The sequence below is a fragment of the Electrophorus electricus genome, chromosome 3, assembly GCF_041902795.1.
Source record: "Electrophorus electricus isolate QZ-2024a chromosome 3, ASM4190279v1, whole genome shotgun sequence".
In the NCBI taxonomy this organism is placed as follows: Eukaryota; Metazoa; Chordata; class Actinopteri; order Gymnotiformes; family Gymnotidae; genus Electrophorus; species Electrophorus electricus.
In genome coordinates this window covers 29,187,052-29,259,140 of record NC_137499.1, presented here as the reverse complement: position 1 = coordinate 29,259,140, position 72,089 = coordinate 29,187,052, and the positions used below count along the sequence as shown (strand labels likewise).

Sequence of the window (72,089 nt, the reverse complement as noted above, 5' to 3'; positions counted from 1 at the left end):
ACATCTAATCAGCTAATTCCATAACATATTATAAAAGGATTTACCTGTAAGACATTACAAGAAATAAAAGAAAAGGCTTAAAACCAGCCCACCAAACACTAAAATCAGGGTCAGCAGTAAATTAGGTATTTTATTTTTGCCAGAAAGGAATAAACACACTAAACTTTTTTTTTAGAAACTTTATTTTAAACTTTTTTATTTTATTTTTTACAGTGAAGAACATATTTTTCTTAATTAAAGTATTAATATGTTTATTAAACATATTAATTCTTAAACTATATTAAGATATTTAGATATATTAAGAAATTATTGAGATAGTAATTCTTGAGTTCACTGTATGTTTTTATTTTATAACTAAACAGACCTTTTCCTAAATTGATCACAGTAGAATTGCAACATCCGGGGAACAAACAGTATTTGGATTCAAAACGTAAAGCATTTTTTGTTTCTGAAGTGGTAGAGAAATTTTTTCATCATATGTACACTCATATTTAGCTTTTATCAACCCTGAAATCACCCTGAGTGCACATTTCACATGACAGAATGATCTAAGGTCAAAACAAAGTAATTTTTAACTAATGTGCGAAGATTAATACTTGTACATGTTGAACAACCTGAAACTTTCATCTAAAAGTTTGCCAAAATTATGGCCACTCCCTATTCAAATACAATCTGTTATATTTGACAAGTGCTTGGCTCTCCTAGAGTTACTAGAGTTATTAGTCTCATTCACTCTAATGCATTCCCACTATATGGCTCAGAGCTTGAAAATGATAAAACTAAGATACAGTATTTTGATGTTAATAATTTCATGTAAGTGCCTAAATGTGCTACTTTAAAAACATTTGTCATTCATTCTCATTCTTATTTTTCTTTTCAGAGGATCATGAATTTTATTATAATTTTGTTATTTGTTTCAAATTTAATTTTTCAGATGCTCATGGACAGTCATTGACCTCTTCTGCCTCATTGGTGAAGAGACCTGGAGATGAAGTCACTCTCTCCTGTACCGTGTCTGGACTCTCTCTTAGCTGGCTGCACTGGATCCGTCAGAAACCAGGCAAAGCACTGGAGTGGATTGGACGCATTGATAGTGGCACAGGCACTATATTTGCGCAGTCTCTGCAGGGTCAGTTCTCCATCACTAAAGACACCAGCAAAAACATGCTGTACCTGCAGGTGAAGAGTCTGAAAACTGAAGACACAGCTGTTTATTACTGTGCACGAGAGTCACTGTATTGCAAATGCCCAGGAAGCAGTTCAAAAACTGCTAAACCACAGCCCCTGAGGCAAGTCTTGTGATACATTTTTTGTCCCTGTGCTAAAAGTCACACTGAATAATAAAGATGAAATAAATGTCTTAAAAGAATATTCTACTTCTAAACTTCAAATATATTATATATAGAGCTCCAGAAAAAAAATAAGAAACCACTACACAATTATCAGTTTCTCTAGTTTTATAAATGATGGTTATGTGTTTGACCAGGCTGAGCAGTTTTGTTTTATTCTATAAACTACTGGCAACATTTCGTCCAAATTTCAGATAAAAATATTGTATTTTAAAGCATGTTTTTTATGACAATGACTAATGGACAAGTTAACAAAACAGTTACAGAAATTTCAGACCACATATAATGCAAAGAAAACAAGCTCAAATTAATTTATAAACAACACTAACAGTACTAATATTCCAATTTAGGATGAGTCAAGAAATCAGTTTTTGGTGGAATAACCCTGATTTTAAATCACAGCTTTCATGTGTCTTGGCATGCTTTACACCAGTCTTTCACATTGCTGTTGGGTAACTTTACGGCACTCCTGGCACAGAAGTTCCAGGAGCTCAGCTTTGTTTGATGGCTTGTGACCATCTATCTTCCTCTTGATCACATTCCAGAGGTTTTCAGTGGGGTTCAAGTCTGGAGATTGGGCTGGCCATGATAGCGTCTTGATCTGGTGGTTCCGCATCTACACCACCACCATGTAACATAACTGTATATATGTTCAATTACCACCATGTAACATATAACTGTAAATATGTCAATTACAAGATGGAACTGTACATTCTGTACATTGTGTACATACATATATACATATCCATATATACATTGTACATTGTGTATATAAACATAATATACATATATTGTACATACATTGTTAATATATTTTTGTATATATATAGAATATATATTTCTCTATGCACCCCTGTTTTTCTTTTTCCTCAGTTTGGACAGAGCACTCTCAACCATTTCACTGCGAGTTATACAGTGTATGGCTATGTATGTGACAAATAAACCAAACTTGAACTTGAACTTGAACTTGAACTTTGATTGATCTGACTGTGTGACATGGAGCATTGTCTTGTTGAAAAAAACAACAGAGTTGGGGAACATTGTCAGAGCAAATCTGACAAAAAAAAAAGACAAATCTGCCTGATTCCAGCCTTGCTGGAACACCCCCAGATCATCATCGACCCTGCATCAAATTTCACAGTGGGTGCGAGACACTCTGGCTTGTAGGCCTCTCCAGGTCTCTGTCTATCCATTACATGACCAGGTGTTAGACAAAGCTGAAAATTGCACTCATCAGTGAAGATGACCTTACTCCAGTCCTCTACTGACTAATCCTTATGGTCTTTTGCAAACTTCAGTCTGGCTCTTCTTTGCTTCTCATTGATGAAGGGCTTTTTTTCTAGCTTTGCACAACTTCATACCTGCCTCCAGAAGCCTGTTTCGAACTGTCCTTGCTGTGCAATTCACCCGAACTGCTGCATGCCATTCTTTTTGTAGGTCACTTGACGTCAACTTAGGGTGGTTAAGTGACATTTGAATGAGGTGGTGATCATCACGGTCAGTAGAGAGTCATTTTCGACCTCTGCCAATCTGTAGCTGTTGTTGTCCCATGTGTTTGCTGCTGGACCTTGTTCTTATGAACTGTAGTTTTTGAAATTTTCAAGATAGAAGCAACCTGACTCTCACTGTATCCCTCTGCCAGTAAAGCTACAGTTGAATCCTTCTTTTCCTCATTAAGAACCTTTTTTTTTTCAACTTTTTTGGCATGGTCTGTAGCTGTATTTTGACTACACTTACTTTTTGAGTAGTCCTAGCACAGCTTTTACCATCCAGCTGATTCTATAACAAGAGAATACTGATGACAGCAACAGTGGTTTTTATGCTGTTGCTTGTTAGAATATGATTTTGTTAAGGTGATGACCTATTCAGCATCTCATTAAGTAGAATGAGGTGTGTCTGTGAAGGAATTTAACAAACACTTGAGTGGAATGGCTGCTGTACATGTGTAGATGCTGATTTAAGAAAAAATTGGAGTGATCTATTTTTTTCTAGAGCTGTATGTATAAATATATATATATATATATATATATATATACATATACATATATATATATATATATATATATATATATATATATATATATATATATAATTTGTTTTTGTTTTTTTTTAGTTGTGACAAGACAAGCAAGGCCAGACACTCGCGGATGTAGAGAAATAGATTTATTATATTCCAACTTCTTGATGGGTGAACAAGGCAAATCCAAATCATCAAGGTAAATAGTCAGAGTCCAAAAACCAAAGAGCAATAACAAACCAGGCTACTATACCAAAAAACAGGCAGGCAAAAATCAGAAGTTCAGAGAGCAAAAAACACAATAGAAACACAAGAGAGAAAACAAGGAAAGAACACTCGGTAAGTAGAGTCGAAACTAGCGGCAATACTTCGCAATATTGGTAAGGTCTAAGCAGGTTTATATACAGTTAAGATGTAGAGAAACAGGTGATGTCAATAATCTGGTGATGAAGATCTGAATGAATGTGTGTGATTGGATGAGTCTTTAGCCGTGTGACGCACAGTATGTTGGGTGTTGTAGTGTGCTTGGGGTTCGGTCGCTGTAACATCAGTATTCAAGCTAATAAAGAACAGTTTTATAGGACATTCCAGTGTCCTTTAGATTCTGGTCAGGTGTATCAGGGAGTATATCAGGAATTTCCCTTTCTGTCTTGACGTACAGTTTAATATCATTCATGTACAGGACGTTGATGGTAGTTCTGCTCTTGAATCTGTATCCGTACACTGTCTGAGAGGATTCAGGCCTATGCAGAACAGCAGAAAATTTGAGTATCTGTGTACATTAATATTAACATTCATGTATACATAATCAATAACTTACATTACTACATTTATTGTATACAATGCAGGAAATAATGCATTTGTGTAACAAATAAAATGTCATGATTAGTCCCTCCCACTTTCCATCTTGTGTGTTTTTATTCCATGCCTTGGTTTAGTTTTCTCTGCCCCTCATTTGATTGCTTGCACCTGTCCCTCGTTTCTACCTTTAGTTCATGTATTTAAACTCTGTTGTGTGCCTTGGTTGGGAATGTTTGTTGATGAATGTGTTTATGTGGCTGTGCTTGTTTCTTGACTCCGTGCATGCATATCATTTTGAATCATTGTGTTTAAATTTGTACTCTGTGCCTTCGTGTTTCTTAGCCCTGAGTTTTCCCTAGACTTATTTATAGCCTGCTTCCCCAGTTTGCCGTCGTGTGTTTGTTTTGTCATGTATTCTCGTACTCTCTGTGTTGGCTCTATGACCCTGGACTGCTACAATAACTCTGATTCTGGATTTGTCCCTATTAAATCTCACTCTTCTCTGCACATGCGTGCGCCTCCTTTCTGCTCACCATTGCATAAAAGAAAAAGCTCTTAAGCCTTTCCTTTTCTTCTGTGCAATTGTAAGCTGTGATATTGACATAACCCAGTCCAGTTCAGAGGTTATAGACAACAAACACTGGATAGTCTGTACAAAACTTCACAAGGAGACAATATTCTTTAGACAAATCTTAGGAACATATATATTTTTTACTATGTAAAACTTATTAAAAGAAAACTTTTCAGTCAAGAGTTTCAAGAGCAAATGTAATGTGTGGTGTGTCTAGCTTGTGTAAATAAAAACCATTTATAAAAAAAAAAGATGAGACATTTTAATCTTACTTTTTAATTACACATGCACATGCTCAGTAAATACTCAGTAATAGTAAGACATGCATTCCAATTTTCCACAGACTGATATGCAACAGCCATAACTGTTTATGGACTATATTTATTGTCTCTTGGACTCTGCAGATACATATAGAGAAGCTTTGCAGAGCTGTGGAACATCATGGGAGCAAAGTGACTATACAGTGGCAGAATCTGCAGAGAATATTAAAGTATGACAATTTGTTACTGTCCATGAGGGTTATGGTGGCACAAACAGACAGGATGTTGCTCGATAACTGTTACACTGGATGACTTTAGAGCAGGGTTGTCAAAGTTTGGTCCTTAGGGCTGGAATCCAGCAGATTTTGATGATTTCTCTGCACTTTATTGAAATTCACAACACATGCTACATTCCGTAAACATGGTGCAAATTCTGAGAGCACATACAACTTGCTGTATAACTTAATTGTGGTGTATGCGTTAGCGGCATAGCTATTAGCCATAGTTCGTAGTACATTTTGAGTGGAGTATAAGGGCTGTAAACGTTTAATATCCTCTCTTCAAGTTGTCCTTGGGGTTCCTGAGTTCAGCCCAAGTGGTACAAAAAGCTGCCCCATAGCCCCTGAGGCTAGCGGTACCTCAGGTTAGACATCACAGTAACCCTCATTGTTCGAAGTGACAGAAATACCATGGAGGGCTATTTGTACTTGTGTGGAGTGCAGTGTGAGCCAGAGACATTGCACTGAAAGAAAAGATTGTGAGTGCTGAGCCCAGACGTGCTGGAGAGATCTTTCCGAGTCCTGCAATGTTTAATTTTTTGTTTGAATCTGCTGGCTTTAAAGGTGTTCAATTTATTACATTAGTTTGAGTGACTGGTCAATTTTGTAACAGGGTATTGTCAATTTCAGTTTGTGTAAATAGTTTATAATTTGAAGTTGTTTTTAGTGTTTGCTTCATACCCTTATTCTATTGAGAGTTGGTAATTCTGCGACAGTGTGCTCTCACATTTAATGGTTGAATACAAAGTTCAAGCTGTAAACTTTTTTGGTTCTAAGCTTAAATACTCCTGCAGAGTAAAACAGTTTATTTGAAAAGTAATTTAAGTGATTCATTTTGCCAAATGGAATCCCACTGATTGTGTAGCTTTAATTTCATCACTGTATCTCATATACCTGTGTTTACTACTTTAAATGTGACTGCAGGAGGCTAAGTAGGATGCAGGGATGATAAACATATATTTATTCAAACATTAACAAAGAACATGTAGCACGCAGGCTATTTGGTTCAAACACTGACAACACAGACACGTAAACGATAGACAGTTATACACATATACTAATGACACAAAGAGGAGCAGGTGTGAGACACAGGGAGGGCATGGCCACATTGAGGAACACACACAAGGAGACGTTCGAGGGGAGGTGCTCTGTCACAGTACGGCCCCTCCCCTCAATGGTACAACTCCCAGTGCACCAGCCTATTGGGCTGCAGCCCCAAGACCAACGTCAAATGGCGAGGCCAGAGGACCGAACGACCTGACACAGGCTAGTGCGAGCAAGACAGAGCGTAGATGGACAGGGACCAAGATGACAACAGACACTGGGATGGACAAACCAACTAGCACAGGCACAGACACCAAAGGTAACAAAATGACTGCCACAAATGGCGTGATGGGGACAGACACAGTGACTGGGGTGGATACAACATTATCCCACATATTAACAAGTCCAGGTAAGCCGGCGAGAGCCCCGGCCTGTTCCCCAGTTGTCAGTTGGGCTGCAATCCAACCCGCCTGTGGGGAATCACCCCTCGCTGATTTGGGGGGCCGGCAACCTTTGCTGTCCCACCTCAGGAGGTGCACCAGCCACCTTTCTCATCTCTGGGGTGGGCACTGGTGCCGCCTCCTTCCTGCGTTTACGAGGCTTCGGTATGGGCACACAAGTTCCAGGGCAGTGTGCCCTAGGGAAGGGAATTTCATCCTCAGATGAGGTCACCTCTAGGAGTTTTACACAGGCTGGCTTGCTTGTCCCTAGGCGATACCTCCTAGGCAGGGCCTTGGGAAGTATCGTAAATGCTGGATGCTAGTCATTCCCGAAGATGACAGACCTTACATCACTGGTGGATCCTTTTTTTTGTTTTGTGTATGTGAATCACTATGTGGCTTTTGTTTTTTGTTTTTTTCCATGGTCACAGGTCATCTGCGTTGTGATATTAGTGTTTAATATGATTGTTTTGACTGCATGAGAACACCCTCTGAAGCAGACAGTAATAGTTATGTCAACAGAGAACGTCTTTCTGGACTCGAGTGCGAATGAGCAATTCCTGGTTCAGGCTGGCCAATTGATTCAACATGCTGCACACGTTTTTCTTTTCGGTGGTTTTAACTGTGCGTGTGAGGCAGATTCCTTTGCCGATTTGGTTGTTATTTTTACTTGATAGGAGTTCCAGTCTCAAGGGATGGAGGAACTGGGAATTGTCAGTGCGAGGTTGTAGCATTGGAGCAGCTGTAGCTGCGCGAGGTGGGATTAAGGAGCGATATATGGATTTTTAATTTATGTAATCCTGCCTGGGTCACTTTAGGACTATTGGAGTGTTCTGGTGTCTACATTGTTTGTATGTTTTGTGTTCAGTGTGGGAGATGCCGATTTTTTTCTTTCTTTCCCTTTCCCTCTCTATTTACATTTTCTTTTGTTGTTAGTTATAAGGATTGGGTGCATTGAGGGAGTGGAAGGATTAGGTGAATTCCATGTGGCCCAGTTAACACTTGTGTACATTATTTTACTGCTTAGTTGGCAGTGACTTTTTATGTGCTGTGCTTTTAATATTTTTAGTATTGATATTTAGTTTTTACATATTGCTTGATGGAATTAAACTGTAATTTAGGGTGAAAGTGGAACCAACTGAGTCTGTGTAAACTCACTTAATTCTCTCACTTTTATGTTGCAGCTACCTTTTAGATGTCCTATTGTGTCTTGATGAATTTTCCCTAATAAACTGAACTGAGATTCAGACTGGTGTCTCTGTGTGTGTGTGTGTGTGTGTGTGTGTGTGTGTGTGTGTGTGTGTGTGTGTGTGTGTGTCTTAGAGGTCTGAATATTTAAACGTTTGTAGTGGACAAGTTGTCCTGACACATACAATTTATAGGATAGTTTTGTTTGTTTTAAAATGCAATATTTTATTATTATTATATTAATTCCAGTGCTTTTTGAAGAGGTGGGCCCTCTGTATTTTAAGACTGTGAGGGGCTTTCAAGGGAAGTTGATTCTACCACCTGGGTGCCAATACACAGGAAACTCTTAAGGCCTATTACAGCTTTTCAGTGCTCCTAGGACATGCCATAGAAACGTTTTGATTGGTTTTCAAGGAAATACATTTATTTGTGACAGACTAAGCAGTTTAAAGCCATATAATCTTTAAAATATGACTTGTCAACTGGGACATCTGTCAAATGGCATGGCATCATATTCCTACAGCTCTACAACATCTCAGAGAAAAGTTTACCTGAAGGATTCATTCAGGAGACCTGCTGAATGTAAAACTCAGTTGTAACCCCTGTTGCTCTTATGTTATTATGTTAGAGCAAACAAAGGAAGGATTCATCAGAAAACAAATTGTGATCACAATATAGAATATAAGGTCTTTACCATTTTTATTTAGGTATTATAATTAGGTCAAATTGACTTTACTTTAAATTTGAAAAATGTCATTAAAAAACTTCTCATCAAACATGAAATGAGTGTTTATTAACTGTCTTCATAAACTGTTTCTGTTTAATTCTGTAGACTGAAATCAACAAATTCTACTATATTTCTCTAATAATGATAAACATGCCATGAAGATCCTGCAGATTTATTGTACTGAAGATTTGCACTGTACTTTCATTATCAGAAAACTTTATTAACTTGATTGTTATGCTCCTTCTGATTGGGATTTTAGGTATTTTGTACTTCTACCAAATATATTAAATGCATTCTAGTCTACTGCTTTAAAGCAATACGAATGGCCTGTAATTCTGTAGTCTATTCTTAGCAGCACAGAATGCACAGCCCCCATTTCATATTTATGCAAATATCCATGTTCTCCTGTAATATTAGGAGGATTTCATGTGACCACGTCATGGCCTTGCTTGGTGTCTCTCTAGAGGAAAACAGTTCCCTTCATTCCTGCTTCAACTGAAAACATGTTAGTTTCAGCTCCACTGCTGCTGCTGACTGCTGCCTCCTGTGAGTGTTTCGACTCAAGGGTTTGTAGTTCATCGGATCCTCTAAATAAACCAAATAAACCTTTTCTTTTGTCTTTCCACAGATGTGTTCTGTGCTACTGAGTTCATCCAGTCAGGCCCAGTGGTTGTTAAGCCAGGAGATCCTTTAACCATCACCTGTAGAGTGACTGGAGCTTCTATCACTGACAGCAGCAGCCACTATGGAACAGGCTGGATTCGACAACCTGCAGGAAAAGCTTTGGAATGGATCAACAGCATTGATTATGATGGTGACATATATAAGAAGGATTCACTGAAAAACAAGTTTGTTGTCTCTCGAGACACCTCCAGTAACACAATAACCCTTCAAGGGCAGAATCTGCAGGCTGAAGACACAGCTGTGTATTACTGTGCTCGATATCCACAGTGCTAAGAAAACATCAACAGCATGTACAAAAACCTTCATTAAAAATAATCTGTTCTCACAATCCAGGGCACACATTTTCTTTTCAAAATTATGTAATATTTGTGATTGTGTTTTGAATTTACATGCTTGCTTATTCCCAGTACTAGTACCAACCAGGTAGCCTGGCTTTGTACATCATGTACAAAAATTCTTATTAAATATAAGCTGTTCTCACAAAACAAGGCACATGTTATCCTCAGAATGCCATTGCATGTTCTTAAGAAAATCAGTGTGATACCTGTAAATAGTATTTGTTTTTAATACCACACTGTTACACTTTCACAACCAAAACACAATGGAGTGTCTGTACCAAACTTCAGAGACAATATTCTTAGATTTTATGCATACCATAGGCTAGCTTTGAATGTTTCCTCATGTAACACAAATTAAAATAATTTACCTTTTTAATCCACATTTTACACACACACACCCATACACACGTACAAGGCAAGCAGTAATATGTTCTTTAGTGTAATAAGCATATGTGTAATATTATGCAGTTATCAGAAATATATTCAAATATGTTGAATAACTTTCTACTTTTATTTATATAACTGGCTGTTACTGAGTAAGAGGAATTGTAAAGATGTCCTGTACAGTTACCAGCGGTTTATTATTACTAGCATGTTCAAGTGAAGCTTTGAGTGCACTGGAAATATAAATGTAAGTAAAAACAGACCTGGTTTCCCACAGACATCCTTAAACAAAGATTATCTTTGAGTGGTAGAGCAAACATTACACTGAACACACTCTCATTTAACACGATGTTAACATTGCAACGATTTGGGGAAACATAGCCCATATTTATTAAAAGTCTTAAATTGTCAATGATGTATAACAAAGTCTCATTATAATGATCAGAATGTCATTGTGCCTTAATAAGGACTGATGATAATAAGGAATGACTCACAGTGATATAGGAAATGTTATTATAGCACTAACTATATTTTGTGAAAACTGCATAACATTTTTCAGTTGCCACATGTAATTTATTAAATGAACAGATATAATTTAAAGTAATTTAATTTCTATGCTAAATTTCATGATTCATTTATGAAACTTGTCTATGAAACAAAATGTGCTTATTTAAATAAGGATGGGCTCATTCAACTGGGCATCTCCACTAAACAAAAGTTATAGACAGCCAGTCAACTTTTCATTATGAATTATGACCCTCATCAGATATTTTATTGTCATGTGTGCTTTTTCATTGGTGGGGGAAGCAGGATAGGATTTAATTAATAAAATACAATGTACTTTTTCCCTGTGCAGGTGCGTGCCATAATGGGGGTGTGGCTACAAAAAAGGGTGAACCTCCCTGCACGCCGCAAGCTGTACCACGTGACTTGTGGGGGGGGAGCGTCCCATGACAATTACTTCATGAGCTGCATTATGTAAGCTTGATAACATAATGATAACTTTTGAATCCTCACTACATTAGGTCATGCTAGTGTTTAGAAAATAAAACAATTTTAGGGAAGGGGAAGCAGGTTTACCATCAGGGTACCATCAGCATGAGTAATGTGTTCTGTGTTCTGAGTAGTGACCTGAGCCCGGGTCACTTATTCATGCACTCTCATAAATTCATTAATAATACATTACACTGAGTAATACACTTCTGGCTTTGGTTCATTTCTACATAGTAAACCAGCGCATATGATGACTGTGTATGTCCCAATCCTGGTCATGGATTATTCCCACACTGCACATTTCACTGCTCTCAACAAAATAAGTGACACAGGCAAAGAACGTGAAGATAAACAGGAGGAAGCACAAGCTTAGGTCTCCAACTTAAATGATTAATGAAAGTAACAAAAATGAAACTGAACATAAAAATGTACCAACTACAACAAAAGGAGTCAACAAAACAATAATGACAGAAAATAGTCATGTAAACTAAACAGGCTTAAATTAGGACTAACACTATAGCAAAACCTACAGGTAGGGTGGTGACTATTAACCAACACACACCACCTGAGGGATCCATGGACAAACAAGACATATGACAATAAACACAAGAAAAACAAACATGCTCAGCCCAGCCAAATATTTGTAGCTGTTGCGGGACGGCACCGTGACAAGAAACTGCAGGAGCACCACAGGAGCAGGACTGTGAACCAGTGAGACAGATTGCATGCTTGTTTGGCTTTCATTTAAAAAAAGACTAATATTTGTTTGTTATCTTGCTAACAGTTTATATGATCAGCAACCTTAGGTAGTTCAGAAAGTTTCTTGTATTCATAAATGTAATGCTACAATACAACTTTAGAAAATTCACATTTTTTATGGTCCTGCCAACTGATCACTGGAACACTTTTATTGTGTAGTTAATTTTGGAAACATTCTGAATTAACTTAAACCAAGGAGAAAGTAGCAGTCAGACTGTCTTTTGATATATCACTGAACATCCTGAATCTTCAAGTCGGCATTGTATTTATATTTATTTTCATGTTTCTAAAAACAATTGAAAAACATAAATTAATGGCTTGCAGACAGTTGCTGTGGAAGTGACAAATTTGATAAATCACACATTAAAAAGCCAGTGTGTTTGTTGTAATGATGTTGGATGGGCTACACTATGTAAATCCTCCCTCTGTCCCTAAGGTCTGTGGGTCTGAAGAGGAGATCAAGCAGATTCATTCAGTTCCGTGTCAGAACCAACAACAGTGCTCTCACCAGCACTCCTGCTGCTAGTAACAGCTGCTTTCTGTAAGTGTTTCTGTAAGTATGACTGTATCTGAACTGGAAAGGAATGTTTTAAACTCAACATGTTTGTAAAAAATGATTTTATAACATGTCTGTTACTGTCATTCTCCAGGTGTTGGTCAAACCGAGAGTCATTTTCCATCTCCTGTAAGATCTCAGAGTCAAGCTACTGTATTCACTGGGTACAGCAATCCACTGGACAAGCCCTGAAATGGCTTGGCTATCTGTGTATCAGTGGTAGCACTAATCTCAAAGACATGGTGAAGAATAAGATCAGTTTCAGGCAGTACACATCCGGCAGCACTATTTTTTAAGACGCCAAAACTTTGAGACTGAGGACACAGCTGTATATTACTGTGCCTGAGAGTCACAGCATTACACATATACACCAGCCTGTGCAAAAACAACCCCAGACAAATGCAAAACAAAAAAATCTGATAAAAAAAAGCAACCCATGACATCACACTTCTTACATGTTCATTTCATCATACATAACTGATTAGTAACTGAATTGTAAGGTTCTATAAAGTTTATTTCATTCCATTCTAGCGGGGTGCGTTACTGTATTTACTAAATCGTTTACCCTTGGATTAAAATAAATAAAATAAAAGAAGATTAAAAGGATAGAAATTTGCATATAACACTCATACAGCACCTTTCTGCCTGAGAATATAGATAGAAAAGGTTTAGTCTTATTTATCTTATTATTTCTTCATGAACAACACGAACATAGGAAATTCAGCTAAATTTACGACCTCAAAATGACTTACTCGTATAACCACTGATACCACTGGTTTACAAATATTTTGTCCCATGCAAAAAATATCTGTGTCTTATGCTTTTTATGTGCATGCTGGATCTTAATGTTTTCAGAATTTTTCTATCACTTATTGTTATTTTTTTGTTAGTGTATTCTCACATATCATTATATAATAAGGAAGTGGTGCCAAGGAAAGTGGAGACCTTCTAATGTAGCAGACTTCTGATAGACTGAGGCCAAATTATCACGGTATGGCCCCCTCCTCCCAGACATCTCCGTGTGTGTGTGTGTGTGTGTGTGTGTGTGTGTGTGTGTGTGTGTGTGTGTGTGTGTGTGTGTGTGTGTGTGTGTGTTTATCTGCCTATGTGCTATGTTGTCTTTATTGTGTGTAAATGCGTTACACAAATACAGGTGAAAACCATTCACCCGTACATTTCAGAGGTAAGGCTCTCTTGTTGATACTGCCATTTGTAGGATAAGGTGAACTTATGAAGTACTAAGTAATAATATATAATTTTGGTTTATGTATGTCAGAGCAGAGAAATAATAAACTGCAAATGTGCACTGGGAGCAGAAACCACTGGTTCAAAGTTCAAAGTTTATTTTTCATATACATAGTCATACATGGTATAACTGGCAGTGAAATGCTTTTTGTAACTGCTCTGTCCGTGGCTGAGGAGAGATACAGGGAAATGGATGTGGATTAATGAATAAATAAATATTTTATGATGAATAAAATGAAGAGGGGATGTATAATATGTATATATCCAAAGTACAATTTACAGTTTTTACAATTTACAATTTATAGGTTTTTTTTATGATATTATTCTGTACATCATACACAGAGTAATACCATCTGTTCCATCAGTTGTTCTGATTCAGAGCCCAAATGGATTGTGGGAAGAAGCTCCTCTTCAGTCTCTTTGTGTTGGTCTTCAGGGAGTAAAAGCGTTTCCCTGACCTCAACAGGGAGAAGAGGCTATTGTTGGGATGGGTGGCGTCCTTCACAATCCTCCTAGCCTTGGTCTGGCACCATATGTAATATATGGTCTGCAGGTCAAGAAGTTCTGTATGAGAGATGCGCTCTGCTGAACGCACCACCCTCTGGAGTGGTTGTCTGTCCTGCTTGGTGGGGTTCCCAAACCAGGTTGTGATGTTTCCCGTGAGGACGCTCTCAATAGTGCAGGTGTAGAAGCTCTGCATCACCTTGGTGGGCAGTCTGAAGTCTCTTGGGTGTCTGAGGTGGTAAAGACACTGACGAGCCTTCTTTGCCAGCAAGTTGGTGTGGCAGGACCAGGACAGGTCTTGCGAGATGTGAACTCCAAGGTACCTGAAACTGTCTACTCTCTCCACTGTGGTTCCGTTGATCCTCACAGGTTGGTAGTGCTGTTTCTGCTTCTTGCTGCAGTCCACAATCAGCTCCTTTGTCTTGCTGACGTTTAGGAGGAGATTATTTTCCTGGCACCAGTTCTCCAACTGTTTAATCTCATCCAGGTAGGCCCTCTCGTCGGTGTCCGAGATCAGGTTATATCTGGTTTGTCTGGTTTGAGACATAACAACAAACCGCAAATTATTCAGAATAATACTATACAAAATAAAGCATGAATATTATTAATGTTATCTCTGAGCAGCAGGGCCAGAGATATTATCTGGCCCATGCCAGATAATTTTGCTCAGGAAATATGAGCTGATGTATGTTAAAATCATTGAACTAATTATATTGGTCAAAAGAGCATTTATGCAAATTAATAAAACTATTACAGGTCTTTAAAAAAGCCCATTGCTCACCAAATGCTCATATCACACACCAGAATTACAGATCTCTTTCAACAAAGAGATTAATTATGAGACTAAGGATCACTTGCTTCTGCATCTTTATATTAATGCTAACACAAGGTATCTTTATCCTTTTATACCTCTAACATAATTTATTTATACCTTTTTGTGGGTTATCATATTTTAATAATGAACATGCACTATTCTTGATGTTGTTGTTGTTGTTGTTGTTGTTGTTGTTTAATTGTTAGATATTTACAGTGCTGAGATCAGACTGGACCAGTCCCCTCCTGTGGTAATGAAACCAACTGAAACTGTGAAGATCTTCTGTAAAACCAGTGGCTTTAAAATGACTGAGTATTGCATGCACTGGCTACGACTCTGGAGTGGATTGGCAGGATAGATACTGGCAAAAATGCAGTAATATATGCCGACTCCATGAAAGGGTGATTCAGCATGACTGAGGATGTTCCCTCAAGCACACAATACTTAGAGGCCGAGAGCCTGACAGCAGAAGACACTGCTGTTTATTACTGTGCTCGAGAGACACATTGACTGTAGATGGTGAGGCAGCTGTACTAAAACTACAGTGTATACAGTTTGTCACTGAATAAAGGTGAAGCCAATGCTGAAACAAATGGTGAGAAAATGGAAAACAAGATCTCATCTTTAATATTTCTGTTATACATTTCCCATTAAAACCAGGAGGATCTCTGACTATCAGCAGTGCAGTATCTGGATAATTAATCAGTTACTGATGAAAACTACAGCTTGGATTCAACATTCTGGAATTGAAAACTACATTTGGGTATGGGGGTGGGGGTTGAGCATTTACCAAAAAAAAGACTATCTGAAAAGCAAGTTCAGTATTTCTAAAGATGCCTTCAGCAGCACAGTGACCCTACAGGGGGGAATCTGCAGACTGAAGATGCAGCTGTTTATTGCACATATTACAGAGACACAACCAAAACACACTGTCTGTACAAAGTTTCTGAGACAATATTCTTAGGCTTTATACATATCCTAGGATCCCTTTGAATGTGTTCTTGTGTAACACAATTCAAAATAACTAACACACACACACACACACACACACACATACACACACACACACACACACACACACACACACACACACACACAACCTCTAGAGGGCAGTCCAGGTAAGCGTAACTTCTCAGTAATTACATTTTAAGTAATAAGCACATCTGTAGTCACCAGGACAGTCCATAACTCTGTCGTGTATTGTGTCAGGATTCTCAATGGGCAGCTGCTATTTACACTGGATCTGTCAGAAACCAGGCAAAGCACTGGAGTGGATTGGACGCATTGATAGTGGCACAGGCACTATATTTGCACAGTTTCTGCAGGTTCAGTTCTCCATCACTAAAAACACCAGCAAAAACCTGCTGTACCTACAGATGAAGAGTCTAAAAACTGAAGACACAGCTGTTTATTTCTGTGCACGACAGTCACTGTGACACAAAGGGACAAGAAACTGTTCAAAAACTGTTAAACCACAAGCCAGGCTAGTAGAGAGTCACTGAGGCATGACTAGCTAGTCCAAAAAAATACATTTAAGATATGTGGTTTAGAGCTTGAACATGATAATCAATCTGAGCTATTGTATTTTAATTGTACTACTTTCATGTTCCACCATTTTTAACGTTGTTCATAAATAACACATCAGTCTTTCATAGTCATTCTGATAATAACATGCAATTTATTCTAATTATATTATTTCTTACCAAATTATTAAAAAGCTTTGGAATAGTTCAACACAATTTTTATGATGAGACACCATCAGAAACACAGTATTTCAAGGACAAAATCTGGAGGCTGAAGACAGTTACACATCATGATGCAAGTCAGGCACCCACAGTTCTAAAACACATCAGCAAATATGAACACCATACCCTACACATCTAATTACCACTCATATTGTATTTCAGGGTATACAGAAATGCAAATGGTTGAAATGCACATGGCTTAGTACAGTTGAAAGTAAATTAACTAATTTCAGGGTTTTTTCTGATGTAGATTATTTTACAGATTGAATAATGTAAAGTAAGTAACTTAGTGTTTTTAAATTAGAAATACTGACTGATTAATAAGTTATGTGCATGAATACAGGAGAAGGTTATGATACGGCCCCCTGTTACAAATCGTCTCCCTGCATGGGTGCGTGTGCGTTTGTGTGTGTTCGTTAGTGTGGCCACCCCCACTGCCCCATGTGTCACACCTATTTGTAGTTATGTTCCTCGTTTACGTATGTATAAAAACCCCTATTGTTCTGTTATCTGTTGTCGGTGTTTGACCATAAGTTAGCCAAGGTGCTACATTGTCTTCATGTCTCAATAAAATTTGTATTCAAATGATGTATATTGTATTCATGTCTCAATAAATGTGTCATTTTTTTCTACGCAACTCGTCCCCGCATCCTGCTTAGCCTCATCATTACAGAGAAGAGAATGCAGATGACTACAGACTAAAGTAAATACATTCAGATTAATGCAGAGTAAATGATGCAGTGTTTATAAAAACAACTTTTATACTGTACATTAGTCTTAATCTTTGAATCAAATATGTGGAGAATGCAGTGGATAGAATGGAGAGGGGATGGGGATGTTAAGAGCAAGTAATAGGTATCAGGAGATTTCTTTTCACTCAATACGTCTTTATGATATTCAACTTATCAAACAACTCAGCAACCTGGAAAATATAAATCAAGGTCTTTCTGAAGTCACTCATTACTAGTAAGAACCTGATAGTTAGATTTTCTATTTTCTTTACTATTTACTTCAATTTATATTTATTTCATTTTTGTTTATTTTATTTCTTTAAAATAAATTGGGATGATGATCTCAGGATGTAATAAGCTTTATTATTTTATTTGACTATGTTTATTTAAAGCACTTTTCATACAAAGGGACAATTCAAAGTAGACTTGAAAAGTGCTATACAAATAAACTAGACTTGCCTTATTTTTATGAATATTTAAATGTTTTTATTTTATGTAAATTATTAACTATATGACACACTCAAAGATTCTATACATTAATAAAATTGTTCTGTTTAAATGAGGTGTATTATTATTATTATTATTATTAGTAGTAGTAGTAGTAGAAGTATTAGTAGTAGTAGCCAAAGACAAAGACATAAACATCAGCAGTACTGGTTTTAGCTCTAATTGGAGAGGCACTTTATTGGCTGTCCAATCCTCACTGCTCAATTCAGCCTATCAGCTTCCAGAATAAAGTCTATGCAAATTCATACTTTTCTTCAAGTTCTATACTTATAAATCAGATTCTTTGGACACCTATTATTTGCACAACAAGCTTTAGAACCTTGAGTGATTAAAGAGTTTGATTATGGGTCAAACACTATGGTTTTTTGTCTATATTTTGATGTTATCAACAGGTAACGTGCAGACCCTTTCATTTGAAAAATGGTGCTTAAACATTTTATGAATATTTCTGATGATTCTTCTTTCTTTTTTACTTTGATAGATATTAGTTGTGCAGAGATCCAACTGGACCAGTCTCCTGCTGTTGCTAAGAGACATGGAGAACATGTGAAGATCACCTGCAGAATCAATGGTTATAGCATGACCAGCTACAACATACACTGGATACGACAGAAACCAGGGAAAGCTCTGGAGTGGATTGGCTGGATGAATACACAATGCAGCGACATATGCTGACTCCATGAAAGGGCGATTCAGCATGACTGAGGATGTTCCCTCAAGCACACAGTACTTAGAGGCCAACAGTATGACAACAGAGGACACTGCTGTTTATTACTGTGCTCGAGAGACACAATGACTATAGTAGGTGAGCCAGCTGTACTAAAACTACAGTGTATGCAGTTTGTCACTTAGTAAAGGTGAAGCCACTGCTGAAACTATGGTGAGAAGATGGAAAACAGTAGCTTATCTTTAATGTTTCTCTTACATTTCCCATTAAAGCCAGGAACTCTGACTATCAGTAGTGCAGTATCTGGCTATTCAGTTACTGATGAAAACTACACAACAGCTTGGATTCAACATTCTGGAATTGATCAACAAAATTTGGTTGGTGGGAGTGGGGGTGGGGGCATTCACAAAAAGATTATCTGAAAATCAAGTTCAGTACCTACTATTGCACCACACTGTGTCTGTACAAAACATCAGAGACAATATTCTTTATACATATCCTAGGATCCCTTGGAATGTGTCCTTGTGTAACACAATTCAAAATAACTAACACACACACACACACACACACATGGCCTCCAGAGGGCAGTCCAGGCAAGCATAACTTCTCAGTAATTACATTTTAAGTAATAAGCATATCTGTAGCATTATGCAGTTATCAAAAACATCTTCAAACATTGAATTACTTTCTACTTTCATTTGTATAACTGGCTGTTCAAATGAGCAGGAGGAATGGTAAAGGCTTCCTGTACAGTTATTAGCAATTGTATTATTAGTAGCAAAACCCTGTTCAAGCAAAGCTTTGGGGTGGAATAGAAATATAAATGGATCAAATCCATCAAGAAAGACCAAGTAAAATGTGTTGGTTTTTTTAAAAAAAACATAAAACAAAGAGCATCTTTAAATGGTAGAAGAGGTATTACATTGAACACACTCTCATTTAAGATGATCTTAACATCATAAAGATTTTGGAAAATGGGGCCGTGATTTATTAAAAGTTTTAAATTGTGAATGTTGGGTGAGTGCCAGATGATGGGTGATAGTAATGGCATCATCTATTGAATGGTTGAAAAGATGAGCAAACTATAAGGGGTCCAGTGATGGATGCAACTATATCCTGATGTACCTCATGATGAGATTATCAAAGCACTTCTTGATAAATATAAAATAATAAGCCATAATGCTGGAACATGAGAAAATACATAAATTACCCAGCTTTGACATCCTTTATGATAGGTTTCTCTTTTTTTTTCAGGGAGAAAAACATAAATGATTGGATATTTTGCAGTATTCCCATGGTGGTAAACATATTATTAGTACCAGAAGCGATTTATTAATATTTATCTTCATCCAAGCTGCTCTGTTGTTTTGACCTCTAAATGATATTACAGATGTGCATCCTCTAAATGTTTGCAATTGTAATGTACTCTGCAATGCATATTTGCATCTGTAATATCCAATTTGTGTTCTTGACCTGTCTCAGGGTTAGGAACACACCTCTTCATTTGGAGACAAGTATAAATAACTTTACTTACTGAAACATTGGTATATCTGATTTCTCTCTCTCTTTCTGAAGACATTTAGTTTGTGGTGATGAATATGCTACAGTATGGAATTTTTCTTGCTTTCATTCCATGTGAGAAACCTCTCATCATAAAAACACTTTAATATGCCCTTTGAAAAATGACTTTTCCTGACAATTGCAATTTACTCTGTTTTTCAGGTGTTTATGGTCAGTCACTGACCTCCTCTGGCTCTGTGGTGGGTGGACCAGGACAGTCCATAACTCTGTCCTGTACTGTGTCGGGATTCTCAATGGGCAGCTACTGGATGCACTGGATCCGTCAGAAACCAGGCAAAGCACTGGAGTGGATTGGACTCATTGATGGTGGCACAGGCACCACCTTTGCCCAGTCTCTGCGCGGCCAGTTCTCCATCACTAAAGACACCAGCAAAAGCATGCTGTACCTGCAGGTGAAGAGTCTGAAAACTGAAGACACAGCTGTTTATTACTGTGCACGAGAGTCACTATGACACAACAGACCAAGAAACTGTTCAAAAACTGTTTAACCACGAGCCAGGCCAGTAGAGAGTCACTGAGGCATGACTAGCTAGACCAAAAAATGCATTCTAATTATGTGGTTCAGAGCTTAAACATGATAATCAATCTGAGCTATTGCATTTCAAGTTTACTAATTTCATGTAAGTTTCACCATTTTTAACGTTATTCATAAATAACACATCAGTCTCTCATAGGCACAGTTTATTGTAATTGTATTATTTCTTACCAATTTCTCAAAAAGCTTTGGAACACAATTTTTATGATGGGGCACCTTCAGAAACACAATAATGTTTCAAGTACAGAATCTCAAATCTGAAGACAGTTACATTTTAATGTGACTGACAGGTACCCACAGTTCAAAAATTACAGTGGTCAGGAAGACCCATCATGCTGCAAGTTACCAATCATGCTGCAAATGAAAAAATGCACACTGCAACTACACAAAACACATTCATTAAAATGACAACACAATATATTTCAGAAGCATGATGCTAATTCATGAACGCTACACAAATTCAGTAAACACTTTATTGAAAATCACAACACGTGCTACATTCCGTAAACATGGTGCAAATTCTGAGAGCACATACAACTTGCTGTATAACTTAGCTGTGGTATATGCGTTAGCAGCATAGCTATTAGCCATAGTTCCTAGTACATTTCGAGTGGAATATTAGGTCTGTAAACTTTTAGTATCCTCTCTTCAAGTTGTCCTTGGGGTTCCTGAGTTCAGCCCACGTGGGACAAAAAGTTGCCCCATAGCCCCTAAGGCTAGCGGTACCTCAGGTTAGACATCACAGTAACCCTCACGGCTCGAAGTGACAGAAATACCATGGAGGGCTATTTGTGCTTGTGTGGAGTGCAGTGTGAGCCAGAGACATTGCACTGAAACAAAAGATTGTAAGTGCTGAGACCAGACATGCTGGAGAGATCTTTCCTAGCCCCGCAATGCTTAATTTTTTGTTTGAATCTGCTGGCTTTAAAGGTGTTCAACTTATTACATTACTTTGAGTGACTGGTCAGTTTTGTAACAGTGTATTGTCAATTTCAGTTTGTGTAAATAGTACATAATTTGAAGTTGTTTTTAGTGTTTGCTTCATACCCTTATTCTATTGAGAGTTGATAATTCTGGGACAGTGTGCTCTCACATTTAATTGCTGAATACAAAGTTCAAGCTGTAAACCTTTTTGGTTCTAAGCTTAAATATTCCTGCAGAGCAAAACAGTTTATTTGAAAATTTAAGCGATTCATTTTGCCAAATGGAATCCCACTGATTGTGTAGTGGTAATTTCATCACTGTATCTCACATACCTATGTTTACTACTGTGTAACTGCAGGAGGCTAAGCAAGATGTGGGGACGAGTCGTAGGAAACAGAAACACGTTTATTCAAACACTTAACAAAGTACACGTAGCACGCAGGCTATTTGGTTCAAACACCGACAACACAGACACTTAAACGATAGACATTTTTACATGTATACTAATGACACAATAAGGAGCAGGTGTGAGATACAGGGAAGGCGTGGCAACATTGATGAACACACATAAGGAGACGTTCGGGGGGAGGGGCTTTACCATGACAGAGCCCCTCCCCAACTCCCAGTGTGCCAGCCTATTGGGCTGCAGCCCCAAGACCAACACCAGATGGCGAGGCGCGAGAACCGAACGACCCGACACAAGCTAGCATGAGTAAGACAGAGGAGAGATGGACAGGGACCAAGATGACAACAGATACTGGGCAACCTTTGCTGTCCCACCTCAGGAGGCGCACCAGCCACCTTTCCCATCTCTGGGGTGGGCACTGGTACAGCCTCCTTCCTGCCTTTATGAGGCTTCGGTTTGGGCGCATGAGTTCCAGGGCAATGTGCCCTAGCGAAGGGAGTTTCCTCCTTGGACGAGGTCACCTCTAGGAGTTTTACACGGGCTGACTTGCTTGTCCCTAGGCGATACCTCCTGGGCAGAGCCTTGGGTGGTATCATAGATGCCGGAGGCTCGTCATTCCCGGAGACGACAGACCTTACGTGACTGTTTGCAAGAGAATCCCCATAGAGGACCTCCTCCACCTCCATCGGTGGATCCTCCACATAATCGGAGCCCAAGTCCGACCACAGACTGATGTCGCTGTACTCCCCTCTCTCTCCATAATCAGTGTAGCCCTCATAATAGTCCATGTAAGGGTCGTAGGACCCAGCGGAGTCCTCTTCCATCTGCCGATTCTCGTAGTCTGGCTGGTCTCTGCAGGACTCCACAGAGTCCAACCCTGGACCATATTCAGGGCCCCCAAAAAACATCCAGTGGCCTCCTCACCTATTGTGGGAGTGTGGCGTGAAGCCAGGATGATGGAGGGTCTCTCCGTGGGGTAGTAGGACTCAACAGAGTCTGACTCCGGGTACTGGACATCATTGTACCAGTCCTGGTAGCCCGATGTGGGTCAGTACGACTCCACCAAGTCCCCACCCGGACCACACTCCCCAATTCCCCCAGTGGCACTCTCCCCTGCTTTGGGAGTCAGGAGTATGCCCAAGAATAAGGAGGGCTTTTCTGTGAGGGCTGGGGGATGGCGTTTACGTACCTTCTTACCTTTACTTTTTTCCCTTTCCCTGCCATCCTTCGTCAGTCTGTGTTTCTGTGACGACAGGAGGCTAATCAGGATGCGGCGATGAGTCGTAGGAAACAGAAACGTTTATTCAAACACTTAACAAAGAACACGTAGCATGCCAGGTATTTGGTCCAAGCACTGACAACACAGACATGTAAACGATAGACATTTATACACTTATACTAATGACACAATGAGGAGCAGGTGTGAGACACAGGGAGGGTGTGGCCACATTGACAAACACACACACACATACATGAGGAGACATTCACGTGAGGGGCCATACCATGACATTAAAAAGGTTTAAAACATTCCTTTAATTTGATATGAAGGATTATTTTTGTACACAAAGTTACTTTGTGAGAATGTTTTTTTCTAAAGCAGTGATACTGATCTCCAATAACCTTTTACAATACAGAAGTTTTTTTTTACCTTCTTATCTCTGTCTTCACTCAGTACCATCTTTAATTTATTAGTCACTATTTTTTAGCTGCCCCGCTGCTTAGTATGTGATTAAATGCTGACTGTTTGCCAAGTGGGTGGAGGACCACTTGAACACACTAATGACTCTTCAATGGTAGTGTCATCCTAATGGGTCTTGTTTTGGTGTGGTGTGTGAGGAATAGTAGTGTTGCTGATGTTTTTACATAGGTCTATGTCACTATTGGTCTGAGAGTCAACCGCTATCCCAAAATCTTTATCCAACAGAGGTCCTAAAATCAATCATTGACCTATAAGAACAAACAAGGCATAAAGACACATCAGTATGAACTGTTTATAATGGTCTTTGTTGCATTGTTCTGCTGAAGTCCCTGTGCTGCTGGAAGAAATTAGAACCACTGAATTTACTTTTCATTGTTAATGAATAATGTTCCCCTTCCGACACTGCAATGATACTGTAGTGATTTAAATACTTTTAATGAATTGTCAGTTACTGTTGGTAAATTTAAATGGGGCACCACGTTGATTAACAGAGAAAACGTATTAATTTTAATGAATTTATTAATGACTAATAATTCAGTCTAAACTCATGAAAGGCATCAATTTGATACATGATTAATTCTCGTCTGCCAAGCATTATAATTTCACACTGGGCTTGCAGACATAATAACCAGGGTATGTTTATTGAATAAGCAGAGATAGGAAAAACATGCACAGCAATTATTGACTAAGATTTTATTAATGACCAGGAGTGTCTAGTTCACTAGAATCATTATAATAACAAGCCTAACAATTTAAACAACCTAAATTTAACATAAACCATTTGTGGTGGATACAGGTAGCTAATAAAGCTAATAAGCTAATAAAGAAAAGAGTAGAGAAACAAAAGGAAAACCTAAGGGAATAATCAAATGGATAATTTACTAATCAAGCAAGACCAACAAAGGAAACTTATTATATAACAAATTTGTATTGAAACTATGCCTACAGTTAAATGGGAGGATCAGGAGAGAAAGCCATTATGAACAGTGAAGTGGGGAACTAACTAGGAGTGATGAGCCTGTGTCACAGGTGAGGGGAAAGAGTTAACTCATCTAATTTGATTAATAAACACTAATGATATGAACAAACCCAATGGAAAATGACATTAAAATAGGAAATTATCTGAATGTCTTATAGGCTAAAGTATTTAATTGTCTCTGAATAATGAACTTCTCAGCTTTCTCATGTCCTCTATTGGCAGAGAGAGAGGATCAATGAAAATTCTTGTCCTTATATGTACATCGCTGGCAAAGAATAATATATTCACAATATAATTAGCAATTAACATTACATCATTACATCAACTGCAGTATGTAAGCTTGTTCATTAGAAGATAACCTTTGAATCCACATTACATTAAGTGGTGTTAGTGTTCAGAAAATAGTAGTGTGTATAAGTAGTTTGTTCTTTGTTTTGAGTAGTAATACACTTCTGGGTTTGGTTCAATTCTACATAGTAAACCAGCACATATGATGACTGTGTATGTTCCAGTAATATGGAATATTACACATTCCACTGCTCTCAGCAAAATAAGTGTGACAGGCAAAGAATGGGAAGACAAATAGGAGGCAAAGGTCTCCAACTCCAAAAAAAAAACTGAACAAAAAAGAAACTGAACATAAAAGTAGCTGTTGACAGGGAATGGCACTGTGACAACAAGAAACTGCAGGAGAGCTGCAGGAGCAGGATTGTGAACCAGTGAGACTGATTTCATGCTTGTTTGGCATTCTATAAATAAGAGTGATATGCTTGTTTGCCATTCTATAAATAAGAGTGATATATATATATATATATATATATATATATATATATATATATATATATATATATATATACATTGCCACAGGCAATGACAAATTCTTAATTCTGATGGTCCTATGGTGTCCAACAAACTGATCAATAAGTCTTCTCTTGGTTTCTCCAATATATCTATATATAAACGATAAAAATGATTACAACTCTTGCAAATAATACATGAGGAGGAAGGGGTGATGACTGTTGTTCCTTTTGTGCCAGTTATTTTAGTGGCTGTGTTTACATGTAGCACATCTAGAGCGGTTGCAGGCTACAGTACCACAGTGGTTATCAGAATGGTCATTTATCTCACTCCTGACGGGAATGTCTTTGTTTTTGTCTCGTCTGTTGGAGGTTAGTGGAGGATAAAGGAATGCAGTCTCTGCATTATCCTGGAGGATTCTGTAGTGCTTAAGCATAATCAGGTCTCCAGCTTTCTGTCACAGTCACAATCACAAGTCGCTTGTCTCTTGTCTCTCTTGGCCTTCTCTATCCGTTCTGCTTGCTCTCCTCTTCTTCTTCTGAGGATGAATATATATAAATATACCTGATTGTCGTTCTAAAAGTCTGGCAAGTGATATTTGGATCCTGGATTGCACGTGGATGAGAAAACCCTTCATGGATTTGAATGTCAGCATAGAACCTGGAAGATATGCACATGCCCAGAACACCCCAACCTACCTACATGTGTCAGGCATAGGGATATAACAGTTTGATATAACAGTATACAACATTTTATCCTAATTTTTTAACATCCATCTGTTCAGATGCAACACCTAAAATATGAAATATAATGTCAGTTATTGATTGTTAGGATGCAACACCAATTTAAACACCAAATATCTGACTTAACTTCAAGGAAATCTGAGGGCATCAGATGGAGCACCAGTTCAACTTACCCCCAGTGCTCTGGCTCAGTTTACTCTACAGCCACCATTCTGGGAAAAGTGTTGCAGCCCACAAATACACTTCTGCTATTTCAGTTACATGTTTTACATAATGGTAGTTCTAGTTCAGCAACACATCTGATATAACTTTTTAATTTGAGAGAAATTACGTTTTGATGACAGATGTGATTAGATGTGATGTGATTAGAATTAAAAAAACAAAAAAAAAACCCCAAAAACTGACAGGTACAAAGTCGTCCACATCCATATTCCTTCCATAGAAAGAGGGAAATGGAGAAAGCAAACTAGGGCCATATGACAAAATTATTTTCTTTAGTCAGATTGATATAGTTATTCTCAAACCCAAGGACACTTTCCAGACAGAAACGTTTACAATCAAATCACTCACACATTGTGCATGGTTGCCCAAATACAGGTTGTGGGTCATCTTACTTACTTGCTCATCTTACCCCTTTGATCCCACTGGTAAATTACAAAATCTTAGCACACAAAAAACAGGAATCCAGTGCTACTTCAAATACTTTATTTCTTTACTAGGGGGCAGAGAAATGCAAATGACTGTCATAATATGAACCTAACATGAACTTAATGTTTGCTGACATATACATTTAAAATCAACAGCAAGGGGTATAAATAGAATGTATAATTCCTACTCATTTAATGCTTATATTTTTGTCATTCTTATCATTCAACTACTAAGATCTTTAAACATTAACTGTGTGATAACCTTTTTACACACCTATTTAGATAAATAAAGGAGAAAAATGGAGGATCACCTCCTTTTATAGAATTTTTTTGATCAATTCATTCAGCCAGACCACACTGTAATTGTTTTAGATTTTTTTTTTTAGAGCAAGTAATTTAGCAATAGCTTTCGGTGTAACGTTTGTGGCCTGAGTACCGCTGGGCGTGGGGGAGACTTTCTTGTTAGTACAGAACATTTATTAACACTAAACACGTAAGACAAAGCTGGCACTCACATATAGCATTTACAATGAATAGGACTATACAATTAACACTAAACAGAGGACACATACACCTTAACATGGGACTTTACAAATGAACGTTACAGCTACAGAGATCTACTTGAACACACACGTAGCAACTTTGACCAACAAAGGGAGCACACACAAACAGGGGTTTAAATAGACACACAAGACATTAACTTTAAACCCTATACACCTGTGTGCAATACCGGGGGTCGTAGTTACAAAAATAGAGACACAGTACATTTGTGAATCCCCCTGCACGTGGTGGGCCGTACCACGTGACTTATGGTGTGAGGAGCAATCCGTGACATTCAGGATATAAAACAATTTACCCAAAGACTATTTCTTGCTAATTCTAAAATATATATTTCTAAATTATTTACTGTGTGTAACTCTGTTATTGATATAATCCAGTGTTATGGATTATTTGTCATGTTACATGATGGAAGCATAAATAAAAAGGATTTACTGAAAAACAAGTTACTGTAATAACCTGTAATCACTGTAATAACATTATTTCAAAACATTATTTATTTATGAAATAGTGATTTGAAATAATAAATCTTGAAAATGTTATTATTATTTAGTCTTAGGAAATTGTCATGATTAGTCCCTCCCAGCTTCCATGTTCCATGTTTTCTGTGTCTTCTGTATTTTAGTTCCATGCCATAGTTTCGTTTTCTCTGCCCCTCGTTTGATTGCTTAAACCTGTCCCTCATTTCTACCTTGTTAAGTTCATGTATTTAAACCCTGTCATGTGCCCCATGTCTTGGCTGTTCATTGTTTCTTAGAATCCATGTGTTTATGTTTATTTGATGGTTGTGTTTGTGTTTGGTTCAGTGTCTGGGTGTTTGAAAGGCCAACTGTTTCTAAGTCTTTGTTTATTAGCCTGTATCGTTATCCTAGCCTTTGTGTTTCCTAGCCTATGTTATAGCCTGCTTCCTCTGGTTGCCTTCGTGTGTTTTTGTTTGTTTGTAATGTGTTCCTGTACTCTCTGTGTTGGCTCTATGACCCTGGACTGCTACAACAACTTTGATTTTGGATTCGCCCATAATAAATCTCGCTCTTCTCCGCACATGCGTCCACCTCCTTACCGCTCACTGTTACAGAAATGTATGTTATTTCCTTTAGAAAAATGTTCTTTATTTTGTTTGTTGGTGTTTGCAGGTATTCACTCTATTAAACTGATCATTTACCATCTCTTGTGAATTATCTGGGTTGTCAGTCTCTAGCTACTGTCCTCACTGGATATGACAACTTGCAGGCAAACCTTTCGAATACATAGGATATGTATGCGCTAGTGTAACAAATGTAAAGGATTCGCTAAAGAGAAAGAGCAGTCTTTGTGCCGATACCACCAGCAACAAAGGGTTTTTAAAACGCCAGAACTTTCAGTCAGAGGATGGAGCAATTTATTATTCTGCTCGAGAAGCACAACCATGCAACCTACTATAGTAATGTTCTAAACACCACAATACTTCCATGATGCAAACCCATATGAGTAGTTATTTGTTTAGTAACCATTAGGAGGCACTCTGTCACTATTCAGGATTCACTGGAAGGGCACAGAGTGCAGAATATTCATCATGTCATGTAAAATCAAAGGAACTGGGATTCCCAGAGATTCTAAGAAAACTTTATGTAACAAAACATTCATAATATTGTACATGCATATTTCGTGATGCCTTGATGAATGTTTTCGTCAGGATTCATGAAGTTCATTTTTTTTAATTTTTTTTTTTTTAGATTTTTTAAATATGGAATATGGAATGTTGTTTTGATAGTATAATTTTCAGTGTGTGGTGTATGCTTGGTATATAATGCTGGCATAATGTAAAATGTACACATTTACATTTTCTGTTCATATGTAATTTTAATACATTTCACATGAGATTTACATTTGTGTATTTTTTTTGTTTGTTTTTCACTTTGTTACGGCACAGTAACTTCCATTCAAGTATGTTATAATGTTGCCAGTAAATGTGAATGCAAATGTGAGAAAATGAGTGGTTTACTCCAATTTTTTCAAACAAATGTTGATCTGTGTTTGGCTTGAAATTAAACAAGTTGCATTTTTATGCAAATCTGAGCCTGTATATCTGAGAGATGAAGCTTTCCTGTTCAGCTTGAACACAAACCATGTTCTCTACATTTCTCCTCCTGCTGTCAGCAGCAGTAACTTGTGAGTTGTATGCTATACTAATTAAACATTTTCTAGTGGCTAGTACAGAGTACAATTTGGTGTTTTGACAGCAACTGATTGTAACTTATTTTAAAATCTCATAACTGTTGTTCACAGGTTCTAGAAGTATTGAGCTCGTTCAGCCTCCTGTTATGGTTGTTAAACCAGGGGAATCATTTTCTATTCCCTGTAAGATTACTGGGTACTCAGCCACAGGTGGGGGGTACACAAACTGGATACGACACTCAACAGGACAACCAATGGAATGGATTGGCTGGTTCTACAGTACTAGCCAAACTGACACCAAAGACTCACTAAAGAGCAAGATCGGTTTCTCTGCAGACACCTCCAGCAACAGTGTGTTATTACAGGGCCAAAATTTTGAGACTAAGGATACAGCTGTGTATTACTGTGCTCGGCATACACAATAGCAAAAAGTGCCAAAAGGCCTAAACAAAAATCCCCAGTGTAAAATGCTTAGACATATGCGTACACACACACACACACACACACACACACACACACACACACACACACACACACAAAAACCACACCTTACATCAGTTCTTACTGTCCACCTTAATAGGGCCACTTTATTTGCTGGTTTAAAAAATATACAGCACATATATTAGCCGATCTGTTGTCAGGCAGGTTTCTTACCAAGAGAGAAATTATTATTGGTAACATGGCAGTGTGTCACGAATGGCCACCCTCTTCACGTCCCTGATGTCACGGTTTCCCTGTCTTCCTGCACTCCCTGGTTCCATGCCTTAGTTTCATTTTCTCCGCCCCTATCTGTTCCCCTATTCCACTGCTTGTTTTACTGTCTGCTCTTCCCATGTTCACCTGTATCTGTTTAGTGTCTGATTGGCTTGCTTATTTAAGCCATGTGTTTCTGTCTTCTAGTTTGTTGCTTGTTTTGGTAAGTTATGTATATCTGACAGGTTTGCCTTATGTCCATTTTACTGTCGTCGTCGTCGTCGTCGTCGTCATTGCTTTTCTGTGTATTCCAACTGTGTGTTATATTACCCTCAGCACCCGTTAGCCTCTGTTTGTTTTACCCTTCGTGTCGTGTTTCCTCTATTTAATAAACCGCCTGCTGCAATTGCAGTCTACCTCTGCCTGTTCCTGTCGGAAGTGTTACACAGTGACACTGAAATGGCGGAGGCAGTGTAGTGGGTGTTGCACAGGTAAGAGTGTGTCAGTGAAATAAAATAAGAAAAAGACTTGTGAATTACCAAGTAAAAAGCAGCACATAGCTGGAATATTTTTGTGGACATAAATTTATTCATTCATGTGTAATGAGTTATACATGCACAATGCCATATACATGTTTATTAATATGAATATATCATGCATTTCTGAATCTGAATTACGGTGACCTGTATCTGACATTAGCAAAGAGCTATGTTTATAAGAATTTGGTAATTCACTTTATTTTTGTAATGTTGCGTCACATTGACGGATTGTTTCATTTCTGTTACTTTAGCACGATAAAAAGGCAACTTATTAATAAAGTAATAAATGTTTCAGTTCAGTACTTAAATCTTGATGCATGAAGAAAGAAACCTTAATGTTAAAGAAGGCATTTTGTGTGTGTTTTTTCAATTGAACTGAGGCTTGGACTATAAAATAAGCACAATATATAGGTGTTGTCAGGTTTCCTTGTAACACTTGAAATATTACATTATAAATAAAGGGGGGAGAGCATTGCCAAAGTCTGTCATGATAAGATGAACCTAAGACCATAAAAGATCTTCTCAAAGATCACAGGAAAGGTACAGAGACAAAACCCAATCAAAACAAAGGACACATGCTCAAACCACAAGGATAGTGATGGACTGGAAGAATTAAAAATGCTAAAAAATGCAATTGTATTTGATTATATATGAATACATCTGATAGAATTGCACATATTAAAATAGGGAATTATCTGAATGTGTTATAGGCTAAAGTACATAATTGTCTCAGAATAATAAACTTGCTTTCTTCTGTCCACTTCTGGTGTTTCAAGGCAGAGAGGAAGGATTAATGCAAATTCATTTAGTTGTGAATTTGCAGGATACGAGGGGCCGAGTCACGTAAAAGTGAAACATACTTTTATAATGACTCAACACAACAAAGACATAGCACGCAAGCTATCGGTTAAACTTTGACAATATTCACATTTAGACAAGAGACTTATATACACACACACTAATGATGCACAATGAGGAGCAGGTGTGAAACACAAGGAGGGCATGGCCATACAGACGAATACACACACACGTTTGGGTGGAGGGGCCACACCGTGCCAGTTGTCCTAATAGCACGTGATAAATCATTAAATTCCCAATTTTAGGAAAGAGGGAGCAGGTTTACCATCAGGGCACAAGCAGCATGAGTAAGTGTTCTGTGTTCTGAGTAGCGACCTGAGCACGGGTCACTTATTCATGCACTCTTATACATTCAATAATAATACATTACACTGAGTAATACCCTTCTTGGTTTGCTTCATTTCTACATAGTATACCAGCACATATGATGGCTGTGTATGTCCCAGTCCTGGTCATGGAATATTCCTGCACTGCATATTTCACTAATGCCAAAAAAACATGAAACTGCAGGAGCAGGACTGTGAACCAGTGAGACTGATTTCATGCTTTTTAGCATTCTCCAAAAAAGACACATTTATCATAGTAATGGTTTAGTTCAGAAATGTTCATGTATTCATTCATCACGTTTTCAGATTATCATTTATTCAGAAAATTCCATCACTAGGACTTTAGATTACTGGGATAAGTGTATTGTGTTTTTTGTTTTTTAAACATCCTAAGATGAATTCACTTATAGCAAGCAGAAAGTAGCAGTCTTATGCGGATATCAATGAACAACATGTCCTAAATCTTGAAGTCGACATTATATTTATTTTCATGTTTCTAAAAACAATTGAGAAATGTCAAAGAATGGCTTGCAGACAGTTACCCTGGAAGTGACAAATCTGATAACCACACATCCCAGTGTGTTTGTTATAATGATGTTGGACGGGATGCACTATATGCAAATCCTACCTCTGTCCCTCTTACAAATGGTCTGTGGGTCTGAACTGAGCTAAGCAGGTCAGTTCCATGTCAGAACCAACAACAATGCTCTCATCATTACTGCTGCTGCTGGTAACAGCTGCTTTCTGTAAGTGTCTCGGGTGAATTACTGTATCTGAACTGGAAAGGAACGTCTTTAAACTCAACATGTTTGTAAAAATTATTTTATAACATGTTCTGTTATTGTCATTCCCCAGGTGGTGTTGGCTGTGTGGAGCTCACTCAGCCAGCCTCTGTGGTGGTCAAACCTAGAGAGTCATTCTCCATCTCCTGTAAGATCTCAGAGTCAAGTTACTGTATTAACTGGATACGGCAACCCACTGGAAAAGCTCTGGAATGGCTTGGCTATCTGTGTAGCGGTGGTGGCACTAATCTCAAAGACACAGTGAAGAATAAGATCAGTTTCAGCCAGGACACATCCAGCAGCACTGTTTTTTTAAGAGGCCAAAACTTTGAGATTGAAGACACAGCTGTATATTACTGTGCCAGAGAGTCACAGCATTACACATATACAGCAGGCCTATACAAAAACAACCCCTGACAAATATGGAACAAAAAATGTGATAAAAAAAACAACCCATGACATCACACTGCTTACCTGTTCATCTCAACATACACAACAGATTATTTTCCTCCTGCTTTACCTTTGTTGTTGACTTCAATATCAACTGACTAACATATACATTATACATTATTTTACAAATACACATTTTATTAGTTATGCACTATGGCAAATATTAATTTCTAATAAATATTCTTTTAGTGTTTCTATATTACAAATGCACTACACAGGACCACAGGTGAAGAACAAGAGATTATAGCATTTAAATAGTGTTTTTAGTGTCTGTTGTATGGTTGAAATCCTTTTATTTGTTTATTACCTCTGTGCTCTGTGCGTATATATATATATATATATATATGTGACCTTGTAGTATGGTTTTCATTGGTCGCATTGATCTTATACTGCATGCTACTACAAGGACGAATATGCATTATACAGTAGGTAGCAGGCTATTTCAAACATTGCCATTACCTTGACGTACTGTATTCAGTTTATAGAAGGAATGAGCTCCAGAAGAAGTGGGAGTTACTTAGGGTTCAGTATACTCATTATAAGAAGTCTGCACATTTGTGAAGCAGTGAGAGGCTGGTGCACTTACACAGGCGCAGAACATTCGTGTCATCCATCAGTAGTATGTTTGGTGTGTTCAAGTGCAAATACACACAAGCAACAATGGGCGATGGATGGTGATCATGGGTTGCTAGTATGTGATGTTACTTCTTCACTGGAAAAACATTTGAAATGTCTTAATGTTTTGCTATAATGACATATACATTTAAAATCAACAACAAGGAGTAATAGAAGAGCTGATGAGGAAAAAGCAAGCCATAGGAGAGAACACTTGAAGTAATCATCATAGTCACAGGGCCAGATACAAAATGAACAAAGTGTGTGAAAGTAGGGAGAAATTAAAAATGTTTTAAAAATAGAATTGTATTTCATTGAATGTAAAGAAATCTAAATATAATTTCACATAATAAATAGGGAATAATGTGAAAGTCTTATAGGCTTATAGTACATAATTGTATGTACGTGCTGTTTCATGTGCACTAGTGGTGTTTTGAAGCAGAGAGGTGTGATAAATGCAAATTGATGTTGCCCTTATAAGAGGTGATAAATCTTTCAGCTGTACATTGCAGGCCATACTGCCTAATGTCATTGTGGTAGCTGTGAAAAAAGGAACAATATATCCACTATGGAGATAATTGTGAATGTGTTTTTAATAACAATGTTTCTTCAAGGTGAGCCAATGTTCATCATCAATATCTGAATTACCTTAATTTTTTCACAATATTTTGCCATATTTACAGGATTTTGTTCTCACAGGTATTCTCTGCCAGACATTTACCCAGTCTGAAGCTGTTGTTAAAAGACCAGGAGAATCTTATAAACTGATCTGCACAGCATCTGGATTCACATTCAGTAGCTACTGGGCAGCTGTAGTCAGACAGGCTTCTGGGAAAGGATTAGAGTGGATTGCAACTATTGGCACATCTAGCAGTCCCATCTCCTATTCCCAGTCAGTGCAAGGAAGGTTCACAATCTCCAGAGACGACTCCAGCAGTCAGCTGCATTTACAGATGACCAGCCTGAAGAGTGAGGACACTGCTGCATATTACTGTGCTAGAGAGACACAGTATGAGAAGACAGAGGAAGAGCTGTACAAAAACCACATCCTCACACATCTTCACACATGCTCATTGTACATGAAAGATTTCTCGGACATGGAGCGTTAGAAGTGCATGTATAGAGAAAAGATAGATCCTTATATAATACTGGATGTGAACCAATCTAGAAATAGGTACTGAACCTTCTGCAGTTTCCAATATTTAATTTATTGCTAAATTAAATCCAGTCAGACCTAAACTGTAATATATTATAGGTCAGGCCAGTTAATCATTAAATAAATTCCTTCCTTCCTTATTTTCCAGTGCTGTTTTCATGCAGACACATTCAAATTTTTAGCATTGGTTAATCTTTGTTCCTTCTATTATATTGAAGGTGAAAACATTCTGGAACTGGAAACTGATTGAAGACAGACAAGATTCCACTTATTTACAATATCGTTGAAAAATGACATTACTTGATCAACTGTAATATGTAAGTGTGTTCAATAGAAGTTAACTTTTGAATCCAAACTACATTAGATAGTGCTAATGTTCACATTTTAGGTAAGGGGGTGCAGGTTTAAAGTCAGTGTACATATTATTCTCCTTTGCTCCTTTATGCACTCGTCATTTAGATTTAAAAATGAATAATCAACAGAACTCCAGATTTTTTTAGAATTAAAAATTATAACCATAGAAAATTTATAAAAAAGTTCAATAGCAAAATCAATAAGTATAAATATGCCCTCCTCAAATGATTTCAGGTCTTTCATTCTGCTCTCAAGTAAATGTTTAATATATTGATAAAATATGAATAAACATACAAGAAGTTTAGAGTATCACTTTGAAATATATTTGATGATTAATGATGTTTTAAATAATGGTTAGCAAAACACCATGATTGCAACCCTGAACAGAAACTTCTTCAGTTACTTTTATATAAAGGATATGCAACAATTTGAAGCAGGAGCAAAGCACTAGAGCAAGATTAATTGATTTTAATATTATTGCCCTTTTTTTTCATTTTTTAAAAAAGTTTTTCATTCTCACTATAAAAAATTGCAGTATAATAACACCATTTGCAGTACAATAAACAACTCCACTCAATCTCTTAAAAAAAATGGTTTCATTTCTTTCTCGTTTAGTAAATAATAATTTCAGTCCTGGATGTAGCAGCTCCTGTTTTCCTGAAGAACAGAAAATCCCACCAGTACAACACAAAAAATGTTTTCTACATCTCCACAGCTGTCACTGACAGCAGCATCCTGTAAGTAAATTAAAGACAGTTCACAGTCTTGAATGTCACTAAAATGGAATCCATTTTGATTGAAAGTTATTTTTAGCGCATTTTTTATTATTATTATCCACAATTTATTTATTTATTTAAAATTCACAGTGTACTTTACGTAACAAAGATGAGTCACTTCATAACAGCTCACATCTGTGTGTCAGTGCCGATAAACGTGCAGACAAAAAGAAGCAAGCAGCGGTGTAGTTCTCCATCTTATATGATTAATGAAAGAAATTAAAATGAACCAACTACAACAAAAGGAGACAAAATAACATACAATGACCGACAATCTGTACTGCAAACAGAACAGGCTTAAATAAGGCATAACAAAATTGCATAACAGCCTTTAGGTGGTGTGGCGAATGAGGGAACACACACCACCTGAGGGAGGCATGGCACAATAGAAAACACAGACACATGTAAAACAAGAATAACAAAAACAAAACCCACGTGCAGAGCCACCACCAAATGACGTAGGCTATGGCAGGGGGGGATACATCACACAGCAGATTCAAGGAGCTTAACAAAGTCTCACCAGAATAGCTCCATTAGCTGGAAGGTCTCACAGTCAGTAATTAATATAGTTTGGATTCCAACACCTGCAAAAAAGGCATTGGAATGGGTTGGATTTATGACTGTTGGACAGCAGATAAAATCAAGGAACTAAAAAAAAAGTTCCATGGCATCAGTCTAACCTCGTCTCCTGCTGAGGTTAGGTGTCCGGAGAACTCCGTGAAGGTGTCCTGTCAGGTCTCTGGATATGCTTTCAGTGACTACGGCACATGCTGGATCAGACAGCCACCAGGCAAAAGTCTGCAGTGGATTGAGATCATATGGGGTGGTGGATCCATAGACTATGCAGGATCCTTTAAGAGTCGCTTCACCATCTCCAGAGACACGAGCAGTAATATGCTCTTCTTAGACATCACTGGCCTGCTGCCTGAAGTCTCAGCTGTTTATTATTGTGCAAGAACAGCAGTACAGCTGAGGCTAAGGTTAATACAAAAATAAATTTTTACAGCTGTTTTATTTAGAGTTATCACATAATCTGCATTATTTAGGAAGCATAGATGATAGACTACATAGCAAAACAGTCACTACAAGTCTCATATTAATATAAATAAGAAGCAATTATATGTATGTTGTATATAAGAGACTTTGAAAAAAGTATATTATTGAAATACATAAACAATTCTGAGATTTGCTGAGGCTCACTGAATGTACTGTTCCAGTTATTTACATTCTGTGCTAACATACGGTGCAGTGGTAGCTCAGCAGTTAAGGTGCTTTACTGGTATAGGTTGCTTGTTGGGTCAAGCCCCACCACTGCCAAGTTGCATCTATTGGCCCCTGAGCAAGACCCTTAATGCTCAAGTTGTACTCAGTCATAATTGTAAGTTGCTTTGGATAAAAGTGTCAGCTAAATGTCAATATACTCACTTTGATAAACCACTAGGACTCATCCCTCACTGAAAAAGCAAACAAATGTAAAATACTGTTACTCTCAGTGTTGCATTTGTCATATATTTGCCCTTTCCACCAATTTTTCCAGTTTTCCAAATTTCTTTTTCTCTTTTCCTATAATTAGCATAATGAACTGACGTTTTGTAAAGGATCTCCTGGTATTTAGTCATTAGTTACAGTATAATAAACAACTAGTCTCTATAATGAAGTATAATAAATAATAATAAATATCTAATAAAAATATAATAAAAAATAATACATATATTTTTAAAATGGTCTCACTTGGATGACAAGATAACTAAAAATTAGTTTCAGTCTTGTATGAGGCAATTCCTGTTATCCTCTGACGAACAGAAAAATCCCATCATTGCAACACAAACCATATTTTCTACATTTCTCTATCTCTAACTGACAGCAGCATCACATAAATTAAGCAAATTAAGTAAATTACATACCTGTACCCACTTCCATTAGTACCAGCTGCTCTCAAGCAGCTATGGGGAGCGTGGTGCTTTACTGAATTAGACCTATGCAGTGCCTATAAACTAAAAGAGCGTGATGAATGGAAGACAGACTTTAGCACATCTTCTGGACACTACAGTATCTGGTCCTTCTGTATCACTGTCTTCTAGGCATATATCAACGAGGTCATAAATGAATTTCTGGGTAGATCCTTTGTTGCATATTGCATTGATGATTTTGATTTGTTCCCTTTCCTTTGACAGACAAGTGCATGATATGTGTGCAGTCCTTACCATGCCTCTGACTGACCTGCTCTGCTGATATAACTCTTGAAGACTTCAAAGTCGCTTTTGCCAGTGCCCCTGTACTGCAGCAGCCCAATCCCATCAAACCCTTTGTCGAGGAATTCATTGCAGTGGCTGTCATTGTAGTGGCTGATCTTTGCCTACAAAGGGTTCAGTGTGACAGACGCAACAATCAGCATGTTCTGGATCTGCCAGATTCCTGGGAAAAATACTCGACTGCATTAGTTTCTATTATTCTGAGAGTAGCAAGAGCTCAGTCCATGCAGTACAGGGCAGCTTCACAACATCTATTAAAACTATGTTACAAACATGATTGTGATGAAGTTCATGATTTCAAACTTTGAAGATGGTTCAAATGTAGACCTGCAACCCTGTAGAATCATGAATGTTTAATTTTATTAAAGAGATTCGGCAACCAAGAATGAACTGTTTTCTTTGTACTTTTTAAAAGAATGACCGATTGTTTTTTTCTCTCAAAAAGCAGATTGCAGTAACCTTGTAGTTGTCTACATTCCATTTTCTAAAATACCTTTTTCTTTCATGGGTATCCAGATATGCAAATGCTAGCTTCCCACCTCAATCTTTCTCTATTTAGGTGTTGAGGCAGTTAAGCTCTGGAGAGCAGAGATCACTCCAGAACAACAACACAACCATGTTCTCCACACCTCTTCTACTCCTGCTGGCAGCTGCATCCTGTGAGTTATTGATTAAATAATTTAATTTGCTGCAATTGCAATCCTGTTTTGATTACTTATTAAATTCAAGTTTGAAGTGTAATATTTTTATTTGTAGTTAATTATATCATTTTTTGTTCATTTACAGATGTGCATGGTGAAGAACTGACTCAGCCTGCTTCCATGACAGTGCAGCCAGGCCAGAGTCTGTCCATCAACTGCAAAGTCTCATATTCAGTTACTAGCTGGAACACAGCTTGGATCCGACAACCTGCAGGAAAAGCCCTAGAGTGGATTGGGTATATCAGTAATAGTGGGGGTACAGCTTACAGTGATAAACTAAAAAACAAGTTCAGCATCTCTAGAGACACTGGCAGTAACACGATAACATTACAAGGACAGAATCTGCAAACTGAAGACACAGCTGTATATTACTGTGCAAGAGACTCACAGTAAGAAGAGCTAGTGATTATGCTTTACAAAAACCTTGTGAGTTCTGTTTGAGACACACTTCCATTATTCCAATAAATCCAGTAAATGCTTATGGATTCATCTCAGCTCAGTATGCCATGTTATGCAAATTTGAAATGAAATGAAAATGCAATTTATATATAGAATAACTTTTAATATATAGAACTGTCATGGGACGCTGCCCCCCCAAGTCACGTGGTACGACCTGCCACGTGCAAGGGGGGCTTCACTCATGTTTGTAGTCACACCCCTGTGAGGGCACGCACCTGTACGGGGTTAAGTGTTACCGTGTGTCTCTCTATTTAAACCCCCATCAGTATGTGCCTCACCGTTGGTTATTGTTTGTTTGTTAGCGTCTGAAGTGTAATGTTAGGATCCATTTTTGTCTAACCTGTGTTAATGTTAAAGTCTTAATCGTTGGTGTTAAGTTCAAAGTTCAAAGATCAAAGAGAGGCTTTATTGTCATTTCAGCTATATACGAGTGCACAACAAAAACGAGAGAATATTCCTCCAGGACCATGGTGCAACACAAAACAACAGTGCAACAGACAACATGCTACACAAGTGCAAACAGTTCGATATAGTGCAAAATGTCATAAACATTAAATAAACAATAATAAATACAGGACAGGACAAATACAAAATGAGTAGACAGTGCAGTTATTTAGTCCAGAACACAGTACTAAGAATATGTAAAGTGAGTTGTGCATAGGAGTCAGTGACATGCTATACTGAACATAGCAGTCACTGGTAGCAGCCAGAACAGTTCAGAGTACAGTGCTGGTTTAGTACAGTACTCTAGCAGCAAGTCGGATAATGTGCAAGACTACAACAGGAGTGCATAGTTTATTTGTGTGAAGTTTGACTTCAGCACTAGTCCGATGCAAAACAATGTGTGAGTGTGTGTATGGATATGTATGTATGTATGTATGTATGTATGTATGTGTGTGTGTGAGTGTGTGTGACTATGTATAAGCATGTGTGTATGTGTGTATGTATATAAAAGTTCCCGTTTTTGGAATCTGAATTGGGATTGGAGTTAGCCAGAGTTCAGGAGTCTAATGGCTTCTGGGAAGAAGCTGTCTGGAGGTGTGGGACTGGATGCTGCAGTACCTTCTTCCAGATGGCAAAAGGGTGAACAATTCATGTGAGGGGTGTGTGGGGTCTTTCACAATGTTGGTGGCTTTCCGGATGCAGCGTGTTGTGTAGATGTTCGTGATGGAGGGAAGAGAGACCCCAATGATCTTCTCAGCTGTTCTCATTATTCTCTGGAGGGTCTTGCGGTCAAAGGCGGTGCAGTTCCCAAACCAGGTAATGATGCAGCTGCTCAGGATGCTCTCTATAGTACATCTTTAGAAGGTAGTGAGGATGGGTGATGGCAGATGGGCTTTCCTCAGCTTCTGAAGGAAGTAAAGACATTTATGGGCTCTCTTGATGATGGAACTAGTGTTCAGGGTCCAGGTGAGGTTCTCCGCTAAGTGATCACCAAGGAACTTGATGTTCTTGATGATCTCCACTGAGGAGCCGTTGATGGCAAGCGGGGAGTAATCTCGCCTTGCTCTCCTGAAGTCAACAACCATATCTTTTGTCTTGTCGACATTCAGAAACAGGTTATTGACCTTACACCAGCTCACCAGTTCATATAATTGGATTAATGGACTGAATTATTACATAGGTCTTTATTACAATTTTATTATTAGATATTTAACTTGGAAATATCAAAATAACCTACTGCTACTGTACACGCTGGACATGGCAGCCTGCAGGAAGAACTCTGGAGTGGATTCGGCAAATATGTGGTAGCGGTAACATCTACTACAGTGATTAACTGAAGAGTAGGTTTCAAGTTTCCAGAGACACTAGCAGCACAGTAACCTTTCAAAGGCAGAATCTGCAGAAAGAAGAAAAAGCTGTCTATTACTGTGCTCATGAACCACGGTGACATAATTCAGCAACATTCCAGTTCAAAAATAACCTCTGAAGAAAACATTGTTACTGTGAGAGTCTGTTAAAATAAAAATAAAAAGTATATAGTGAATTAACATGACCACATGTTTATTGGTCCTCTGAACTTCTTAATGATACAAAATGGAACTATATCAAATTATATCAACTATATCAACTTTAATAAATTTTATGTCAAATAACGACACACCTGTGTTATTGTGTGCATAAACCACAGTGTTACAGTTTAGCTTCCTTGTGCAAAATCATCCATGATTTAGTAATCTTGCAGTCATTTGGAGATCTGTCCTCTGTCACTGCAGTTTGAAATAAGAAGTGAACATTTTTTTGCCAAATAAGTGGTTAATAACAATAAAACTTTCAGTGCCTAATTAGAAGCAGTGAGCTTACAATATTAAATCGAATTCAGTTTGATTAGCTTTTAATATCTAGCCAGAGGCTTAATATTCCATTGATCCTGCATCCTTAAAAATGAATGCAAAGAAATTAGATCTCACCAGCTGGATAGATAGCAGAGAGGAAATAATGATAGTTTGGAACTAACACAAAAACAAGTGGGCATATTTATTATTCAGCCTATTTAGTCTTGCCAAATATGAACATTTAAATCAACTGATGGCATAACATTTTAAGTGATATAACTGCACCAAAGAATGTAGCTCCCCAGACCGACCAAAAGGACAATGGTGAGGTTAAAAATATAAAATTTCAGTGAATATGTACTGCAACTTAAAATATATTTCTAAACTCACAGTTTGTGACTAACAAAAGAATATATTTTAAACACTACATTTTCAGTGTGGTGCCAATTCCAAAAAGTATGTGTTTCTTTAAATTCCATTATTAGTCACATGTGTAAATGCAAATATTGTGTTCAGGCTCCCTTCCTTAAATAGTTCACATACTACAATAAGAACTCCCTCCTCTTAAACCTGAAAAACATAATAATGCTTTCTGCATATTTATTCTTGCTTCTGGTAACTCTGTCCTGTGAGTTTGACTTTATATGAAAACTTTACATTTTGTGTATTACAAAGTGCATTATTCATCTTTCCCTATATTTTGTGGTAATTCTAATACTTTTTACAGGGGTCCGTTCTTATGAACTCACTCAGCCTGAATCCTTAATGATCCATCCATGTCAAACTGTGACCATAAACTGCAAGGTCTCTACTTCAGTAACCAGTGTCCATGTATCTTTGATGCGGCAGGTAGGAGGGAAAGTTCTGGAGTGGATTGGACTAATTTATTCAGGTGGAGACAGACCTTTAAAGAGTCTCTGAAAGACAAGTTCAGCATCTCCAGAGACACTTCCAGGAACACAGTAACATTAAAAGGGCAGAACCTCCAGCATGAAGACACAGCTGTGTGCTACTGTGCTACATCCTCGCAGTGACACAAATTAGAGGCGACAAATGCAAAAACATGGAAGTTCAGTGCAGTCTGCTTTCAGTCAAACACTGAAATGTAAATATACATGTGAAACATGAACAACACAGTCAAGAAATTTTTAACATTCACTTCAGTTCGTACAGAGGATATACACCTTCTGAATCCAACTCAGTAATTTTATTTATTTATTTTTAGGTTAAATGGTCTAGGTACACTAAAAATGAAAGCTTGGTGTATTGCAACAAACCTGTTTCAAGTAGCATAGTTACACATTTAGTTTCTTATTAAGCAACTGAACATGATAGAATAGAAATAGATTTATGCTTCACAGATAAATCATTTCTACATTTTCATAAGGATTTAAGCACTGATCTGTTGCTGATAAGTGACCTGATGCTGCTAAGTTTGCCCAGAAATCATTGATAAAGGCCAGGGTCAAACAACCAGCAGACGATTATACAGAACCAGAGAATTTCTTGTGGAAAATAAGTCTATGAAATGTCATAAAATACTGCAGGTGATTCTTGGATTCTTCACTCCACATGAACAATGTTAAGCATACCTGGCTAGCTAACATATTCTAATTAAAATATGCAGCGCTATAGAAGTGACCATTTTCTATTACTTTGCCATACTTTTGCAAAAATTAAATTGTTATTTTTATAGGTTTAGAGACTTATTTCAAGTTTTATCATGTTTGTACAAGTATGACACTTAACACAATATATATATATATATATATATATATATATATATATATATATATATATATATATATATATATATATATATATATTGTACCTGACATAAACTGAGCTACAATGTAAGCTGTCATTATACGCTGTGAATGCAACCCGAAAAGTAGATATAGTTGTAATGTCAACATCAAAATTGTCAAATATAGGTCCAAACATATATTAAATTACTGATAATCACAAAATGGAGGTATCATTTCTGTTTATCTTCTGTAATTTTAAAGTTCCATGTCACAAAATATAATACATTTCAGTCTTAATAATGCATGACTTTCAGAGGTAATGGTGCCTGACTTTCAGGAAACACCTGTGTTCTCAGAACTGACACAGTAATGTAAATATATGAATTTAAATATGCTTTGTCACTTTTTCAGTATAGAGTTTTAGAAATAGACTTCAGGCTGTAGACCTTACAAAACATTAATCGAGCTAAACAAAAATAGAGCTAAATTAACATTTTCACAATGTACATCTCGGAGGTATAGAAATAATACTCTGTCCTTTAGTACTCAATCCAGTACTTTCTATATTTAATACTCATTTGATGCTTATATGTTCTTACCATTCTATTGTGATTATCATTCTATTATTGTATCATTCTGTGTGATCATTTTTTTACACACCCAATTTGATAAATAGATTAGAAGAATGAAGGATCGCCTCCTTTTTTTATAAGCTTTTTTTTTTTTTTTTAAATCAGTTTTACCCAAGGACTCTTACTTTTTCATTCTAAACAATACATTTTATTTCCTGTGAGTAACTCTTTTATTGATATTCTCCAGTGTTATGGATCATTTGTCATGTTAATTGACCAAACCTTTTTGAGATAGATCACAGACAAGCATCCAGATATTACATCTTAGAATTCCTTGGTACCTCAATGACTATAAACAGCACAGGCCTTGACAGGCAAATACCAATCCAATACCTTCTACATGATTTAGGAGGGTATTTCTAATTGTGTAACCCATGACTGGAGACTTATGCAGTCATAGTCTTTGGAAATCATTCTGTAACTCATTTGGATACGGTACATCAAATTGCACCAGAATTCTGTTGTGAAAAGCAGGTAACCAATTATGTGGCTTTTAATATGGTACTCTGGTGTACATGGATTGAATGAAATTGCTGATTCAATATGTTTCTTCACAAGAAGTCATTATTCTAGTGGTTCAAAAATGATTTCTCACAACATTACAACAGACACATTCATTAAAGGGCTCTCTGAGCTGCAGAGTTTTTTCAAAGTCATCATGTTGTCTATCTCTCTATTATTATTTCTGGCAACTGTAAACTGTGTTAATCACTAAAATAACATTACTTCAAAACATTATTTATTTATCAAATTATCATTTAAAATGTTAAATCTTGTTAGTTATTATTATTTTTATTAGACTTAGTAAATGTATATAATTTCCTTAATAAAAAAATATAATCTTTCTTCTGTTTGTTGGCTTTTACAGGTGTTCATTTTATTGAACTTATCCAGTCATTCACTGTAGTTGTACAACCTGGAGGATCATTTACCATCTCTTGTGCATTTTCTGGGATGTGACTCTCTAGCTACTGCCCTCATTGGATATGACAACTTGCAGGCAAACCTTTAGAACACATACGATATGGATGTACTAGTGTAACAAATGTAAAGGATTCAATAAAGAGCAAGGTCAGTCTTTCTGCCGATACTACCAGCAACAGGTTTTTTAAAACAAATATTGATCTGTGATTGACGTGAAATTAAGGAAGTTACATTTTTATGCAAACCTAACCCCCATATCTGCTGAGAGAAGAAATGCCCACTGGTCATCTTGAACAAAAATCATGTTCTCTAAACTTCTTCTAACTTGTGAGTTGTATACTATACTAATTAAATATTTTCTAGTACAGTACAGAGTGCAGTACAGACTAGTACAGAGTGCAATTTGGTGTTTTGACAGCAACTGATTGTCACCTATTTTAAAACATCATAACTGTTCATGGGTTCTAAAAGTATTGAGCTCATTCAGCCTCCTGTTATGGTTGGTTGATTCCAGGTGAATAATTTTCCATTCCCTGTAAGATTACTGGGTACTTGGCCACAGGAGGGGGGTACACAAACTGAATAAGACACTCAGCACGACAACCAATGGAATGGATTGACTTTTTCCACAGTCTAAAGAGCAAGATCAGTTTCTCTGCAGACAACTCCAGCAACAGTGTATTATTACAGGCCAAAACCTTAACAAAAAAAATCCCCAGTGCCAAAAGCTCACACATATTTGCGCGCACACACACACACACACACACACACACACACACACACACACACACACACACACACACACACACACACACACACACAGACACACACACACACACACACACAAGTGCACTGCTCTTCTTTGGGTTTTAGACCATTGTCAACATGGCAGTGACACTGAAATGGCAGTGGCAGTGTAGTGGGTGTTGCACTGGTAAGAGTGTCAGATAAATAAAATAAGAAAAAGACAAAAATAAATTTAGATTTTAATTCTGAATCACCAATTTGAAAAAAAAAGCACAAAAAGGTACATTTTTGTGGGTTATAGCCATGAAAATTATTCATGTGTAGTGAGATATACATATGCAAAGCCATGTACATGTTAATGAACATGAATATCTCATTCCTGTCTGAATCTGAATTACAGCGACTGCTTGCAGTGCCATAAACAGCCAACAGGACTTCCTAAAAATGACCTTCATGTGCATATGTCACATATGTTTTCCACACACAGTATACATTTCATTAAACTCACTGAAAGATGTTTATCATGTCATTCATTGTCATGGACTTCTTATTATAATATGTGTGTGGATTTGGTGTCCTCATATTTGTACGACTTTCTTAAGTTACCATGCAACTATGATCCATTTCAGCAGCATCTCTCAGGTTGCGGAGGATCAGTAAAACATTGGACAAACGTTTTTAATATATTGCATCATGATGAATGAATGAATGAATGAATGAATGAATGAATGAATAAATCAATTCATATTAATAATATTCACCATATGTACATCATACTGGAATACCATTTACTGGTAAACTGCAAAAACATGACATAAACATAGTCAGCTGACAGACATTATTACAAATTTCTGTTTGTGGGTGTCTCATGAGCCTTTATGCAAATCAGTGGTCCATCACTTAAGCCTCACTACAGAGCTGGAGTGACAGTGCTGTCCACAGCAGTCCATCAGCTCTGCAGAGCACAGTAGAGTAGCTCCCTCCAGTTCATCTTCAACACAAACCATGCTGTCTGTGGCACTACTGATGTTGATGCTAACCAGGATATTCAGTGAGTTTATTGAGTTTAAGAGATTATTATCATAACATGCTAATCTACATTGTGTGACTGTCTTTTCTTTTTTTTCACAGGTGTTCACTGTGTTGACCTGACACAGCCCAGTTCTTTGAGCGTCCGACCTGGCCAGTCAGTGACCATCAGCTGTAAGGTCTGCAGGAAAAGGTCTGGAAAGGGTTGCCTATGTAATCACTGGTGGAAGCTTACACTATAAAGATTCAATGAAACCCAAATTTACTTCACGAGACACTTGCAATAGTGCAATAACACTGCAAGGCCAGAATCTGGAGATTGAAGACACAGCTGTGTATTACTGTGCTCAAAACCGTCATCTGAGTGGTGGGAGTGTACAAAAACTATGGAGATCTGTCATTAGCACAGAGATATATTTATAAGATTTTGGCAATTCACTTATTACATGTGCTACATTCTGTAAACGTGGTGCAAACTCAGAGAGCACATACAACTTGCTGTATAACTTAGTTGTGGTGTATGCGTTAGCAGCATAGCTATTAGCCATAGTTCCTAGTACATTTTGAGCGGAGTATAAGGGCAGTAAACTTTAGTATCCTCTCTTCAAGTTGTCCTTGGGGTTCCTGAGTTCAGCCCACGTGGGACAAAAAGCTGCCCCATAGCCCCTGAAGCTACCAGTACCTCAGGTTAGACATCACAGTAACCCTCACAGCTCGAAGTGACAGAAATACTATGGAGGGCTATTTGTGCTTGTGTGGAGTGCAGTGTGAGCCAGAGACATTGCACTGAAACAAAATATTGTAAGTGCTGAGACCAGACATGCTGGAGAGATCTTTCCTAGCCCTGCAATGCTTAATTTTTTGTTTGAATCTGCTGGCTTTAAAGGTGTTCAATTTATTACATTACTTTGAGTGACTGGTCAATTTTGTAACAGTGTATAGTCAATTTCAGTTTGTGTAAATAGTTTATAATTTGAAGTTGTTTTTAGTGTTTGCTTCATATGCTTATTTTATTGAGAGTTGGTAATTCTGGGACAGTGTGCTCTCATATTTAATGGGTTGAGTACAAAGTTCAAGCTGTAAACTTTTTTGGTGCTAAGCTTAAATACTCCTGCAGAGTAAAACAGTTTATTTTGAAAAGTAATTTAAGTGATTCATTTTGCCAAATGGAATCCCACTGATTGTGTAGTGGTAATTTCATCACTGTATCTCACATACCTGTGTTTACTACTGTGTAACTGCAGGAGGCTAAGCAAGATGCGTGGACAAGTCGTAGGAAACAGAAACACATGTTTATTCAAACACTTAACAAAGTACACGTAGAACGCAGGCTATTTGGTTCAAACACTGACAACACAGACGCGTAAACGATAGACATTTTTACATGTATACTAATGACACAATAAGGAGCAGGTGTGAGATACAGGGAAGGCGTGGCAACATTGATTAACACACATAAGGAGACGTTCGGGGGGAGGGGCTTTACCATGACAGAGCCCCTCCCCAACTCCCAGTGTGCCAGCCTATTGGGCTGCAGCCCCAAGACCAACACCAGATGGCGAGGCCAGAGAACCGAACGACCCGACACAAGCTAGCATGAGCAAGACAGAGGAGAGATGGATAGGGACCAAGATGACAACAGATATTGGGCAACCTTTGCTGTCCCACCTCAGGAGGCTCGCCAGCCACCTTTCCCATCTCTGGGGTGGGCACTGGTGCTGCCTCCTTCCTGCCTTTATGAGGCTTCGGTTTGGGCGCATGAGTTCCAGGGCAGTGTGCCCTAGTGAAGGGAGTTTCCTTCTTGCACGAGGTCACCTCTAGGAGTTTTACACGGGCTGGCTTGCTTGTCCCTAGGCGATACCTCATGGGCAGAGCCTTGGGTGGTATCATAGATGCCAGAGGCTCGTCATTCCCGGAGACGACAAACCTTACGTGACTGTTTGCAAGAGAATCCCCATAGAGGACCTCCTCCACCTCCATCGGTGGATCCTCCACATAATCGGACCCCAAATCCGACCACAGACTGATGTCGCTGTACTCCCCTCTCTCTCCATAATCAGTGTAGCCCTCATAATAGTCCATGTAAGGGTCGTAGGACCCAGCGGAGTCCTCTTCCATGTGCCGATTCTCGTAGTCTGGCTGGTCTCTGCAGGACTCCACAGAGTCCGACCCTGGACCATATTCAGGGCCCCCCAAAAACATCCAGTGGCCTCCTCACCTATTGTGGGAGTGTGGCGTGAAGCCAGGATGATGGAGGGTCTCTCCGCGGGGTAGTAGGACTCAATAGAGTCCGACTCCGGGTACTGGACATCATTGTACCAGTCCTGGTAGCCCGATGTGGGTCAGTACGACTCCACCGAGTCCCCACCCGGACCACACTCCCCAATTCCCCCAGTGGCACTCTCCCCTGCTTTGGGAGTCAGGAGTATGCCCAAGAATAAGGATGGCTTTTCTGTGAGGGCTGGGGGATGGCGTTTACGAATCTTCTTACCTTTACTTTTTTCCCTGCCATCCTTCGTCAGTCTGTGTTTCTGTGACGACAGGAGGCTAATCAGGATGCGGCGATGAGTCGTAGGAAACAGAAACATACGTTTATTCAAACACTTAACAAAGAACACGTAGCATGCCAGGTATTTGGCCCAAGCACTGACAACACAGACATGTAAACGATAGACATTTATACACTTATACTAATGACAGGCAAAGAATGGGAAGACAAAAAGGAGGCAAAGGTCTCCAACTCCAAAAAAAAACTGAAGAAAAAAGAAACTGAACATAAAAGTAACTGTTGACAGGGAATGTCACTGTGACAACAAGAAACTGCAGGAGAGCTGCAGGAGCAGGATTGTGAACCAGTGAGACTGATTTCATGCTTGTTTGGCATTCTATAAATAAGAGTGATATGCTTGTTTGGCATTCTAGAAATAAGAGTGATATATATAGATATATACATTGCCACAGGCAATGACAAATTCTTAATTCTGATGGTCCTATGGTGTCCAACAAACTGATCAATAAGTCTTCTCTTGGTTTCTCCAATATATCTATATATAAACGATAAAAATGATTACAACTCTGGCAATAATACATGAGGAGGAAGGGGTGATGACTGTTGTTCCTTTTGTGCCAGTTATTTTAGTGGCTGTGTTTACATGTAGCACATCTAGAGCGGTTGCAGGCTACAGTACCACAGTGGTTATCAGAATGGTCATTTATCTCACTCCTGACGGGAATGTCTTTGTTTTTGTCTCGTCTGTTGGAGGTTAGTGGAGGATAAAGGAATGCAGTCTCTGCATTATCCTGGAGGATTCTGTAGTGCTTAAGCATAATCAGGTCTCCAGCTTTCTGTCACAGTCACAATCACAAGTCGCTTGTCTCTTGTCTCTCTTGGCCTTCTCTATCCGTTCTGCTTGCTCTCCTCTTCTTCTTCTGAGGATGAATATATATAAATATACCGGATGGTCGTTCTAAAAGTCTGGCAAGTGATATTTGGATCCTGGATTGCACGTGGATGAGAAAACCCTTCATGGATTTGAATGTCAGCATAGAACCTGGAAGATATGCACATGCCCAGAACACCCCAACCCACCTACATGTGTCAGGCATAGGGATATAACAGTTTGATATAACAGTATACAACATTTTATCCTAATTTTTTAACATCCATCTGTTCAGATGCAACACCTAAAATATGAAATATAATGTCAGTTATTGATTGTTAGGATGCAACACCAATTTAAACTACAAATATCTGACTTAACTTCAGGTAAATCTGAGGGGGTCAGATGGAGCACCAGTTCAACTTACCCCCAGTGCTCTTTCTCAGTTTACTCTACAGCCACCATTCTGGGAAAAGTGTTGCAGCCCACAAATACACTTCTGCTATTTCAGTTACATGTTTTACATAATGGTAGTTCTAGTTCAGCAACACATCTGATATAACTTTTTAATTTGAGAGAAATTACGTTTTGATGACAGATGTGATTAGATGTGATTAGAATAAAAAAAAACAAAAAAACCCCCCAAAAACTGACAGGTACAAAGTCATCCACATCCATATTCCTTCCATAGAAAGAGGGAAATGGAGAAAGCAAACTAGGGCCATATGACAAAATTATTTTCTTTAGTCAGATTGATATAGTTATTCTCAAACCCAAGGACGCTTTCCAGACAGAAACGTTTACAATCAAATCACTCACACATTGTGCATGGTTGCCCAAATACAGGTTGTGGGTCATCTTACTTACTTGCTCATCTTACCCCTTTGATCCCACTGGTAAATTACAAAATCTTAGCACACAAAAAACAGGAATCCAGTGCTACTTCAAATACTTTATTTCTTTACTAGGGGGCAGAGAAATGCAAATGACTGTCATAATATGAACCTAACATGACCTTAATGTTTGCTGACATATACATTTAAAATCAACAGCAAGGGGTATAAATAGAATGTATAATTCCTACTCATTTAATGCTTATATTTTTGTCATTCTTATCATTCAACTACTAAGATCTTTAAACATTAAATGTGTGATAACCTTTTTACACACCTATTTAGATAAATAAAGGAGAAAAATGGAGGATCACCTCCTTTTATAGAATTTTTTTGATCAATTCATTCAGCCAGACCACACTGTAATTGTTTTAGATTATTTTTTTTAGAGTAAGTAATTTAGCAATAGCTTTCGGTGTAACGTTTGTGGCCCGAGTACCGCTGGGCGTGGGGGAGACTTTCTTGTTAGTACAGAACATTTATTAACACTAAACACGTAAGACAAAGCTGGCACTCACATATAGCATTTACAATGAATAGGACTATACAATTAACACTAAACAGAGGACACATACACCTTAACATGGGACTTTACAAATGAACGTTACAGCTACAGAGATCTACTTGAACACACACGTAGCAACTTTGACCAACAAAGGGAGCACACACAAACAGGGGTTTAAATAGACACACAAGACATTAACTTTAAACCCTATACACCTGTGTGCAATACCGGGGGCCGTAGTTACAAAAATAGAGACACAGTACATTTGTGAATCCCCCTGCACGTGGTGGGCCGTACCACGTGACTTATGGTGTGAGGAGCAATCCGTGACATTCAGGATATAAAACAATTTACCCAAAGACTCTTTCTTGCTAATTCTAAAATATATATTTCTAAATTATTTACTGTGTGTAACTCTGTTATTGATATAATCCAGTGTTATGGATTATTTGTCATGTTACATGATGGAAGCATAAATAAAAAGGATTTACTGAAAAACAAGTTACTGTAATAACCTGTAATCACTGTAATAACATTATTTCAAAACATTATTTATTTATGAAATAGTGATTTGAAATAATAAATCTTGAAAATGTTATTATTATTTAGTCTTAGGAAATTGTCATGATTAGTCCCTCCCAGCTTCCATGTTCCATGTTTTCTGTGTCTTCTGTATTTTAGTTCCATGCCATAGTTTCGTTTTCTCTGCCCCTCGTTTGATTGCTTAAACCTGTCCCTCATTTCTACCTTGTTAAGTTCATGTATTTAAACCCTGTCATGTGCCCCATGTCTTGGCTGTTCATTGTTTCTTAGAATCCATGTGTTTATGTTTATTTGATGGTTGTGGTTGTGGTTGGTTCAGTGTCTGGGTGTTTGAAAGGCCAACTGTTTCTAAGCCTTTGTTTATTAGCCTGTATCGTTATCCTAGCCTTTGTGTTTCCTAGCCTATGTTATAGCCTGCTTCCTCTGGTTGCCTTCGTGTGTTTTTGTTTGTTTGTAATGTGTTCCTGTACTCTCTGTGTTGGCTCTATGACCCTGGACTGCTACAACAACTTTGATTTTAGATTCGCCCATAATAAATCTCGCTCTTCTCCGCACGTGCGTCCACCTACTTACCGCTCACTGTTACAGAAATGTATGTTATTTCCTTTAGAAAAATGTTCTTTATTTTGTTTGTTGGTGTTTGCAGGTATTCACTCTATTAAACTGATCATTTACCATCTCTTGTGAATTATCTGGGTTGTCAGTCTCTAGCTACTGCCCTCACTGGATATGACAACTTGCAGGCAAACCTTTCGAATACATAGGATATGTATGCGCTAGTGTAACAAATGTAAAGGATTCGCTAAAGAGAAAGAGCAGTCTTTGTGCCGATACCACCAGCAACAAAGGGTTTTTAAAACGCCAGAACTTTCAGTCAGAGGATGGAGCAATTTATTATTCTGCTCGAGAAGCACAACCATGCAACCTACTATAGTAATGTTCTAAACACCACAATACTTCCATGATGCAAACCCATATGAGTAGTTATTTGTTTAGTAACCATTAGGAGGCACTCTGTCACTATTCAGGATTCACTGGAAGGGCACAGAGTGCAGAATATTCATCATGTCATGTAAAATCAAAGGAACTGGGATTCCCAGAGATTCTAAGAAAACTTTATGTAACAAAACATTCATAATATTGTACATGCATATTTCGTGATGCCTTGATGAATGTTTTCGTCAGGATTCATGAAGTTCATTTTTTTTAATTTTTTTTTTTTAGATTTTTTAAATATGGAATATGGAATGTTGTTTTGATAGTATAATTTTCAGTGTGTGGTGTATGCTTGGTATATAATGCTGGCATAATGTAAAATGTACACATTTACATTTTCTGTTCATATGTAATTTTAATACATTTCACATGAGATTTACATTTGTGTATTTTTTTTGTTTGTTTTTCACTTTGTTACGGCACAGTAACTTCCATTCAAGTATGTTATAATGTTGCCAGTAAATGTGAATGCAAATGTGAGAAAATGAGTGGTTTACTCCAATTTTTTCAAACAAATGTTGATCTGTGTTTGGCTTGAAATTAAACAAGTTGCATTTTTATGCAAATCTGAGCCTGTATATCTGAGAGATGAAGCTTTCCTGTTCAGCTTGAACACAAACCATGTTCTCTACATTTCTCCTCCTGCTGTCAGCAGCAGTAACTTGTGAGTTGTATGCTATACTAATTAAACATTTTCTAGTGGCTAGTACAGAGTACAATTTGGTGTTTTGACAGCAACTGATTGTAACTTATTTTAAAATCTCATAACTGTTGTTCACAGGTTCTAGAAGTATTGAGCTCGTTCAGCCTCCTGTTATGGTTGTTAAACCAGGGGAATCATTTTCTATTCCCTGTAAGATTACTGGGTACTCAGCCACAGGTGGGGGGTACACAAACTGGATACGACACTCAACAGGACAACCAATGGAATGGATTGGCTGGTTCTACAGTACTAGCCAAACTGACACCAAAGACTCACTAAAGAGCAAGATCGGTTTCTCTGCAGACACCTCCAGCAACAGTGTGTTATTACAGGGCCAAAATTTTGAGACTAAGGATACAGCTGTGTATTACTGTGCTCGGCATACACAATAGCAAAAAGTGCCAAAAGGCCTAAACAAAAATCCCCAGTGTAAAATGCTTAGACATATGCGTACACACACACACACACACACACACACAAAAAAAAACCACACCTTACATCAGTTCTTACTGTCCACCTTAATAGGGCCACTTTATTTGCTGGTTTAAAAAATATACAGCACATATATTAGCCCATCTGTTGTCAGGCAGGTTTCTTACCAAGAGAGAAATTATTATTGGTAACATGGCAGTGTGTCACGAATGGCCACCCTCCTCACGTCCCTGATGTCACGGTTTCCCTGTCTTCCTGCACTCCCTGGTTCCATGCCTTAGTTTCGTTTTCTCCGCCCCCATCTGTTCCCCTATTCCACTGCTTGTTTTACTGTCTGCTCTTCCCATGTTCACCTGTATCTGTTTAGTGTCTGATTGGCTTGCTTATTTAAGCCATGTGTTTCTGTCTTCTAGTTTGTTGCTTGTTTTGGTAAGTTATGTATATCTGACAGGTTTGCCTTATGTCCATTTTACTGTCGTCGTCGTTGTTGCTTTTCTGTGTATTCCAACTGTGTGTTATATTATCCTCAGCACCCGTTAGCCTCCGTTTGTTTTACCCTTCGTGTCGTGTTTCCTCTATTTAATAAACCGCCTGCTGCAATTGCAGTCTACCTCTGCCTGTTCCTGTCGGAAGTGTTACACAGCGACACTGAAATGGCGGAGGCAGTGTAGTGGGTGTTGCACAGGTAAGAGTGTGTCAGTGAAATAAAATAACAAAAAGACTTGTGAATTACCAAGTAAAAAGTAGCACATAGCTGGAATATTTTTGTGGACATAAATTTATTCATTCATGTGTAATGAGTTATACATGCACAATGCCATATACATGTTTATTAATATGAATATATCATGCATTTCTGAATCTGAATTACGGTGACCTGTATATGACATTAGCAAAGAGCTATGTTTATAAGAATTTGGTAATTCACTTTATTTTTGTAATGTTGCGTCACATTGACGGATTGTTTCATTTCTGTTACTTTAGCACGATAAAAAGGCAACTTATTAATAAAGTAATAAATGTTTCAGTTCAGTACTTAAATCTTGATGCATGAAGAAAGAAACCTTAATGTTAAAGAAGGCATTTTGTGTGTGTTTTTTCAATTGAACTGAGGCTTGGACTATAAAATAAGCACAATATATAGGTGTTGTCAGGTTTCCTTGTAACACTTGAAATATTACATTATAAATAAAGGGGGGAGAGCATTGCCAAAGTCTGTCATGATAAGATGAACCTAAGACCATAAAAGATCTTCTCAAAGATCACAGGAAAGGTACAGAGACAAAACCCAATCAAAACAAAGGACACATGCTCAAACCACAAGGATAGTTATGGACTGGAAGAAATAAAAATGCTAAAAAAATGCAATTGTATTTGATTATATATGAATACATCTGATAGAATTGCACATATTAAAATAGGGAATTATCTGAATGTGTTATAGGCTAAAGTACATAATTGTCTCAGAATAATAAACTTGTTTTCTTCTGTCCACTTCTGGTGTTTCAAGGCAGAGAGGAAGGATTAATGCAAATTCATTTATTTGTGAATTTGCAGGATACGAGGGGATGAGTCATGTAAAAGTGAAACATACTTTTATAATGACTCAACACAACAAAGACATAGCACGCAAGCTATCGGTTAAACTTTGACAATATTCACATTTAGACAAGAGACTTATATACACACACACTAATGATGCACAATGAGGAGCAGGTGTGAAACACAAGGAGGGCATGGCCATACAGACGAATACACACACACGTTTGGGTGGAGGGGCCACACCGTGCCAGTTGTCCTTATAGCACGTGATAAATCATTAAATTCCCAATTTTAGGAAAGGGGGAGCAGGTTTACCATCAGGGCACAAGCAGCATGAGTAAGTGTTCTATGTTCTGAGTAGCGACCTGAGCCCGGGTCACTTATTCATGCACTCTTATACATTCAATAATAATACATTACACTGAGTAATACACTTCTTGGTTTGCTTCATTTCTACATAGTATACCAGCACATATGATGGCTGTGTATGTCCCAGTCCTGGTCATGGAATATTCCTGCACTGCATATTTCACTAATGCCAAAAAAACATGAAACTGCAGGAGCAGGACTGTGAACCAGTGAGACTGATTTCATGCTTTTTGGCATTCTCCAAAAAAGACACATTTATCATAGTAATGGTTTAGTTCAGAAATTTTCATGTATTCATTCATCACGTTTTCAGATTATCATTTATTCAGAAAATTCCATCACTAGGACTTTAGATTACTGGGACAAGTGTATTGTGTTTTTTGTTTTTTAAACATCCTAAGATGAATTCACTTATAGCAAGCAGAAAGTAGCAGTCTTATGCGGATATCAATGAACAACATGTCCTAAATCTTGAAGTCGACATTATATTTATATTTATTTTCATGTTTCTAAAAACAATTGAGAAATGTCAATGAATGGCTTGCAGACAGTTACCCTGGAAGTGACAAATCTGATAACCACACATCCCAGTGTGTTTGTTATAATGATGTTGGACGGGATGCACTATATGCAAATCCTACCGCTGTCCCTCTTACATATGGTCTGTGGGTCTGAACTGAGCTAAGCAGTTCAGTTCCATGTCAGAACCAACAACAATGCTCTCATCGGTACTGCTGCTGCTGGTAACAGCTGCTTTCTGTAAGTGTCTCGGGTGAATTACTGTATCTGAACTGGAAAGGGACGTCTTTAAACTCAACATGTTTGTAAAAATTATTTTATAACATGTTCTGTTATTGTCATTCCCCAAGTGGTGTTGGCTGTGTGGAGCTCACTCAGCCAGCCTCTGTGGTGGTCAAACCTAGAGAGTCATTCTCCATCTCCTGTAAGATCTCAGAGTCAAGTTACTGTATTAACTGGATACGGCAACCCACTGGAAAAGCTCTGGAATGGCTTGGCTATCTGTGTAGCGGTGGTGGCACTAATCTCAAAGACACAGTGAAGAATAAGATCAGTTTCAGCCAGGACACATCCAGCAGCACTGTTTTTTTAAGAGGCCAAAACTTTGAGATTGAAGACACAGCTGTATATTACTGTGCCAGAGAGTCACAGCATTACACATATACAGCAGGCCTATACAAAAACAACCCCTGACAAATATGGAACAAAAAATGTGATAAAAAAAACAACCCATGACATCACACTGCTTACCTGTTCATCTCAACATACACAACAGATTATTTTCCTCCTGCTTTACCTTTGTTGTTGACTTCAATATCAACTGACTAACATATACATTATACATTATTTTACAAATACACATTTTATTAGTTATGCACTATGGCAAATATTAATTTCTAATAAATATTCTTTTAGTGTTTCTATATTGCAAATGCACTACACAGGACCACAGGTGAAGAACAAGAGATTATAGCATTTAAATAGTGTTTTTAGTGTCTGTTGTATGGTTGAAATCCTTTTATTTGTTTATTACCTCTGTGCTCTGTGCGTATATATATATATATATATATATATATATATATATATATATATATATATATATATATATATATATATATGTGACCTTGTAGTATGGTTTTCATTGGTCGCATTGATCTTATACTGCATGCTACTACAAGGACGAATATGCATTATACAGTAGGTAGCAGGCTATTTCAAACATTGCCATTACCTTGACGTACTGTATTCAGTTTATAGAAGGAATGAGCTCCAGAAGAAGTGGGAGTTACTTAGGGTTCAGTATACTCATTATAAGAAGTCTGCACATTTGTGAAGCAGTGAGAGGCTGGTGCACTTACACAGGCGCAGAACATTCGTGTCATCCATCAGTAGTATGTTTGGTGTGTTCAAGTGCAAATACACACAAGCAACAATGGGCGATGGATGGTGATCATGGGTTGCTAGTATGTGATGTTACTTCTTCACTGGAAAAACATTTGAAATAGCTTAATGTTTTGCTATAATGACATATACATTTAAAATGAACAACAAGGAGTAATAGAAGAGCTGATGAGGAAAAAGCAAGCCATAGGAGAGAACACTTGAAGTAATCATCATAGTCACAGGGCCAGATACAAAATGAACAAAGTGTGTGAAAGTAGGGAGAAATTAAAAATGTTTTAAAAATAGAATTGTATTTCATTGAATGTAAAGAAATCTAAATATAATTTCACATAATAAATAGGGAATAATGTGAAAGTCTTATAGGCTTATAGTACATAATTGTATGTACGTTCTGTTTCATGTCCAATAGTGTTTTGATGCAGAGAGGTATGATGAATGCAAATTGATGTTGCCCTTATAAGAGGTGATAAATCTTTCAGCTGTACATTGCAGGCCATACTGCCTAATGTCATTGTGGTAGCTGTGAAAAAAGGAACAATATATCCACTATGGAGATAATTGTGAATGTGTTTTTAATAACAATCTTTCTTCAAGATGAGCCAATGTTCATGATCAATATCTGACTTACCTTAATTTTTTCACAATATTTTACCATATTTACAGGATTTTGTTCTCACAGGTATTCTCTGCCAGACATTTACCAAGTCTGAAGCTGTTGTTAAAAGACCAGGAGAATCTTATAAACTGATCTGCACAGCATCTGGATTCACATTCAGTAGCTACTGGGCAGCTGTAGTCAGACAGGCTTCTGGGAAAGGATTAGAGTGGATTGCAACTATTGACACATCTAGCAGTCCCATCTCCTATTCCCAGTCAGTCCAAGGAAGGTTCACAATCTCCAGAGACGACTCCAGCAGTCAGCTGTATTTACAGATGACCAGCCTGATGAGTGAGGACACTGCTGCATATTACTGTGCTAGACAGACACAGTATGAGAAGACACAGGCAGAGCTGTACAAAAACCACATCCTCACACATCTTCACACATCCTCATTGTACATGAAAGATCCCTCGGACATGGAGCCTTAGAAGTGCATGTATAGAGTAAAGATAGATCCTTATATAATACTGGATGTGAACCAATCTAGAAATAGGTACTGAATCTTCTGCAGTTTCCAATATTTCATTCATTGCTAAATTAAATCCAGTCAGACCTAAACTGTAAAATATTCTAGGTCAGGCCAATTAATCATTAAATAAATTCCTTCCTTTCTTATTTTCCAGTGCTGTTTTCATGCAGACACATTCAAATTTTTAGCATTGGTTAATCTTTGTTCGTTCTGTTATATTGAAGGTGAAAATATTCTGGAAGTGGAAACTGATTGCTTGAAGTTTTTAAAATCTCAGACATTATTCCACTTATTTACAATATCATTAAAAAATGACATTACTTGATCAACTGTAATATGTAAGTGTGTTCAATAGAAGTTAACTTTTGAATCAAAACTACATTAGATAGTGCTAATGTTCACATTTTAGGTAAGGGGGTACAGGTTTAAAGTCAGTGTACATATTATTCTCTTTTGCTTCTTTATGCACTCATCACAGATTTAAAAATGAACAATCAACAGAACTCCAGATTTCTTTAGGATTAAAAATTATAACCATAGAAAATGTATTAAAAAGTTCAATAGCAAAATCAATAAGTATAAATATGCCCTCCTCAAATGATCTCAGGTCTTTCATTCTGCTCTCAAGTAAATGTTTAATATATTGATAAAATATGAATAAACAAACAATAAGTTCAGAGTATCACTTTGAAATATATTTGATGATTAATGATGTTTTAAATAATGATTAGCAAAAAATCATGATTGCAACCCCGAACAGAAACATCTTCAGTTACTTTTATATAAAGGATATGCAACAATTTGAAGCAGGAGCAAAGCACTAGAGCAAGATTCATTGATTTTAATATTATTGCCCTTCTTTTTTCATTTTTTAAAATATTTCTCATTCTCACTATAAAAACTTGCAGTGTAATAAACAACACCACTTGCAGTACCATAAACAACTCCACTCAATCTCTTAAAAAAATAGTTTCATTTCTTTCTCAAGTTTAGGAAATAGTAGTTTCAGTCCTGGATGTAGCAGCTCCTGTTTTCCTGAAGAACAGAAAATCCCACCAGTACAACACAAACAATGTTTTCTACATCTCCACAGCTGTCACTGACAGCAGCATCCTGTAAGTAAATTAAAGACAGTTCACAGTCTTGAATGTCACTAAAATGGAATCCATTTTGATTGAAAGTTATTTTTAGCACATTTATTATTATTATTATTATCCACAATTTATTTATATATTTAAAATTCACAGTGTACTTTACATAACAGCTCACATCTGTGTGTCAGTGGCGATAAACGTGCAGACAAAAAGCAGCAAGCAGCGGTGTAGGTCTCCAACTTATATGATTAATGAAAGAAATTAAAGTGAACCAACTACAACAAAAGGAGACAAAATAACATACAATGACCGACAATCTGTACTGCAAACAGAACAGGCTTAAATAAGGCATAACAAAATTGCATAACAGCCTCTAGGTGGTGTGGCGAATGAGGGAACACACACCACCTGAGGGAGGCATGGCACAATAGAAAACACAGACACATGTAAAACAAGAATAACAAAAACAAAACCCACGTGCAGAGCCACCACCAAATGACGTAGGCTATGGCAGGGGGGGATACATCACACAGCAGTTTCAAGGAGCTTAACAAAGTCTCACCAGAATAGCTCCATTAGCTGTAAGGTCTCACAGTCAATAATTAATATAGTTTGGATTCCAACACCTGCAAAAAAGGCATTGGAATGGGTTGGATTTATGACTGTTGGACAGCAGATAAAATCAAGGAACTAAAAAAAAGTTCCATGGCATCAGTCTAACCTCGTCTCCTGCTGAGGTTAGGTGTCCGGAGAACTCCGTGAAGGTGTCCTGTCAGGTCTCTGGATATGCTCTCAGTGACTACGGCACATGCTGGATCAGACAGCCACCAGGCAAAAGTCTGCAGTGGATTGAGATCATATGGGGTGGTGGATCCATAGACTATGCAGGATCCTTTAAGAGTCGCTTCACCATCTCCAGAGACACGAGCAGTAATATGCTCTTCTTAGACATCACTGGCCTACTGCCTGAAGTCTCAGCTGTTTATTATTGTGCAAGAACAGCCACAGCAGTAGAGCTGAGGCTAAGGTTAATACAAAAATAAATTTTTACAGCTGTTTTATTTAGAGTTATCACATAATCTGCATTATTTAGGAAGCATAGATGATAGACTACATAGCAAAACAGTCACTACAAGTCTCATATTAATATAAATAAGAAGCAATTATATGTATGTTGTATATAAGAGACTTTGAAAAAAGTATATTATTGAAATACATAAACAATTCTGAGATTTGCTGGGGCTCACTGAATGTACTGTTCCAGTTATTTACATTCTGTGCTAACATACGGTGCAGTGGTAGCTCAGCAGTTAAGGTGCTTTACTGGTATAGGTTGCTTGTTGGGTCAAGCCCCACCACTGCCAAGTTGCATCTATTGGCCCCTGAGCAAGACCCTTAATGCTCAAGTTGTACTCAGTCATAATTGTAAGTTGCTTTGGATAAAAGTGTCAGCTAAATGTCAATATACTCACTTTGATAAACCACTAGGACTCATCCCTCACTGAAAAAGCAAACAAATGTAAAATACTGTTACTCTCAGTGTTGCATTTGTCATATCTTTGCCCTTTCCACCAATTTTTCCAGTTTTCCAAATTTCTTTTTCTCTTTTCCTATAATTAGCATAATGAACTGACATTTTGTAAAGGATCTCCTGGTATTTAGTCATAAGTTACAGTATAAGAGACAACTGCTCTCTATCATAAAGCATAATAAATAATAATAAATATATAGTAAAAATATAATAAAAAATAATAAATATATTTTAAAAATGGTCTCACTTGGATGACAAGATAAGTAAAAATTAGTTTCAGTCTTGGATGAGGCAATTCCTGTTATCCTCTGACAAACAGAAAAACCCATCATTGCAACACAAACCATATTTTCTACATTTGTCTAACTCTAACTGACAGCAGCATCACATGAATTAAGCAAATTAAGTAAATTACATACCTGTACCCACTTCCATTAGTACCAGCTGCTCTCAAGCAGCTATGGGGAGCGTGGTGCTTTACTGAATTAGACCTATGCAGTGCCTATAAACTAAAAGAGCGTGATGAATGGAAGACAGACTTTAGCACATCTTCTGGACACTACAGTATCTGGTCCTTCTGTATCACTGTCTTCTAGGCATATATCAACGAGGTCATAAATGAATTTCTGGGTAGATCCTTTGTTGCATATTGCATTGATGATTTTGATTTGTTCCCTTTCCTTTGACAGACAAGTGCATGATATGTGTGCAGTCCTTACCATGCCTCTGACTGACCTGCTCTGCTGATATAACTCTTGAAGACTTCAAAGTCGCTTTTGCCAGTGCCCCTGTACTGCAGCAGCCCAATCCCATCAAACCCTTTGTCGAGGAATTCATTGCAGTGGCTGTCATTGTAGTGGCTGATCTTTGCCTACAAAGGGTTCAGTGTGACAGACGCAACAATCAGCATGTGCTGGATCTGCCAGATTCCTGGGAAAAATACTCGACTGCATTAGTTTCTATTATTCTGAGAGTAGCAAGAGCTCAGTCCATGCAGTACAGGGCAGGTTCACAACATCTATTAAAACTATGTTACAAACATGATTGTGATGAAGTTCATGATTTCAAACTTTGAAGATGGTTCAAATGTAGACCTGCAACCCTGTAGAATCATGAATGTTTAATTTTATTAAAGAGATTCGGCAACCAAGAATGAACTGTTTTCTTTGTACTTTTTAAAAGAATGACCGATTGTTTTTTTTCTCTCAAAAAGCAGATTGCAGTAACCTTGTAGTTGTCTACATTCCATTTTCTAAAATACCTTTTTCTTTCATGGGTATCCAGATATGCAAATGCTAGCTTCCCACCTCAATCTTTCTCTATTTAGGTGTTGAGGCAGTTAAGCTCTGGAGAGCAGAGATCACTCCAGAACAACAACACAACCATGTTCTCCACACCTCTTCTACTCCTGCTGGCAGCTGCATCCTGTGAGTTATTGATTAAATAATTTAATTTGCTGCAATTGCAATCCTGTTTTGATTACTTATTAAATTCAAGTTTGAAGTGTAATATTTTTATTTGTAGTTAATTATATCATTTTTTTTTATTTACAGATGTGCATGGTGAAGAACTGACTCAGCCTGCTTCCATGACAGTGCAGCCAGGCCAGAGTCTGTCCATCAACTGCAAAGTCTCATATTCAGTTACTAGCTGGCACACAGCTTGGATCCGACAACCTGCAGGAAAAGCCCTAGAGTGGATTGGGTATATCTATAGTACTGGGGGTACAGCTTACAGTGATAAACTAAAAAACAAGTTCAGCATCTCTAGAGACACTGGCAGTAACACGATAACATTACAAGGACAGAATCTGCAAACTGAAGACACAGCTGTATATTACTGTGCAAGAGACTCACAGTAAGAAGAGCTAGTGATTATGCTTTACAAAAACCTTGTGAGTTCTGTTTGAGACACACTTCCATTATTCCAATAAATCCAGTAAATGCTTATGGATTCATCTCAGCTCAGTATGCCATGTTATGCAAATTTGAAATGAAATGAAAATGCAATTTATATATAGAATAACTTTTAATATATAGAACTGTCATGGGACGCTGCCCCCCCAAGTCACGTGGTACGACCTGCCACGTGCAAGGGGGGCTTCACTCATGTTTGTAGTCACACCCCTGTGAGGGCACGCACCTGTACGGGGTTAAGTGTTACCGTGTGTCTCTCTATTTAAACCCCCATCAGTATGTGCCTCACCGTTGGTTATTGTTTGTTTGTTAGCGTCTGAAGTGTAATGTTAGGATCCATTTTTGTCTAACCTGTGTTAATGTTAAAGTCTTAATCGTTGGTGTTAAGTTCAAAGTTCAAAGATCAAAGAGAGGCTTTATTGTCATTTCAGCTATATACGAGTGCACAACAAAAACGAGAGAATATTCCTCCAGGACCATGGTGCAACACAAAACAACAGTGCAACAGACAACATGCTACACAAGTGCAAACAGTTCGATATAGTGCAAAATGTCATAAACATTAAATAAACAATAATAAATACAGGACAGGACAAATACAAAATGAGTAGACAGTGCAGTTATTTAGTCCAGAACACAGTACTAAGAATATGTAAAGTGAGTTGTGCATAGGAGTCAGTGACATGCTATACTGAACATAGCAGTCACTGGTAGCCGCCAGAACAGTTCAGAGTACAGTGCTGGTTTAGTACAGTACTCTAGCAGCAAGTCGGATAATGTGCAAGACTACAACAGGAGTGCATAGTTTATTTGTGTGAAGTTTGACTTCAGCACTAGTCCGATGCAAAACAATGTATGAGTGTATGTATGGATATGTATGTATGTATGTATGTATGTATGTATGTATGTATGTATGTATGTATGTGTGTGTGTGAGTGTGTGTGACTATGTATAAGCATGTGTGTATGTGTGTATGTATATAAAAGTTCCCGTTTTTGGAATCTGAATTGGGATTGGAGTTAGCCAGGGTTCAGGAGTCTAATGGCTTCTGGGAAGAAGCTGTCTGGAGGTGTGGGACTGGATGCTGCAGTACCTTCTTCCAGATGGCAAAAGGGTGAACAATTCATGTGAGGGGTGTGTGGGGTCTTTCACAATGTTGGTGGCTTTCCGGATGCAGCGTGTTGTGTAGATGTTCGTGATGGAGGGAAGAGAGACCCCAATGATCTTCTCAGCTGTTCTCATTATTCTCTGGAGGGTCTTGCGGTCAAAGGCGGTGCAGTTCCCAAACCAGGTAATGATGCAGCTGCTCAGGATGCTCTCTATAGTACCTCTTTAGAAGGTAGTGAGGATGGGTGATGGCAGATGGGCTTTCCTCAGCTTCTGAAGGAAGTAAAGACATTGATGGGCTCTCTTGATGATGGAACTAGTGTTCAGGGTCCAGGTGAGGTTCTCCGCTAAGTGATCACCAAGGAACTTGATGTTCTTGATGATCTCCACTGAGGAGCCGTTGATGGCAAGCGGGGAGTAATCTCGCCTTGCTCTCCTGAAGTCAACAACCATATCTTTTGTCTTGTCGACATTCAGAAACAGGTTGTTGACCTTACACCAGCTCACCAGTTCATATAATTGGATTAATGAACTGAATTATTACATAGGTCTTTATTACAATTTTATTATTAGATATTTAACTTGGAAATATCAAAATAACCTACTGCTACTGTACACGCTGGACATGGCAGCCTGCAGGAAGAACTCTGGAGTGGATTCGGCAAATATGTGGTAGCGGTAACATCTACTACAGTGATTAACTGAAGAGTAGGTTTCAAGTTTCCAGAGACACTAGCAGCACAGTAACCTTTCAAAGGCAGAATCTGCAGAAAGAAGAAAAAGCTGTATATTACTGTGCTCATGAACCACGGTGACATAATTCAGCAACATTCCTGTTCAAAAATAACCTCTGAAGAAAACATTGTTACTGTGAGAGTCTGTTAAAATAAAATAAAAAAGTATATAGTGAATTAACATGACCACATGTTTATTGGTCCTCTGAACTTCTTAATGATACAAAATGGAACTATATCAAATTATATCAACTATATCAACTTTAATAAATTTTATATCAAATAACGACACACCTGTGTTATTGTGTGCATAAACCACAGTGTTACAGTTTAGCTTCCTTGTGCAAAATCATCCATGATTTAGTAATCTTGCAGTCATTTGGAGATCTGTCCTCTGTCACTGCAGTTTGAAATAAGAAGTGAACATTTTTTTGCCAAATAAGTGGTTAATAACAATAAAACTTTCAGTGCCTAATTAGAAGCAGTGAGCTTACAATATTAAATCGAATTCAGTTTGATTAGCTTTTAATATCTAGCCAGAGGCTTAATATTCCATTGATCCTGCATCCTTAAAAATGAATGCAAAGAAATTAGATCTCACCAGCTGGATAGATAGCAGAGAGGAAATAATGATAGTTTGGAACTAACACAAAAACAAGTGGGCATATTTATTATTCAGCCTATTTAGTCTTGCCAAATATGAACATTTAAATCAATTGATGGCATAACATTTTAAGTGATATAACTGCACCAAAGAATGTAGCTCACCAGACCGACCAAAAGGACAATGGTGAGGTTAAAAATATAACATTTCAGTGAATATGTACTGCAACTTAAAATATATTTCTAAACTCACAGTTTGTGACTAACAAAAGAATATATTTTTAAACACTACATTTTCAGTGTGGTGCCAATTCCAAAAAGTATGTGTTTCTTTAAATTCCATTATTAGTCACATGTGTAAATGCAAATATTGTGTTCAGGCTCCCTTCCTTAAATAGTTCACATACTACGATTAGAACTCCCTCCTCTTAAACCTGAAAAACATAATAATGCTTTCTGCATATTTATTCTTGCTTCTGGTAACTCTGTCCTGTGAGTTTGACTTTATATGAAAACTTTACATTTTGTGTATTACAAAGTGCATTATTCATCTTTCCCTATATTTTGTGGTAATTCTAATACTTTTTACAGGGGTCCGTTCTTATGAACTCACTCAGCCTGAATCCTTAATGATCCATCCATGTCAAACTGTGACCATAAACTGCAAGGTCTCTACTTCAGTAACCAGTGTCCATGTATCTTTGATGCGGCAGTGAGGAGGGAAAGTTCTGGAGTGGATTGGACTAATTTATTCAGGTGGAGACAGACCTTTAAAGAGTCTCTGAAAGACAAGTTCAGCATCTCCAGAGACACTTCCAGGAACACAGTAACATTAAAAGGGCAGAACCTCCAGCATGAAGACACAGCTGTGTGCTACTGTGCTACATCCTCGCAGTGACACAAATTAGAGGCCACAAATGCAAAAACATGGAAGTTCAGTGCAGTCTGCTTTCAGTGAAACACTGAAATGTAAATATACATGTGAAACATGAACAACACAGTCAAGAAATTTTTAACATTCACTTCAGTTCGTACAGAGGATATGCACCTTCTGAATCCAACTCAGTAATTTAATGTATTTATTTTTAGGTTAAATGGTCTAGGTACACTAAAAATGAAAGCTTGGTGTATTGCAACAAACCTGTTTCAAGTAGCATAGTTACACATTTAGTTTCTTATTAAGCAACTGAACAAGATAGAATAGAAATAGATTTATGCTTCACAGATAAATCATTTCTACATTTTCATAAGGATTTAAGCACTGATCTGTTGCTGATCAGTGACCTGATGCTGCTAAGTTTGCCAAGAAATCATTGATAAAGGCCAGGGTCAAACAACCAGCAGACGATTATGCAGAACCAGAGAATTTCTTGTGGAAAATAAGTCTATGAAATGTCATAAAATACTGCAGGTGAATCTTGGATTCTTCACTCCACATGAACAATGTTAAGCATACCTGGCTAGCTAACATATTCTAATTAAAATATGCAGCGCTATAGAAGTGACCATTTTCTATTACTTTGCCATACTTTTGCAAAAATTTTATTGTTATTTTTATAGGTTTAGAGACTTATTTCAAGTTTTATCATGTTTGTACAAGTATGACACTTAACACAATATATATATATATATATATATATATATATATATATATATATATATATATATATATATATATATATAGTACCTGACATAAACTGAGCTACAATGTTAGCTGTCATCATACGCTGTGAATGCAACCCGAAAAGTAGATATAGTTGTAATGTCAACATCAAAATTGTCAAATATAGGTCCAAACATATATTAAATTACTGATAATCACAAAATGGAGGTATCATTTCTGTTTATCATCTGTAATTTTAAAGTTCCATGTCACAAAATATAATACATTTCACTGTTAATAATGCATGACTTTCAGAGGTAATGGTGCCTGACTTTCAGGAAACACCTGTGTTCTCAGAACTGACACAGTAATGTAAATATATGAATTTAAATATGCTTTGTCACTTTTTCAGTATAGAGTTTTAGAAATAGACTTCAGGCTGTAGACCTTACAAAACATTAATCGAGCTAAACAAAAATAGAGCTAAATTAACATTTTCACAATGTACATCTCGGAGGTATAGAAATAATACTCTGTCCTTTAGTACTCAATCCAGTACTTTCTATATTTAATACTCATTTGATGCTTATATGTTCTTACCATTCTATTGTGATTATCATTCTATTATTGTATCATTCTGTATGATCTTTTTTTTACACACCCAATTTGATAAATAGATTAGAAGAATGAAGGATCGCCTCCTTTTTTTATAAGCTTTTTTTTTTTTTTTTTTTTTAATCAGTTTTACCCAAGGACTCTTACTTTTTCATTCTAAACAATACATTTTATTTCCTGTGAGTAACTCTTTTATTGATATTCTCCAGTGTTATGGATCATTTGTCATGTTAATTGACCAAACCTTTTTGAGATAGATCACAGACAAGCATCCAGATATTACATCTTAGAATTCCTTGGTACCTCAATGACTATAAACAGCACAGGCCTTGACAGGCAAATACCAATCCAATACCTTCTACATGATTTAGGAGGGTATTTCTAATTGTGTAACCCATGACTGGAGACTTATGCAGTCATAGTCTTTGGAAATCATTCTGTAACTCATTTGGATACGGTACATCAAATTGCACCAGAATTCTGTTGTGAAAAGCAGGTAACCAATTATGTGGCTTTTAATATGGTACTCTGGTGTACATGGATTGAATGAAATTGCTGATTCAATATGTTTCTTCACAAGAAGTCATTATTCTAGTGGTTCAAAAATGATTTCTCACAACATTACAACAGACACATTCATTAAAGGGCTCTCTGAGCTGCAGAGTTTTTTCAAAGTCATCATGTTGTCTATCTCTCTATTATTATTTCTGGCAACTGTAAACTGTGTTAATCACTAAAATAACATTACTTCAAAACATTATTTATTTATCAAATTATCATTTAAAATGTTAAATCTTGTTAGTTATTATTATTTTATTAGACTTAGTAAATGTATATAATTTCCTTAATAAAAAAATATAATCTTTCTTCTGTTTGTTGGCTTTTACAGGTGTTCATTTTATTGAACTTATCCAGTCATCCACTGTAGTTGTACAGCCTGGAGGATCATTTACCATCTCTTGTGCATTTTCTGGGATGTGACTCTTTAGCTACTGCCCTCATTGGATATGACAACTTGCAGGCAAACCTTTAGAACACATAGGATATGGCTGTACTAGTGTAACAAATGTAAAGGATTCAATAAAGAGCAAGGTCAGTCTTTCTGCCGATACTACCAGCAACAGGTTTTTTAAAACAAATATTGATCTGTGATTGACGTGAAATTAAGGAAGTTACATTTTTATGCAAATCTAACCCCCATATCTGCTGAGAGAAGAAATGCCCACTGGTCATCTTGAACAAAAATCATGTTCTCTAAACTTCTTCTAACTTGTGAGTTGTATACTATACTAATTAAATATTTTCTAGTACAGTACAGAGTGCAGTACAGACTAGTACAGAGTGCAATTTGGTGTTTTGACAGCAACTGATTGTCACCTATTTTAAAACATCATAACTGTTCATGGGTTCTAAAAGTATTGAGCTCATTTAGCCTCCTGTTATGGTTGGTTGATTCCAGGTGAATAATTTTCCATTCCCTGTAAGATTACTGGGTACTTGGCCACAGGAGGGGGGTACACAAACTGAATAAGACACTCAGCACGACAACCAATGGAATGGATTGACTTTTTCCACAGTCTAAAGAGCAAGATCAGTTTCTCTGCAGACACCTCCAGCAACAGTGTATTATTACAGGCCAAAACCTTAACAAAAAAAATCCCCAGTGCAAAAAGCTCACACATATTTGCGCGCACACACACACACACACACACACACACACACACACACACACACACACACACACACACACACACACACACACACACACACACACACACACACAAGTGCACTGCTCTTCTTTGGGTTTTAGACCATTGTCAACATGGCAGTGACACTGAAATGGCAGTGGCAGTGTAGTGGGTGTTGCACTGGTAAGAGTGTCAGATAAATAAAATAAGAAAAAGACAAAAATAAATTAGATTTTAATTCTGAATCACCAATTTTAAAAAAAGCACAAAAATGGTACATTTTTGTGGGTTATAGCCATGAAAATTGTCCATTCACAAATGCAGTGAGATATACATATGCAAAGCCATGTACATGTTAATGAACATGAATATCCTGTCTGAATCTGAATTACAGCGACTGCTTGCAGTGCCATAAACAGCCAACAGGACTTCCTAAAAATGACCTTCATGTGCATATGTCACATATGTCTTCCACACACAGTATACATTTCATTAAACTCACTGAAAGATGTTTATCATGTCATTCATTGTCATGGACTTCTTATTACAATATGTGTGTGGATTTGGTGTCCTCATATTTGTACGACTTTCTTAAGTTACCATGCAACTATGATCCATTTGAGCAGCATCTCTCAGGTTGCGGAGGATCAGTAAAACATTGGTCAAACGTTTTTAATATATTGCATCATGATGAATGAATGAATGAATGAATGAATGAATGAATGAATGAATAAATCAATTCATATTAATAATATTCATCATATGTACATCATACTGGAATACCATTTACTGGTAAACTGCAAAAACATGACATAAACATAGTCAGCTGACAGACATTATTACAAATTTCTGTTTGTGGGTGTCTCATGAGCCTTTATGCAAATCAGTGGTCCATCACTTAAGCCTCACTACAGAGCTGGAGTGACAGTGCTGTCCACAGCAGTCCATCAGCTCTGCAGAGCACAGTAGAGTAGCTCCCTCCAGTTCATCTTCAACACAAACCATGCTGTCTGTGGCACTACTGATGTTGATGCTAACCAGGATATTCAGTGAGTTTATTGAGTTTAAGAGATTATTATCATAACATGCTAATCTACATTGTGTGACTGTCTTTTCTTTTTTTTCACAGGTGTTCACTGTGTTGACCTGACACAGCCCAGTTCTTTGAGCGTCCGACCTGGCCAGTCAGTGACCATCAGCTGTAAGGTCTGCAGGAAAAGGTCTGGAAAGGGTTGCCTATGTAATCACTGGTGGAAGCTTACACTATAAAGATTCAATGAAACCCAAATTTACTTCATGAGACACTTGCAATAGTGCAATAACACTGCAAGGCCAGAATCTGGAGATTGAAGACACAGCTGTGTATTACTGTGCTCAAAACCGTCATCTGAGTGGTGGGAGTGTACAAAAACTATGGAGATCTGTCATTAGCACAGAGATATATTTATAAGATTTTGGCAATTCACTTATTACATGTGCTACATTCTGTAAACGTGGTGCAAACTCAGAGAGCACATACAACTTGCTGTATAACTTAGTTGTGGTGTATGCGTTAGCAGCATAGCTATTAGCCATAGTTCCTAGTACATTTCGAGCGGAGTATAAGGGCAGTAAACTTTAATATCCTCTCTTCAAGTTGTCCTTGGGGTTCCTGAGTTCAGCCCACGTGGGACAAAAAGCTGCCCCATAGCCCCTGAAGCTACCAGTACCTCAGGTTAGACATCACAGTAACCCTCACAGCTCGAAGTGACAGAAATACTATGGAGGGCTATTTGTGCTTGTGTGGAGTGCAGTGTGAGCCAGAGACATTGCACTGAAACAAAAGATTGTAAGTGCTGA

At 37.5% G+C, this 72,089-nt stretch overlaps 2 long non-coding RNA genes across 2 annotated transcripts; both read left to right on the top strand.

The window, feature by feature from the left end:
* The first annotated feature begins 46,867 nt into the window (after positions 1 to 46,867).
* On the top strand, positions 46,868 to 47,633 carry LOC118241201 (uncharacterized). Its single transcript, XR_004775901.1, has 3 exons — positions 46,868 to 46,965; positions 47,046 to 47,136; positions 47,553 to 47,633. It is a non-coding gene; the product is annotated as an uncharacterized LOC118241201 (long non-coding RNA).
* A 23,547-nt stretch (positions 47,634 to 71,180) lies between these two features.
* Positions 71,181 to 71,967, top strand: LOC118241200 (uncharacterized). Its single transcript, XR_004775900.2, has 3 exons — positions 71,181 to 71,299; positions 71,380 to 71,470; positions 71,887 to 71,967. It is a non-coding gene; the product is annotated as an uncharacterized LOC118241200 (long non-coding RNA).
* The last annotated feature ends 122 nt before the right edge of the window (positions 71,968 to 72,089 follow it).